The 70,455-nt window shown below is 43.2% G+C and overlaps 5 protein-coding genes across 7 annotated transcripts; 2 read left to right on the top strand and 3 right to left on the bottom strand.

Moving 5' to 3' along the window:
- Positions 1-11,645: 11,645 nt before the first annotated feature.
- On the bottom strand, positions 11,646-14,152 carry LOC108935069 (carbohydrate sulfotransferase 2-like). The gene has a single exon (XM_018753345.2). The coding sequence runs from the start codon at positions 13,574-13,576 to the stop codon at positions 12,185-12,187; it is 1,392 nt and encodes a 463-aa protein (XP_018608861.1). The 5' UTR covers positions 13,577-14,152; the 3' UTR covers positions 11,646-12,184.
- Positions 14,153-22,117: 7,965 nt separating this feature from the next.
- On the top strand, positions 22,118-31,727 carry pls1 (plastin 1 (I isoform)). The gene is made up of 15 exons (XM_018753352.1): positions 22,118-22,187; positions 22,536-22,699; positions 22,935-23,064; positions 23,706-23,838; positions 24,522-24,603; positions 24,911-25,076; positions 26,140-26,282; positions 26,369-26,464; positions 26,621-26,816; positions 29,644-29,722; positions 29,897-30,011; positions 30,344-30,477; positions 30,630-30,753; positions 30,968-31,092; positions 31,535-31,727. Exons 1-15 carry the CDS (start codon positions 22,118-22,120, stop codon positions 31,671-31,673), a joined length of 1,896 nt encoding a protein of 631 aa, XP_018608868.1. The 3' UTR covers positions 31,674-31,727.
- A 9,467-nt stretch (positions 31,728-41,194) lies between these two features.
- On the bottom strand, positions 41,195-50,764 carry LOC108935067 (procollagen C-endopeptidase enhancer 2-like). The gene is made up of 9 exons (XM_018753341.2): positions 50,488-50,764; positions 49,967-50,075; positions 48,802-49,057; positions 46,031-46,155; positions 45,627-45,763; positions 45,218-45,381; positions 44,127-44,210; positions 43,631-43,798; positions 41,195-41,767 (listed from the first exon to the last, which is right to left on the bottom strand). Exons 1-9 carry the CDS (start codon positions 50,562-50,564, stop codon positions 41,637-41,639), a joined length of 1,251 nt encoding a protein of 416 aa, XP_018608857.1. The 5' UTR covers positions 50,565-50,764; the 3' UTR covers positions 41,195-41,636.
- A 641-nt stretch (positions 50,765-51,405) lies between these two features.
- On the top strand, positions 51,406-63,361 carry u2surp (U2 snRNP-associated SURP domain containing). 2 transcript variants are annotated; one of them, XM_018753693.2, is made up of 25 exons: positions 51,406-51,499; positions 52,691-52,789; positions 53,231-53,342; positions 53,516-53,637; positions 53,734-53,798; positions 53,882-53,970; positions 54,260-54,342; positions 54,585-54,750; positions 56,224-56,435; positions 57,060-57,103; positions 58,597-58,701; positions 58,898-58,964; positions 59,064-59,227; positions 59,523-59,685; positions 59,837-59,916; positions 60,215-60,302; positions 60,453-60,590; positions 60,684-60,846; positions 60,948-61,031; positions 61,128-61,191; positions 61,734-61,893; positions 62,020-62,130; positions 62,261-62,385; positions 62,465-62,635; positions 62,905-63,361. In XM_018753693.2, the coding sequence occupies exons 1-25, from the start codon at positions 51,458-51,460 to the stop codon at positions 63,041-63,043; spliced, it is 2,856 nt and encodes a 951-aa protein (XP_018609209.1). In that variant the 5' UTR covers positions 51,406-51,457; the 3' UTR covers positions 63,044-63,361. The 2 variants fall into 2 exon arrangements, with proteins under 2 accessions (XP_018609209.1, XP_029106284.1); XM_029250451.1 differs by lacking the exons at positions 51,406-51,499; positions 52,691-52,789; positions 53,231-53,342; ... (2 more) ...; positions 53,882-53,970; positions 57,060-57,103.
- Positions 63,362-65,254: 1,893 nt separating this feature from the next.
- gpr160 (G protein-coupled receptor 160) lies at positions 65,255-70,225 on the bottom strand. 2 transcript variants are annotated; one of them, XM_029250629.1, is made up of 2 exons: positions 69,922-70,225; positions 65,255-66,683 (listed from the first exon to the last, which is right to left on the bottom strand). In XM_029250629.1, the coding sequence occupies exon 2, from the start codon at positions 66,604-66,606 to the stop codon at positions 65,635-65,637; it is 972 nt and encodes a 323-aa protein (XP_029106462.1). In that variant the 5' UTR covers positions 66,607-66,683; positions 69,922-70,225; the 3' UTR covers positions 65,255-65,634. The 2 variants fall into 2 exon arrangements, with proteins under 2 accessions (XP_029106462.1, XP_018608748.2); XM_018753232.2 differs by lacking the exon at positions 69,922-70,225 and adding an exon at positions 68,467-68,764.
- Between the last annotated feature and the right edge of the window lie 230 nt (positions 70,226-70,455).

Raw genomic sequence — 70,455 nt, 5'->3', positions numbered from 1 at the left:
GCTTCTCATCCCAGTTATGTGTGTATGTTTAGGTGCCAGCAAACAATGCAATGGAAGCAGTGGAGCTTTGCAAATTCTTTTTTTATTATAACCTCAGGTATTTTGGAAAGCGCTGGAATGCTTTGACAATCATTAGTGGCAAATAAGCTGTGACTGCTTCACCCTGACAACAGCACTTTCAACGGGAAAATTAAAAGGCTCATGGTGTGTGATCAAAACAGGAAATGGTCCTTCTTTCTACAAACTTGCGGAGATGAGGGGAGGACTGCACTTCTACACACATTTTCCTCTGCCTGTCTAAAAAAGAGGACTGCTGGTGTTAACATGCGTTAAGACCACTCATTCCTCATCCATCATTCTCACAGAGCTGAGCGGATGCTCTATTCAGAAGAAGAAGGCCGGTGAGATACTCCTGTCAGTTTTACACCCACACCATCACTAAGAAGCTGTTCCACCTCACATCAAATGTTGATGTCTGAACATGACACGGTCTCTCTGACTGACCATACTAATTGCGCTGAGCTGGTCTGACATGCTGATTTGTCCTCGCCATAATCATAATGATCAGATGTGTCACCCAGATAAGATCTGCCATGCTCAGATCCATTGTCATGCTGGCCACACTAATCTTAAGTGTCAATTATATTGTGCTGCTCGGTCTCGTCACAGAATTCAAACAGAACGGTTTTGAATAATTCATATGCTTTGTCATGCTGACCGCACTGATTTGAAGCTGTCGGCGATCAGAGTTTATTTTCCTGATCAGGCCTGTCGCATGAATTGCATTGCCCGGCCACGTCTTTTGTTGTGATCTCCTTCAAGCCAAGCAGTTGCATCGTTCTGATGGTGTTTCAGTGACCCCCAGCAATCAGTATGGCTACAACAATCCAACCATTCAATCTGTTTCAAGTAGGATTTCAGGTCCTGGAAAAGGATATTCCATAGCTTATTCTTGGCTTGAATTCTACAGTACCAGTCGTATTTAGGCAGAACCAGGGAGCTGGAAACATAGTGTTTAGACTGGCATCAGCTGCTGCCTTTGGACCCAAAGGTCAAAGGTTTGAATCCCAGCTGTAGTATTCTTGAACAAGGTACTTACCCTAAATTGGTCTAGTAAAATTGTCCAGGGTATAAATGGGTAAATAATCATAAGCACTTTAGCATAGTAAGTTGTTTTGGAGAAATGCTTCAGTTAAATGAATAAATAGTGCAGAATAAATAAATAAATAAAGAATAAATCACTGTCCTCAACTGGGCTATACTTGTATGGTGCATAAACTACACAGAAGACTGAAAGATGCTCCATCCCTGGGAACTGCTACTGAAGAACTGCTCAGACATGTATATAAAATGCCCTGAGGAAAAACTAGTTTCCAGTAAGTGTACCCAAACTTTGAACTGGTATTTTATAGAATGTAATATGGAATCACATTACTGCTGAATTATTATGATAATCCCTATCACCTTAAGAAATATTGGTCACCTTGTCTGATTGTCAACCCAAAGGGACAAGACAATAAAAAAAGTCCCACCCCTTGGCCCAGAGTTAATAACTGTCCCCAGTGTCCTGAGTGCCTGTTTCCTGGAAGGAGCCCAAACACTAAGGAAGCACTGTTCTTCACCTTGGCTCAGCATTGCTCTAATCACCAGCTCCCTGCAGTGAACTCACTCTCTGTCCTGGTTATTAAACCACCCTGTACCCTCCCCCACACGACAGCCTAGTCCCAGATCTTAACCGCACTGCCGGATTTGGCCTCAAGACTGCACCAAGAAACTTGAGTGAGCAGCAAATTATTCTAAAAACCTAATTATACTCTGACTGATGATTGATTCAAACTCATGCTCAGATTCTGCGCAGTTTCTAATCAGCTTAATGGTAGCAGATCACTCATGACTGTGATTTTAATGTTTTACAGAACAGGTAGTAAAGGGGAAAAGCTTCTGCAGCACTTAGGTACAAACTGCGGGAAACTGCCAAAATTGGGAGACACAAATCTTATAGACAGACCTTTGCTCAGCCTTTACCCACAGGATCGTGTTTCTCAACGGTAAAAACCTTGGGGGGTGTTAGCAAGTTTTGAAAGTCACAAATTCGTGGAAAAACTTGCAACATCTCCTTTCATTCCGTAACTTTTCCTTTTATCCCACATTTGCTAACTACTAAGAAGTGGTTAGTAGTTAAACATTTCACTTTGTTAGGTTTCGTAACAGCACGAACAGGCTGTTTAAAAAGGGGGAAAATGTTATAAACTGTTTTTCATTCAAGAAGGGAATAGTTTCTTTGTTTATAGCAAAAATTAAAAAGAAAAAAGAAAGCAGTGTTTTACAGTGTCAGAGAGCCGCAGTGTATTGCATGGAGATGACAGATATTCGTATAATCGAGTGTCTTATAACCGGTGTCACACTTAGCTTAAAGTCTTTGTCTTTGTTATTCATTAACATGAGGAATTTTAAGTGTGGCTGCCCTGAGAATCTAGATTTACCACATAATCTCATCTGAAACTTTTCAACATCCTGGAACAATTTCATATCAATGGTCCTTATTAGTGGAGCGGGGAATCGCCCAGGAATTCTGACGGATCTCATGAATCGCTGGCCGGTGCGATAAACAAGTGCCCATCAGATAAAGTTATTGTCCAGTGTGCTGCCATCATTGATATCGTGTGCTGAGACTGCATGGCCAGGGGTGTCTGATATTACAGACACCACAGTCAAGCGCTTTATCTTGGACCCGTAGAGCCTTTCCTTCTAAAACTGATGCAGAAAATCCCACTCATCATTTTCCCAATAAAGGGCTAGAGTTCTGTTAAAAAGCCTCCCTGACACTGTGAAAGACCAGAAAGTTTCAGCTGAATAGGGGCTGCAGGAGCTACTGGGATGAGATGTTGTTAGAAGTAATTTGCACTGGAGACTCCCATGCAGGCTTCAGCTATACCGTTTCCAACGGTTATCCCCATTGTTATACTTCTTCTGAACCACCTAGAAGAACCAGTTGGTAACCCTGCACTTGTTCTTTGCGTGTCTGGCAATGAAATCCCGGCGCTGAGCTGCATTCAGCGCTGATGTACCTCCTTTGTTTTTGCTCTTTTTCATAATTGCACAAAGAAATATTTGCAGCAGCTTTCCAGCACCAACGCCAACAGTGGATAGCAAAAATAATAACTTCTCATGACTAGTCATTATATTCTTTTTGAGGCATTTCTCAGAAGCTCTTTCCAAAGCCCACATACTGTAAATCTATATAAATTAAGTCAATGGGAGAAGTAGCAATCATTATTGAAATAACAAAATAGTTCCAGGGAAATGTCTATGTCTCCATAGCTCATCCATTTAGTTGCTCTAATCTGTACATGAATATGAAATCTTATAGATGTAGCATCTCATAAAAGGCGGTTTATTAGCTGTTGCTCGGCGCATTTAGCAATTTACTGTAAAAATCGCCTTGTTAGAGCTGCAGGATCACCAGCCAGCATAATTTATATCCCAATTAACTTACTAATTAGCAAATAAATTACTGTAAATTTCTCTGTTACAGCAAAAGCAGTGATCCTTTCATGAACTACACGACTGGTTTAATAGAGCAGGTATGAAAGGAGCCCTTTGGCTCTGGTGGATCTACAGTGTCAGCTCTTTAGTACATTTTGAAGTCTCTGCAGAATTCACATCGTGACCTTCCATTTGTTTCTTCCTAAGTGTACCTCCATACCCAGCGCAATGTGAAATATGCGCAGCCAGTTGCGTTTTCTGTGCAGCCCGTGGAGAGGATGGTGCTGTAGATTCGGTCGCGTTGTTTCGGTGCTGTGGATCCGTCCTCTGTTTAATGGTGGAGTGTAATCTGAGTCCACTCGATTACATCCATTTGGTTGTGTGTCCAAACTCGTCTGTGTGCCACGTTACCTCTCGCCTGAGCTGGTCTCAGAGTTTCTAGATCTCAGCTCTGGCGGGTCTCCCTGCGTATCACCACGGAGTTTCTGTCTCAGCGTTCGAAAATTTGCAGGTTTAAAATGACGAAAACGTAGCTTAGCGAATGCCTCCAGGATACCCCCTGAGAGTACTGAGACACAATAGCTGATCTGTTGAGTCAACAGTGTTAAAGTGGAGTTGCAAATGTCAAATTATTTCTCTGTTTTGGAAGGTGTGGAACCGCAATGCATTTTAATCACTTAGTAGCTGTGCGGAGCCTCAGGCTGAACTGCTCTATTACCATTCTCGAACAAAGATTATGCTTCGGCACCATTCCGCCGTAGATGAGATACGGAGAAAATGCGGAGAAGTTCCCTTTTCTCTTGGCTGTAATGATTGTGAAAAAGGTGAAGAGAAACGAGGTCTGCCACCTGAGCTACGTGAATTTCAGCAAAGATCAAGAAATGCTCCCCCGCTACAACATTCCCCGCTCTTATCGCGACGCAGACAGGAGACAAAGTCACGGTAGCAGGGGAACGGGGGGACCCCCTGGTCTCCCCCCTGGAGACCCATTCCTCTCCAGAGCACATGTCTAGTCACCTTAAAAAACCACATTGTGACCTTAATTTCCATCTGAGGTGGGGTTTGCAGCGCAGGCCTGGATCTCATACATCAAGTCTAAGTGTATCTCAAAGGGTTAGTAACACGGTTCCTGCGCGTATGGATTTTGACACCAGCCATTTAGGCTGCGTAAGGCCGTCTCTCAACGACCCGGTCGCCCACGTTGGATTAAGCTACTTGAGACAAAAGGGAGAAAGCCATCGGGCACCACCCGCTCTCCTCTCCGATCTGACGAGAAGGGCTTCGCTCTCCCTCCCCACTCTCCCTAAAGGATCACACAACCACCATCTGTTCCAATTGGTCTGGCCCTCTTCATATTACAGGGCACTTTGCAACACGTAACCATAGCAACTGCAGCAAGCATCAGCTCACAAAAATATTTCTCAAGGCCGCGCGGAAGGGTGTGTGCAGCCATCGGTGCGGTATGAAATGGTGTTTCTCTTACTTGTGTGTCTGGGAAAGGAGAATATGTTCCCATTCTGAAGTTTTCTTGTGAGGTTTTCAGCTGTATTTCCTGCGGTGGGTTTTACACCGCCGCAGCCCTGTTTGCAGACACTTAATTACAGACTGATTTTCAAAGGTCCATATCTTTAATTTGATTTGATTTGTGCTTTCTGTTTTGTCACCTTTGCTACTGGTAATAGACTTTAGGGAGTAAATGTGTAACAGGTCCCACATGCTGTATTTTTATCACTTCTACCGACGTGGCCATCTAACTGGTATTAAAAACATGAATAAAACGCTAATAAATAACATTTAGTGTTAACTGTAACATGTCAGCATGCTGAGGGGGGGTAATCGGTTAGCCTTAGACTTTGAGAGTTTTTTCTTTTAATGGCTTTAAGAGTTTTGATTCTTCTCCTCTCTTGCTTTCTTGGCTGTACTTCTCTTATTTGTATCTCAAACACCTTAACTTTCATAACTGATCTATGACTCTGCTTTTTGTATTTGCTTGGTTAATCCTTGCCACGTTCCGGGCAAATCTGACCCATTTACAATTGTCATCTATCATGAATATGGTTCCTTTCAATTGATTGCCATAACCCTTCATGACAAACTTCACACCCAGCATCTGAACACATAAAATTAATGATCACAAGTCTCTTCAAATTTTACATGCTTTATTAATATTACTTACATTTGTGGTGGGTCCGGTCACATCTGGCCATAGGAAATAAAAAATAATGGTTGACACGATAATGAACAGCAAAGGGTATGAAATCCGAAATTTTGGACTTGCCACGCATGCACACTCTTACACACAGGTGCTATTATTTCAAGTAAAAAGGCCACATCAGAACGTGCACTAAACAGAAGAATTATTTAAACTAAAACACATGATTTTCCATGCACGTACTGCACATTATTTTTTTTTTTCTGATGCTACTGAAAGTGAACTTCCAAAGTGGTCCAAGGGCCTGCTGCTAATATAAAAACTGCTCCGGCTGAGCTGTGATCCCCCGCACACCTGCACTTTACTTGCCCTGTTCCAATAATACCTCCAGCACCGGTACCAGGATGTCTCAGGGCTCTTTGCTGTGTGACCCAGCCTTTTATTTCTGTACTGCAAGGGAAGTGGAAGACAGATGCAGAACAGTGAGAAAACTATGTTTGTACCGTCTGTAGGTGTAGGGGTACGGGGTTTGCTTGGTGTCTTCATAATCTGCTTCTTTCCAGCTTTACCAGTGGAACAGGAGCATCCGTAGCTCTTCAGATTGTTTTGGCACTGGAACGCTCACCCATGGCAGCACAGCCCTGGCAGCACCGAGTGTTGTGCACCCACATTCACTTTCTCATAATGGAAAGGTGCTCCTGCACCATCTCACCCCCACACTTTCTAAGTGTCTGTGAGTAAAACCTGTTAGAGATTGACACCATTGCAGATTTATTTTTCCTCCGATTATTACCTTCTGGTTTCTCGTGCAAAATGTCTCTTTTAGAAAGAAAACCAACGACTACAGAACAACTACAAATTTACCGGTGCAGAGAGCTGCCGAATTCATTCGCACATCCGACAACCCTGCTGGAATGCAAAATTTTTATTTTATCTCTATCAAATGCGGAAAAGCAGAGCAATTTATGCAAGATGTATAAAGCTTTTATTTAGGCAACGTGTGGGCCAGTTAAATAAGAACCTGGTGCACTGTTAAATGCGATGTGTCAGCTTTGCTTCTAGTCTTGTTTACGAAACAGTCCCTAAAAGGCTGGGAAGGGTTAGGGCATCAGTCTGAGTCACATTCGAGATGTACTCAACCTTCTCAGCAGGAAGGAGCACGTCTTATGTTGCTGAGTTGTTTATACGGTTATTTTTGGAATTTACATGTCAATGCTTTGTTGTCTCAACAAAAGCCTCGTGACGAAAAGAGGCGGGTTTCGTCTTTTTTTAATGCTTTCCTCCAACATGACTTCCAACGAACTCTATGTAGTGTTACCAGCCCACACACCTTATTCACCGCGGTGACTTACACTGCTAGATACACTACTTACGCCGGGTCACTCATCCATGCATCAGTGAAACACACACTCTCAGTGTCACTCACACTGAGTTACACTATTTACAGTATTATCTGCAATAACCGGAGTAAGGAATATTCATACAGCCATTAGAACTACTTCAACAATGTTTGGGTATCCAGTGTTGGCTTTAACTTCCTTCCCTGTGGCTTGAATGCTACCCCTTGAGAAGATTTTAATGTGTGGTTTCAAAAAAAATCACAGACCTAGGGCTGGAATCAGAAGACAATGAGCACTGTGAACTACATTATCTCCATTTATGGAGCCTAGATCAGTGCATATGTTCTTTCCCCCACTGTGAGTGATGTTATTCCTGCACCACAACTGTAAATCCCAGCACGGTACAGCCACAGCTCCTGTGAGCTGATTCACAGAAGCAGTCCAACCCTTGGACCTTGTCTTTGTCAGAGACAAAAACCAGCCGGATTTTGCCTAACCCTGTTCTTGTCTCTGTCATTTAAGTGCATTGCGCTCCCCGGCTTTGTGCATATATTTGTGTCACGGATCTACCTGGAACTGAAAATACCTCTCTGCTTCTTAGCACCAAATATTGTATATATCTTCCCTCTTCTTTTTTCTGAGTTTCTGTAAAATAGCTTTTTCACAGTTCTCTTCCATGTTGTCACATTCCTGCAGATACGAAGGTACTGATGACAGAGTTCCACTTAAAAGGACGTTGACTGAATACATGCGTTAATATCCTGGGCCTGTTATTAACACTTCTCTTTATTAAGTAGGAAATAAGATTGTTTTGGGTTTTTTTCTTTTTTTTTTGTACAGAGTTAAATCAACATATATTGACAAGCTATGTGTAGGACCTTTTTCCTGCCAGGACAGGTGACACAAATGAAATACCTGAGTCGGCAGAAATTTTCTCATCTCATGAGAGAAAGTGTTTCATTGAGAGAGATGTGTTTCATTGTGGTTTTTTTTTTTTTTTTTAGATTTACTCAAAAGTGTGAAGGTTTGTACTTAAAATTCCAAAGGTGCATTGCGATACTTCACATTAAGTGGCATTATAATATAATTTAGCTAAAATTTCTGTTTAGCTTTAGTCTCACAAATGAATCTGTCAACCCCAGGAAATATTGATATTATTGCTTCTGATTGCTGAAAGTATTGAAAATTGAAAGAATTAAACCTGAAATGAGGCATCCTCAATGTAATTTTGGTCCATTTGAGGTTTTGTTTTATGCTCACTAAGCTCCTCTAACATTCTGCCTTTTGGTCACCCCATACACTGGTTCCTTGGGTTACAAATATCCAAGTTAGAAATTTTCAAAGATAGAAATATCCTCCTAATTATTTATTAAAAGTTAGTTCCATTTTCTTCATGTTCATTTTCTGAACTTTCTGTCTGTTTCATTTTTGTGCCTTGGCATTAGTTGGCAGTAAAAAAAATCATGGAACTGCCATGATTCAATTCCCTTCGACAGTTCTTACAGTCTGCGTCTGGTCTTTGTGAGTGTTATTTTAAATTAGCTTTAATTTCAATTTAGTTCAAACCTACTTAAAATGTTCAGAATAAAATGCGACATTTTTTATATATTATAGATTTATCATAGACTTTTACAAAACCTTCCTAGCAACTAAATTGAAGTATGTCTGTATTATTTACTTTTCGATTAAGAGGATAATAAAGAAAGCTGAAAGTGGCCGGAAGCTGACCAACATCGCACATGTTTATGGAATGAATTGGTGAAACGCTGTAATTAATTGGCAGGTTGTGGAAATTATGGATTTTTTTAATTGTTTAAAGTCATTAATCAAAAAAAGGCTTATAGATTTTTTTCCATTGTAGCTAAATCTGAGGTTTTTACAGAACCTAACCAGCAAAGAAACTTGTATTGCTAAACGCTTAACGAATGTGAACTGGTGATAAAAGTGACTTTGAGTCTCCAAAAAAAGTTGAGCTACAAACAGACTTCAAGTCCTAGTTGCGTTCATATCTTGAGGAAGTATCGTATTCGTAAAATGATTTACGTCATGAACACAGCTACTTCAAAGTATTGTTATGGTACAAAATCCAGTCAATTTTGCAATGCTTTTTGTGCTGTTCTTTTTCCTGCAGTCCCATTCGTATTGACTTTATTTAGCCACAGCTCTGATGTTTCTGATGATAATGTGTTCAACACACTACACTTTGAACCATACATATCTAAACATCAGAAGAAAATGTATTCCGGCCTGCTTAAGGGTTCATGTCTGAAGATTGTACAGCAATACCTCCAACACACGTCGTTAAAATCCAGTGTACCTGCATGGATGCTTGGATAAGAGTATCTGCTGGGCACTTAGACAAGTGTCCTTTCACGTCCACTCCCTACTCACTGGGTACCAGCAGAAGAGACACGCACACACAGAGCGTCTAGGTTTTATTCACCATTGTGCTCTCGCATGCAAACCTCGCACAGCTATAAACGGAGGGCTGGGAGTTGCTGTTGGCTCAGAGCCTGTCCACAATGGACGTCCTCAGAGCCTCTGCGGTTCAGCTCAAAACTAAATAAACCTCCTAAAAGGGCCCAGGAGCACACAATAATCATACATCTCATTTCTGTGAGCAACACATTAACCGCACATTCTCATATCCTTATTATTGCATTAATTGTGATAAATCAGGAAAAAAACTACCCTTTACTTATGTCATTAGTGTCCTGCCCTTATAAAATGTGAATGTTACTTCTTATATGGCTTTTTGAGAGTCTTTTTTTCCCTTTTCTCAGTGATACCATGTCAGTTTTTAATAGCAATATCCCTAAAGATGGATGTGGAATTTTAGTCCAGTTCATAATACTCATTACTGTGCAGCACAACTGAAAACTTAGATTATACATATATAAAGAAAACAGCTGTGTATTTTACTGTTCACGTAAAGCAAAATATAAAACGTATCTTTGACAGGAACGAAAAATGCAAACAATCCTTCTAGATCCACTTTCGGAGTCTGGTATGTCTACACAGATCAGCCTATGCCGGAAAAACCTGACTAAACTAATAGGACATGACTCAACTGACCTCCGACACATCGCCAGTCACAGAACAAACATTTGTCTTCACTGCTGTAACATGCAGTAACTCCTTTCCAAAATTTGTAAAAAGGCTATATATTTTAGCTGGAAAATACAAGATATAGTCTGCCGTCCTTGGCTTGCAAATTCTTTTTCATTTAAACCGAATGGGTATGAATTCAGATCAGTATGTGTGGAGTTTGCATGCCCTCCCTGCATTTGCAAACCAAAGACATGTGCAGAAGAAGGCACTGCTAAATACCCTCCCTCGTCATGAAAACCAAGCGAGAGGCTGTCGCGAGTCGAATCCTACCTATTCCACATGACATAATTCATAACATCTGTAACCCATCAAGAAATATTTCAGCAATTCCCTTTTCTAACGCCAACAAATTTTCTGGCATGTAGAAAATATCGTGTTCACAAGAATACTCTGCTCAGGTCTCAGAATGTCATATATCTGTGTTTAAGAATGGGCTGTTTTAGATCCCGTCCCCATTACCTGTATGTTCAGCATGCGGCACGGGTATTTCTCTAGTCGATACTGGATTCCGGAACGTGCCCTGCAGCCCATATTTATTCCCACTGAGCCCCAGAGAGTTTATTTCTTTATTTTTTTTAAGTAGACACTTTCAACCAAAGAAACTTTAATAGCTTACAGTTTTAAAATTCATCAGGCATTAATACATCTGGCTTTTAACTGGATCGCTTTGCGTGCCTTTGCTCAACACTGAGGCCATTAAGCAGGTTCTAAGCTTTCCATATTTTAGCCATAAGTCCAGTTTTCTCATCACTGTTCCATCTACTGGCCAGGGATTCTTCATCACATCATCACTGCTGCATCCTCTCATCACTGCTAGAGCAACTGAAAACAGGGTTGCTGCTGTATTATTCAATAGAGAATGTACAAAAAGGGATAGTGGGAGCTGACTGTAGTAAAGCATGTGAGCAAATCAAGCAGCAGGTGGCGCAGTGGTTAAAGCATGGTGGGCGAGAGTGGTCAGGTGCTGCCGTGCACTTGAAGGACCCAGGCTTGAATCCCACCTCCTGCTTACACATTCATGTCCTGAATATATACAGCAAAAATTACCTGCTGTAGAGACTGCCAACTAATTGCCAAGAACTTAAACTGTAAGTCACTGTGAAGAAAAGCAACAGCTAAATGAATGAAGATAAATCCTCTTAGAACACTGGTGTAACACACCTGAAAAGGACCCATTTTTACTCTCCGACTTTCCCAGGCCAGAGAACATATTCATCTGACACTGAAGACAGGAGTCTATAAAGATTTGTTATCATAATGCCTACACACACACACACACACACACACACACACACACACACACATTGTCTGAACCGCTTGTCCCATTCGGGGTCGCAGGGAACCGGAGCCTAACCCAGCAACTCAGGGCGTAAAGCCGGAGGGGGAGGGGACACACCCAGGATGGGACGCCAGTCTGCCGCAAGGCACCCCAAGCGGGACTCGAACCCCAGACCCACCGGAGAGCAGGACCCGGTCCAACCCACTGCACCCCCTAAAACAATCCAATAAATAAATAAATAAATCAGACAACCAGTACTGAAACATAGCAGCCATATTTTAAAAAAGCTTATATTTACATATTGCACAAAAGACTATTTGAACATTTTAATGATTGTCTCTGGTAGTGTTCACTGAGCACTAGTACTTACTAACAAAATGTACAATTACCAGATCACACAATGAGTGACTTATGCTGTCAAGATTTTTTTCCCACACAATTTCCACTTTTACAGACAGTATGGAGGTACCGTAGAATGTAATCGATTTTCTAGTAATGTCTGGACATTTCAAAGTACTTCTGAAAACATTTGCTTGGAAGTGTTATCATTTATAGTACGATACGTGATGCACAGCTGCAGCTTCCTCGTCTTTTCTTATAGGCACCACCTTAACCATCCATGGGGCCTGCATTGACAAAACTGCCCCTACCAAATTCCATTGTACTAGCATTAAAAATCTAAATACATTCCAATGTGGTTTGTGAAAGAAACTCCAGGAACACTGACTTTGAAATAAAGCTTGAACTAGAGTCCATACGGGACTGTACCCAATGCAAAAATGAATGCACAGCTCACTGTCTTTGGTTGCAAAAGTGTCACAGTTTGGGAACTGTCAGAAGAGATTTGCTGAGGTCTTTCGCTTCCCCGGCTGTCCGCACGCGCTCGTACCCCAGCAAGGTCATGGAGTGGTGGCAGTAGTCCTCCACCTGCTTCATCTGCTGGAAGCTGAGCGCAGTTCTCCAGGCGCTAGCCGCCTGCGTCGCGTTTCTGGAGGACACGATGAACGGCTTCGAGGACGAACTCGTCCCGCTTGTCATGTTCAAGGCGAATGATTCGATGTCGTGGTTTGCGGACAAATTCACAAAGCGATAGACGCTTCTCAGAGTTTTGATGGGATTCTCCACTAGGTCTTCGTACCGCACGGCCATGTACTTCCCCTTGATCCAGCTGGGTGGATTTAAGGCAGTTCGCAGCGTTTTGGAGGTCCGGTCACAAATCACTTCCATGGCTCCAATCGAGTGGTAGTCTGAGCCGTCCTTCTTGTTTACCTTGTGACTGGGGTCCACGAAGGGTATCCGGCGAAGTTTGGGGTCCCTGCTCCTCACCACTTGTAAATTCTCACGTATCAACCCATGCCTTGACTTGATCCTGGAGTTGGCCACAGCCCTGGGGTCCCTCACCAGGTGGATCACCTTCAGATCTAGGGAGGGATCCTCCATTAGAGGAGCCAAGACGTTAACATCCAGGATGCGCACCCCCTTGATCACCACCGTGCTGTACTTGAGGCACTCCTCCTCCAGGAGCCGCAAGCTCTGCGGGGGACACTTCTTACACACCTTGTCATCGACCATGCCGACCACATCCTTTCTGTAGGCGGAGCAGAGAGGGTACGAGCAGATCACTTTGTTGAGGGTAGCACCGAAGAGCCCCAGAGAGGTGATGTTCTTGCTCCCGGGCGTGTTGTAGAGCTGAAACACCGAGAGATCACAGCGGTACAAGGAGCTCAGCATGTCCCGGGCCGCCCCTTGGAGGGACACGGCATCCCCGGGGTACAGCTTCTGCCAGATGTGCCACATGGGCTCGTACAAGAAGAACACGTCCGGGTTCTGGTTGAAGAGCTCCCCGAAGAAGGAGGAGCCCGACCTCCAGGTGGTGAGGACATAGACGAGCTGCCTCTTCTTGGCCAGGGACGGTCTGTAGAGGAAGCGGATGTCGGACCTGCTCTGGTACACCGTGCTCCGCATCTGGTGGTTACACTGCTGGGGCTCCTTCGTCCACTTGTAGTTGGCCAGGTTGAGCATGGTCAGCACCAGCAGCAAGAAGTACGCCATGAACAGCACTATCCGCTTCCTGCGCAGCACTTTCATCACGATGCCTGGGTGGGCAATTATTTTGGTGTGGTTCCTGTAAGTCTTGAGCCTTCTCCCAAATCCGACATCCTTCTCCCAGGGAGCTGTCAACTTGAGGGCAAACTGTTTGTTTTTCATTGACCCTCCTCCCCCGGTAAGCGGTAAGGCTTCTCACACACTGCACGCGCCCGGGACCTCGAGGGTGAGCAATCGCATGGAGGGAATTAATCAATCGCCGCCGGCCGGGTGCTTAATGGTTAGGTAACCCAAAGAGGTGATTTATTTAACCGCAAAACCGCCATGAAAGCGCGACAACGCAGAAGTGGCGTTTTACTGCATTGCGCAAAGATCCTCATTGCGCAAACGCCGTGCGAGGTACATTCTTGACAAAGCACTTTGGCGCTGCTTCCTTTGCAGACAAAACCTAAAAGTTGCCTTTTTAAAGACGAAGAAAAACAGCAGCGTGCAGCGCGTCATCCGCAGACGGAGTCAGGGCTGCATTTCCGCACAGTTCACTAACCACAGCATCTCAAAAGCGCACGAACGCCGAATGTTACACCCCCAGCTCCCTGTCCCTCTTCATCCCACACATCCGTGGGGAGAACGAAACGAGAGGAAACGAAACGAAAGGTCAGTCTAAAGTATCCAGCGCAGGAGGCTCAAATTACCATCCATATTTCCAGCCGTACGTGTTATTTCTCCGTTCCGCTGCGCTGTGTCTTTTAACTCTCAGTAACGGGACCGAGTCAATCGGGGCCCGCAAACCGTCCAATCAGCGGCATCCGCTCACCGAATCGACGAGACTCGCTTCAAACGTGCGCTATTATTGGTTCCGTGCCACGTCCATCATTTTGCTCCGCCCCTTTCCATCTCCATGCATTACACTGGGCTGCTCTGTAAACAGACCGCAGCCGGTTTAAAGTGATGGTTGTCAGAGGCACCAAAGCAAAGCGAAAATGGGAAAGAAAGCAAGGACTGCAAACGATGACGCAGCTCCTTCCCTCTTTGCGTCACTTCGACCCACTTATATTTGTTCATTTAGTTGACGCATTTGTCCAAAGCGACTGACAAGTATTTGCTTACTAGCTGGGTAATTTTACTGGAGCAATTTAGAGTAAGTACGTTGTTTAAGTGTACGGTGGCTGGAGGTGGGATTCGAACCCGTGATTTTCGGTTTTAAACGTAGCAGCTCTAACCAACCTCTATGCTAGCAATTTCTATTTCCCAGTGATCAACTCACTCACAAAGCTTTTGTAATGTAAAGTGACAGTGGTGAAGCAGATCCCAGAAGCACAGGGTGTGCCGCGGCAGAGTGCGTCCTGGACGGGACGTCAGTCCATCACTCACTCATACATACACACACACTATAGGGTCACCAGTTCTCCTGACACAGGTCTTCAGACTGTGGGAGGAAACCAGAGCACCTTAAGGAAACTAATTTGATGGTGAACTGTGTGAACTCTTGCTACGGGCAGCAGTGGTGAGAGCTACTATCTTGCAAGCAAAGGATGCTGGTTTGAATCCCACCTCCAACTTCAAGCACAGTAACTACTTAACATAAGGCACTTTAGTTTGAAATGTGATGTAAACACAGAACTGCTTGTCCTATACGGGGGTCACAAAGAGCCAGAGCCTAACCCAGCAATACAGGGCAAAGGGCTGGAGGGGAAACACCCAGGAGGACAGTCCGTCACAAGGCACCCTAAGTGGGATTCGAACCCCAGACCCACCAGAGAGCAGGACCCAGTCCAACCCACTGCACTATCGCACCCCCACTTTACCCAGAGGGAACCTATCTCTCTATTCAAACCCACGTCCTATCGCACAACCCCGGTCCTCTGAGGCCTCGCCGGTCGTTGCTTTGTTACTATGAAAGTCTTCATAATCAAAGATGCGCAGAGTCGCGTTCACCCCCTGAACACCTCCATGCTCGTACCTGGTGTAATTCCATCCTAGGGCTCAACTGCATCGATCAATTTCAAATCTATGCATGACGTAATATTAATTCAGAGGATAAATATATAATAATTAAAAGCAATTGCCTCTATAAGTGGTAAATGAATGCTATAGTTTGAGAAGATGACAGTGAGTAACGATCTGGATATAAACCACTACACCGCTGCATGCGATGACGACGACAGTAAGGTTTCGTGACTTTTTTTTTTACCGTCACCACCTTCTCTGTCCACTGGAGGGCAGTAGGAGCTCGAATAACGGTTTCCTGGACCATCTGTTCGGCTGCGCTGTGTTCTCCCCTTGGGTAATCAAGCTTTGCAGAATATCATTAGATTAAAAAAAAATCACCCGTGCCTTACCACAAAAGGCAGTCAAAAATCAGAAACCCAAAAGACAGACGTCAAGTTGAGAAATAGGATTGATTTGCATAATACTCATTTTTGTATTAATTTACTTCCTACTTCTGCTTCACATCATGTCTTACTCACGTTCCCTTGCATTTGTATAGAACATGCCTGTACATACATACAATGTCTAGTGACTATTTTTGTATATTGGGTACTTCATATTTTTATATATTTTTTATCCTTCATTCACATATTCTATCTTCATATCTGCGTCTTGTCACTGTCATTCTATCTGTGCTGTGGAAGTTTCTGTCACCAAGACAAATTCCTTGTATGTGTGAACATACTTGGCAATAAAGCTTGTTCTGATTCTGATACTCTACTAGTCCACATTGTCTGAAACTGCTTGTCCCAAGCAGAGTCGCAGCAAACCAGAGCCTCACCCAGCAACACAGGGGGACGGACACCGCAGGCAAGACACCCAAGTAGGACTTGAACCCCTGACTCACCGTAGAGCAAGCCCCAGTCAAGCTCGCTACACCACCACACCCCCTTGATACTTCCCACTGTTCATCTTAAAATGAGTCATCATTTAAATGATGCAGCAGTCTCTTTCTGCCCTAGATGGCCTTGCCTTTCTGGAAACTTTACAAGTTTTGCCTTATGTATTATTTTGGAAACAGCTGTAAACTAGTAAGATAACTTGTTTTGCAAAAGGGCACAACACCGTTAAGTGTAATGAAAAAAATATGTTTGGTCGCTTGAGTCAAGTCAAAAAATCTGGCGGGACCTCCTCACTGTCTGAGCAAGACCTACAAGAGGGAAGGAAATGGGAGGCTGTACAGCCACCTGAAACTGCTTATAAAATGCCAATATTACCTCTAACTGTGGAGGGGGGGCATCCACTTTGCCTGGGACCCCTACAGAGTTTTTGTCCCATGCTCTCCTTTGTAGTTTTATTTCTTCCCAACTGTTTTTTAAAGTGTACAGCTGTTTTTCCTTGTTGTCTGTGACTCTTTTCAGACCTCTGTTGCTGGAGCTCTGGAGGTTATTGTTAAGAAGGGTACTGTACAAAAATTAATTTAAATACATCAGTATGACAAAGCTTAATTTTATGGTTCCTTTAAAACAGTGTTCTCTTTGAAACCGACTGATTCTGCGTTTGCATGATATTTTCATAGATAGCTTTTAATGGATCAATTCAAAGTGGATCTGACATCAGCCTCTGGGATTAGAATGCAGCAGTGTTGTAACAATATGGTTTACTGTTATTTTACGATCGGCGTTGCCGATTAAATTCTGGTAGGCGAGCGGACGGTGCCTGAGCAAATATGAAGGAAGTGGACTCTTGAACAAAATTTGCAAGTTCAAATTCCAAGAGAAAAATATATGTTGTGTACTATATTCAACAAGACAGCTCTCCCAGAGTCCAATCGGAGGTGAAATGGAACGACTGCAGTTAGCACTTGCTGTCCTGTTACAATTTCAAGGTCGTGGGATTGAATCCCCCTCTTGCTGTAATACCCATTTCAAGGTGACCATCCTGGATCCTACTGTATAAATGGATAAATCACTGTAAAGCTTATTATCTAACAATGTAAATCACCTTGGAATAGGGTGTCAGATAAAAAAGGTTAATAATAGTATAAATCCAGCTGTGTACATGGATAAACTTACAATTTATATATAACAATGTACAGAGGTGTCCAGCAAGTAATTATGTTACACAGCTTTAAACAAAATTAAATGGCACCTGTAAAGGTGCGTGTGCAATTTTGCAAGCGCTTCCTAAACTTTGTGGAGCACATGACCACCCAGTAAGTAGTGCTTGCAGTGGACTGGGGATTGGCCCACGTTATGTTACCAATCAGCAGCCCGGTGGCGTGGGGTGGGATTAAGGAGTCCCTTGCCAACTCTCCAGGCTGGTGACCTCCCACATGGAAACCCTTGAGCTACTGGAGATGCAGTAACTAGGAGAGCGACACTAGGTACATTTCGTGTGCGTGCGTGTGGGTTGTGGGGTGGGGGTGGGGGGGGTGAACAAGCAGGCAAGCAGGAGCAAAAGGCAGGAAGGCTGAGGATTTCTCCTTCCATCAGCGCTTGGCGATGCTGCTCTAAAAGCCCTTTGGACACCTGAGCACAGAAGCGTGAACCACCTGTCTCGGTGGAGACACACCCTCACCCAGTACCCAGCCTGCAGCCCCTCACAGTTGCCCCGCTCATCGATTTCCCACTTCGGAACGACTCTGTACCTGCCGCATTGGAGGGTAATCAAGCGGACCGCCCAGCATGGACACTCCCCCCGGCCGTCAGCGAAGACTCAGCTGCTCTGAGCCCCAGCTGGACATGGTGAGGTCATCTCCACCCTCGGAAGTGTTCCCGGACTCCTCTGGTTAGGTTTGCATCACTGTCTCTCAGTGCTTTCCTTCCGTTTAGTGTCTTTAGTGTTTTCGACATGTCGTTGACGGACAAGCGATGTGATTTTCAGGTGGATATGATTACATGTCTGTGTAACAGATGATTTTCTGTGTGATTTTTGAGCAGTATTTAGCTGACAGCTCTATCCAAGGTGACATACGGAGCTAGATACACTACTTTAAACTCCCCACAGTCATTCAACCATTTATACAGCAAAGCAACGTAGCACACACACTCACACGCTAGGGGCTATTTAGAGTCACCCATCCACACAAAATGTACCTTTGGGAAATAACTCACACAGACATGGGGAGACCATGCGAACAATACAGAAAATGAGCAGGGCTCAAGTCTATACGCAGTCGCGCAGCCCAGATTCCGGGAGGCACCAGCGCTACCTGCTGAGCCACTGCACTGCCAGGATGCTGTAGACAGAATCATCTGTATCACCCACACAAACAGAGCGCTGCCCACAGAACTGCCCAGGCGAGGCTCTCCACACATACCGCGTGTCTCTGATAGCTTCCAACTATGGTGTGTGAAGCAGAGGCCCAGCAGCACCACACCTGCTGTGGAGTAAAAGGTGAGCATCATAGAGGCACTTCTTTTCAGCATTGTTGGTAAATGGATGACTGATTATCGGGCAGCACGGAGTCAGGTAAGCTAGTTGGTAAGGACGGGGTGGTGCGGGTAGGAATACATCTTAGGAGCAGATGCCATTTGGCGGCCGCCCCATTGAATGGAGGGTAACCGTATCCCACCCTCAGCCCATCAATAATGCAGGGTGTTTGCCATGGCAGCTGCAGGGAGGCTGAAGGCCTCCAATATTGCCCCAAAAGTGAACTTCCACTGTGGTGAGAGTCCGTGTTTGCTGGAGAAAGTGACCGAGCCCCTGCGGCACGGAAGAATCAGCCCCTTTTAGGGGTTTCCAGGAGGTGTTTGGTAGCTGTTTCTGCGGTATCCCACTCTTTGCTACCTCAAAGAAGGGAGGTAAGACCGCTGCTCACTAACCTCTCCGAAGTTCAGCCGTGCTGGTAAGCTGATTATTGTATTACAGTTTTTCATGAAAGACCATATCTGTTTTGTCTGGGGGAGGTCACCTTTTAGAAATTGTACGTCTGCAAGGTTAGCAGGAAGCATAGCGAACGCGGCTGCTGCCTCGTAGCCAAAGGACCTGTGTTCAAATCCGTGCTCCTGCCGCAGTACCCTTGATCAAGGTACACAACCTGAGCTGATGCGGTACAAGTTACCCCACCGTGTAAATGCATTAATTGTTGTAAAGTGTTTAACGCAGCAAGTCGCTTTGGAGAAAAGTGTCAGCCAGATGTATAAATGTAAATGAGATACTTTCATCTGTGCTGATGGTACAAGATGTCCAACCTTGAGCAAGGATAGTGAGAAACCGTTGCTCTGCATTGTCTCTAAGCGGGATGTGTTTTTTCTTTGTGATATACTTATAATCTGTCTGTTGTACTCTAACAGCTCAGGTTCTAGTTTGGGCATGACCTTTTAACCCTTTGATCCATTCGGATGATATGTATATGGGTGGCATGGCGGCACAGCGGGTAGAGTTGGTGCCTTGCCTTTTTGTAGAGTTTATGTGGGTTTCCTCTCGCGGTCCAAAGATATGTCCGGGTGAATTGGTGACTCTGAGTTGCCTGTGTGTGTCCGTGTTCGTGCGTGTATGTGTGTGTGTAACACTGCTCTGCTGTACAGACAGATGAATGACCGTAGGGAGTTCAGTGCAGTGTATTTATCGCGGTAAGTGACCTTGGATAAATGGGCCAGCTAAACACTAGTTAAAAATCTGTGTGCATCACTTTTGAGAAAAGCATCTGCTGAATGAATACATGTGAATATGGAGAAGAGCGCAGCAACTGAGGCTTCCATGCAGCGCATTCCATTCTCATGCACGTGCGCAGCTGGAACGGTCTTTCTGAGAAATAAAGGCGGCTCTCCTTCCTGCTCTCTCCTGAAGCATTTCAGCTCAAACGTTACGTCCGATCCTCGACTGGCCCATTTTCTGCACGTATCACCAACGGGAGCCTGCGTGTTCTAAACATGCTCGTTCGCTCAGTAAACATCTGCTTCCTGACGTGCTCCGCCAGTGCGGTGCTTCCAGCATGTTCTCTGACAGAGGACCTGCTGCCCCGGTGCTAATTACTTTGCCTCCAGCAATGGCTTTAATTGGCTCGTCCCTTCCCTCCGCCAGGTGTTATGCTCTTGGCTGCCGTCTGTCTCCTGTCTTAGGCGTCGGTCCTCAGGCAGTCTCCCGAGCGCGTCTCCCCCCGTTACCCCACCTCCCGCCCTGGGCCGGAACCGGAATACCGGCCTCCGGCCACCGCGCACCGACACTGCGTGGTGTCACAGAAGCGGAGCGGCTGAAAAAGCTGCCCTGTCTTGATTTGCTCCCTTGGCTTCCAGCCCGTCTCTGCAGCTATCTCATTGACCATAAAAGTGTTGGCTTTCACGTCATTATTTTCACTCCTTTCAGAAATGTGCAGTGATCTGTAGAAAAATAAGATTGAATTGAATTGACTCTGTAGGCTGAAGAAGCAGGTGATGTGTCTGTTACCACGCTAGCATGCAGAGAGTCGGCTGGCCGCTCTGCTAAGGGAACTTCCCTTTGCTGCGGCCATTGTTGAGCTGCTGACTTTTGCCCTGGTGGCACAGTGGTGCAGCAAGTAAAACCAGTGTTTCGCAGCTCCTGAGCTGCTCAGTAGGGCACAGATTCATATCCAGCTCAGAGTGTGTGGAGTTTGCATGTTCATCCTGTGTTTGGCCCCGAAAGACACGCATGGAAGAAATCCGTGGTGAACCACTTCCATACCCTCCTTTACCATACAAACCAGGCAAGCGGCCTCAGCGAGTCAAATTCAACTTGGTAGCACCTCCCCTAAGAGCCAGGTGGGGCCAGGTGGCATGCGTCCCCCAGCTACCTTACTTTCTTCCCTAGGTTATAAAGTGACAGTACTGAGTAAGCGCAGCAGGTTAATGACTCTGGATCCACGCCGAGGCTGTCCCTCGCACCACGCCCACAGCACAGCCCGCCTGGTCAAAGTCCTCCTACCTGACTAACCGTGCCACAGGTTCCTCCTCAGCCAGCCGACGGTCACTCTTGGGCCGCACGGGAGACTTCTGCATTTAAAGCGCTGGAAGTGATCCATTTCTATATGACTGACGGACTTGGAAACAAGGACAGTTCAAAGCAAGGTACCTGTCCCAATGGAGATTTAAATGCGTCTTCTTTGTTTACTGCAGTATCGTGCAACTGTAGACTGGGGGGTGGGGGGGGTTTCTGTGATGATGGATGAAATTTTTTAGTACAGGAGAATGCAGTGTTTGTTTCTGTTATCTGGGAAAGCAGGAGGAGCAGTGGTTAGCGGTACCACCGCTGAACTCAAAGGACCCAGGTTTGAATCCCATCTACTGCTGCACTACCCTTGAGCGAGGTAGTTACCCTCAGTTGCTCCAGTAGAAATTACCCTGTTGCATAAATGGGTAAATCATGGTCAGTAACTAACGTTGTTAGTCACTAGACAAAAAGTGTCAGATGAATTAATAAATGCAAATTACTTGTGCCATCCACTGCATATTTCCTCTTCTTACCATACAGTGACGCATCAGTCCTAATGGGCCGGAAGATATTATGGACATATTGTGATCGGCACACAATATCACTCTTCCGTCATTCATTTTGCTTCATTTCACGCCAGTCTTAGGTCACTAGGTCACTGTTGTGTACAACTTGGGTCTCACCTGATATTAAGTAACTGACAGCTTAAGCACACCAGGGTAACTCTGCAAGAAACTGTCTGTACACCTGTTACTATGTCCTGTCACTATGTGTTCACGTGGTGTGCGTGCACGGGCGTGGCCCTTCGCGCTTGGCTCGGTTGGGACAAATGTGCCATCCTTGTTCTGTGCGTTTCAGGTGTACTGAACAGGGAGATCAATCATGGAGAGCACTGTGACGCAGATCTCGCGAGAGGACCTGGAGGAGCTGAGGGAGGCTTTTGACAAAATTGGTCAGGATTTCCAGCGGCGGTTAACACTGCTTCCTTTCATTCTGCGCTTACCGTGCTTAAAGACTCTGAGGCTCAATGCGAGACCGATCATCTCGCAGTGACAGATTTACTGGTCACAAGACGCGCACCAACATGTCAAACATTAGCAGAATTTTCAGGAAGGTTCCTAATCTTAGATTCTTTATGGCATCCAATAAAGGAATCAGCCTGTGTAAAACGAACGTATCAGCCACGCTTTATCACTAGGACATGCGCCAGGAGTTTTTTACCTCGGTGCTCTATTATTAGCGTGACGTGTCGCCGATGAATTAGGCTGCAGATGCTCACACAGGTCTTTCTCCCCATCAGATATTGACAACAGCGGCTATGTGAGCGACTTTGAGTTGCAGGAGCTCTTCAGGGAGGCCCGATTCTCACTTCCTGGCTTCAAGGTGCGCGAGATAGTGGAGAAGTTCATGGCGGCGTCAGACACCAACAAGGACGACAAGATCAGCTTTGAGGAGTTTGTGTCGGTAAATTCCTGTGCTCTCCCTCTCTCACCGTGACCTCCACGTTGACTCGGAACAGGTCATGTCTGTCCCTCCCACACACTTGTCTCTCATTTCTGTTCCAAGACTGTCTGAAATGCGGTTTCCTTCAGAACTGGTAACATTTTTATCTATCAAAATACAGTTTGGTCAGAAACTGATCTATCACCAGATCTGTGAACTAAAGTCCGAATTCTTTCTGTCCACCGATCCACACCAGATGTATCAAGAGCTGAAGAGCCAAGAGGTGAGGGAGTCCTTCCGGAAGGCCATTACCAGAAGAGACGGGATCCGATCCTTCGGTGGCACCTCAGGCATCTCCAGCGAAGGGACCCAGCACTCCTACTCCGGTATGGCCAGTTTTCTTGCAAGAGTGTTCCTTATTCCATATACAGGGGTACATAATTGGCCATTAATTACCCGTGGCCACAGTTTAGAGAGTGCAGTCAGTTCTTCACACTGAGGACTTCTGTTAGGTCTGTTATAACCAGGTGTCAAGGGACGAGTCAATGACACGGAAGATAAAAATGCTGCTGCGCCAAACCATTTTTAAAGGTGCTCAGGGAAGAAATATTATTGATTTTTTTTCTTATTTCTACAGCCTAGGTAGGTCTGGTAATTGGATTTTCCCAGCCTCCTGTCAGCACAAATTGAGGATGGTACTGTGAATATCCGCTTTTTTTGCTTTCCGCCTCATCTCAGATGTACTGAAACAATTCAGATGAGAACGTGTGGATGTCTAGTCTCCAGGAATTGAGCGTCGTTAAGCAATCCATACACGGTTGTCCAGTGTACTAGCAAAAGTCTTCAGTTTGTGAAAAGGGTTGACCGTAGACGTCCCATATAAAGTTCCGCTGTTATACCTTTGAGCCTGATCTCAGCTGCTTCTGCATATCCAGCTATGAACATTGAACAAGCTGGATTTGAAGAAGTAACAAAAACCAAGGTAGTGCCTACAGATGTGTTTTCTGCTTCAATGACTCTGATCCAGATGAGGAGAAGGTGGCGTTCGTGAACTGGATCAACAAGGCCTTGGCCAACGACGCCGACTGCGGACACCTGCTTCCTATGGACCCTGAGAACGAGAGCCTGTTCAAGTCTGTGAAGGACGGCATTCTGCTCTGGTAATGCTGAGGAGCGGCCGAGGCTGTCTCTACACAATGCACCTGATGGCAATCGCAACCTTTGAATTCATCCGTCGGGCAGTGCTGGGCTTGGTGCCACCGTTTCATTTTCACTTCATGACAGTCATTACAACCTAGCTGGAGTTCTAGTCTATCATAAGGTGAGCAGCTGTTTATTCACCATGCTGTACTCACCTGTGCTCACCACAATAAAGTCATTTTGGCATTAGATTGTCCAGTGTTTTCAACATCCATGGTTGAATATGTGGAACTTTAGTATCAGAAGTCTTTATGTAACACGTTCACAGTGTTTCTATTAAATCAGAAAATGATTCATGTAAATAGAAAAAAAACTCATCAATATCTTAACTTTGTCTCTAGAAACACAATTAAAATTTTTAGAAACTAAAATACAGTCTAACAAATTTACTTGAAGCTTTTGAGTATTTATACATTGTACCACATCAGTGTAATGTATTACCATGTTGATGCCTGGCACAGTCAGTAAGTTCTGAGACTTAATGAAGAATTCTGGGACTGGCCACCATGTGACACTGCTAAATAATTAAATACAACAAAATATCTTTGACTTGCAATCACAACAGTGTCATGCAGCATCCAATCTTGGAATTTACTTCCTATACCATGTATGTGTAATGGATACATTGTCTCTCTTTTTGCAGCAAAATGATCAATTTATCCCAGAGTGACACAATTGATGAAAGAGTCATAAACAAAAAGAAGCTAACAACATTTACCATGACTGTAAGTACATCCTTTTTTACTATGGAATGACACGTGATTTTCAGAAACGAGAAATTGGCGCAGTACCTGAACGAAAACTGGCCACGTTTTTTTAAAATACTGCTGACATGACAGGTATCATTATTTTGTCCTCTCCATTTTCTCTTAGTGGCCAGTACAGAACAAAATCTTTTGCGTGTGCTCAAGCTGCGCAGTTGTGTATGCTGTAAAAATGAGTCTGTCAACAATGCTGATAATGAGAACCCTTCTTTCGCAAAATACGACCCAGGCTTGACCGTTGAACCCCTTCTCCTTCCTCTCACCACAGGAAAACCTGGTGTTGGCCCTTAACTCTGCCTCTGCCATCGGCTGCACAGTCATCAACATTGACTCCCAGGACCTGATGGCTGGAAAGCCACACCTGGTGTTAGGCTTGCTCTGGCAGATCATCAAAATTGGTCTCTTTGCTGACATTGAAATCTCCAGGAATGAAGGTGAGGAATTACGTTTTTGTCGCAGATGCAACTCAGGAAATATGACATGTTTTCTTTGTTCTTCTTTGTTTGGTGTGTGTGAAGCATGGTTCAGTTATAAGTGAATTGTATCCATTATAATGAGGTTATTAACATATTTCTTAATTAGTTAATTATGATAATCCTTTATACTCTATAATATATTGTATCACTCACTCACACACTCACCATCTTTAACCACTTTCCGAAATCAGGGTCACGGCATATATTACATGAGCCAAATTCAAAAAGTATCCGCAATATATTTAAAAAAAAAATAGAGATATTAATACGGATATTTTTTTACTTGCCCTCATAATATACGTTTTTAATTTATTCTAAGGGAAACAAATACAAAAGTACACACAAAAACAAAAACAGAAAATAAGCAAATAAAAAAACAAAAATTAACATGGGGGTGATAGGAAGAAAAAAATATTACAGAAAACAAATAACTGGACAAAATATACGTAACAGTCTAACAGCGACTTCTTATGGTAAAACTTGGTGTACTTCTCTCCTGCTTATACATCAGAAATGTTTATATTTACAACAGTAATCACTGCAAGCGAAGATAATGGGGGATTAGCCATACTGGCCTTTGCAAAAATGGATTAAAGATATAATCTGTTATTACAGTCTACAGTTATATTATTATTAATTGAATGCATTATATTTTTAATATGACATAAAATAAATTGAAATAGGGCTAACAGAAAGCGTAGTGGTTTAAGCTATTGCCTCTCATTCAGGATAACCAGGTTTGAATCCCCATCCTGCTGTATTACCCTTGAAGAAGGTACTAACGCTGAAATGCTCCAGTAGAAATTACTCTGCTGTATAAAGGGGTAAATAAATGGGTAAATCCGTGTAAGCAGCTTAACACTGTAAGTCACTGACAAAAGAAAGCGGAGAAAAGTGTCAGTTAAATGAACCAATAATAATAATGAATTGTATTCAAGCGCCTTGGTAATGCAACCAGAGGTGAATAGACAGGGATGAGAACAGGTGTCATCTATGAAAACATCTGTGTGTGTGTTTGCAGCCCTGATCGCGTTACTGGGTGAGGGTGAGGAGATGGACGACCTGCTCTCCTCATCCCCTGAAGACCTGCTTCTGCGCTGGGTTAACTTCCACCTGGCGAACGCTGGCTGGCAACCGATCAGTAACTTCGGCGACCACATCAAGGTGCCGTGACTGTCTGCTGGTGTCCGCTCACCTACCTCGGCTGTGGTTGATGGGCATAGTAACAAGTGCGCTTCGATATGTTTCAGGACTCCAAGGCCTATTTTCACCTGCTCAACCAGATTGCGCCCAAGGGAGGAAGTGAGAATGAACTGAAGATTGAAATTGACATGTCAGGATTCAGTGTAAGGGATGATCAGAATGATTATCTCTCAGAGTGGGCGATGGGGGTTGGATGCTTTAGACAGATGTCAAAAGGGCCTCTTTAGGCAGCAGAACATCCATTGTTGACCCGAACATCCACTGGAACATGTTCTAAGCATGCAGCATGATTTCTTCAGGAACGGGATGATGAGCAGCGGGCTGAGCTCATGTTGAGGCAGGCAGCGCGCCTCGACTGCAGGCAGTTTGTCACCCCCCAGGATGTGGTGGCAGGGAACCAGAAACTGAACATGGCTTTTGTAGCCAACCTCTTCAACATGTACCCAGCTTTGAGCAAGCCCACAGGCAACAGTATCGACCCCGCTCTCCTTGAAGGTACCTGATCTCCACCTCGTGAAACACCCTGAGACAGTGCAATTCAGACACAGTAGAGCCCTCAGCCAGCAGGAGTTACTTTACGTCCATGCTAGATGCTGAAGTAGGCCTGCACATGCTTAAAAGTGATTAAAAGTGCTTGAGTCTAGACGTGGAGGTACAACAGCTTTTTGTGCAATTATTGAATTGAACTGAAGACTTTATTGTCATTGTACTGCTGTGCAATACAACAAAATTATAGCGGTACTCCCTGAGTTCTTTAGACAGCAATATAAAACACAACATTTAAGTATAAAAATAAAAAAATTAAACAGTTTAAACAGATAACTGTTACGTCCACGCCCACAACTCAACCGACAACACCTGACCCTGCTCTAGTACCTGATTAACCGCTCACCCTTTAAAAGACCTCAGCTCCCATACCTTTGCGGAATCTCGTCAGGGATAACCGCCCTTCCTTGTGACTCCTCGCTCATACGCATCTGCAGTTCACGTTCTTCGGTTTTGACCCCTAGCTGTGTTTCTCAACCACATCCACGGATCTTCGTTTCAACTCCGATCACCGTTCGACCAACTCTTTGCTTCATCTCCTGACCTCGCCCATGGATTCCCACTTTGACCCCAACCACCGATCGACCGACCCTCCACCTGTCCCTGATACTGAGAACTTGCCTGATCCTCTGACTCCAGACGAATGACTCCGCGCTTAGGTCTTTCCATCCCGGTTCTCTCGGCCTCTCGTGACAGTTTGCACTTTGTCACTGGAACATCCTGTCCAGTTCTAGGAAAGCAAGGAACAAAGCTAGGGGTCAAAATGAGAGAACATGAACTGAGAACTGGAGATCATTATGAGCAAGGAGTCACAAGGAAGGGCGGTTGTCCCTGACGAGATTCCGCAAAGGTATGGGAGCTGAGGAGGGTCTTTTAAAGGGTGAGCGGTTAATCAGGTGCTGGAGCAGAGTCAGATGTTGTCGGTTGAGTTGTGGGCGTGGACCTGACAAAAATACAGTAAATCAGTAGATAAATAGATAATACAGTACAATACAATATAATACAATAAAAATTAAGCAGTGTAGGTACAGTACACAGTGTATTGTACAGTACATACAGTGCAAAACATTAACTTGTTAATTTATATACACTGGTTTCTCGTGCAACGGACACTCGAGTTATGTATTTTCAAAGAGACAAATATTCCCCCGGTTCATTTATTTGTGGTTAGTTGCATTCTATTTTTTTAAATTTCCCGCCGTTAGACAGGAGCAAAATGCACCTGGAAGGGAGAGCAATAGGGTCCACATTCATTCAACTGGCTTCCACTGTGTTTACAGCTCAAAATTAATAAAATGTTAACATGAAAAGTCTTAAAAAGTATTTTATTTACTATTGCAACATCAAAGATTTTTTGAATAACCTTTTAAATAAGATTGCCCCATATCTGAGGTTTATCCTGTCTCACGCCCTTTCCAGGATAAAGCTTAACAGACAAGCAGTGACTGATAAATGATAATGGATGGAATTACGTTTTTATTTATTTATTTTATTTATATATTATATTTATATTTATTTCTCTCAGGGTTCTACAGATCCTAACTCATTCTTAAGTGAAACGACATATGTATTATTCAGCTTTTTATTGATTGGGACTTCATGGTAAAAGTGACATGATGTTATAAACAAATCCTAACAAAGAGACTTCTGGTGCCAGTTGTGTTTGTAAGTTGAGGACTCAGTGTACCGCCTCCCGTGTAATTTGAATCCTTGGAGAGCTGAGCCATCACAGTCACCCTTTCCCTGGAATGGTTTTCCACTTCCCGTTGGACATCCCCCGCAATATCTACACACAGTTCATTTCCATAGACTACAGACACTGCCCATAGCAAACAGTAACTCTAAGTGATGACACATAATTGTGACATGAAACCAAGATGATTAACCATTTCCTTATTTTGCCATGAGGTAACTTGTAACATTTTGATAAAAGCTCTTAGCAACACAATTCAGCCCAGGGCTTTCTGTCTAGAAAGCAGTTTGCCCTCTGACCATAAAATTTGAGTAAAGTTTAGAATCTATTGCTGGAAAAAAATGTAAATCCTGAGCTGTACATCATAGAACAATATGCAATTTCTTAAAATTGCTACTAAAAGATGCCATAATTGCTCTCAGACAGACTAAATAATTTACTTACTGAAGCCATGAGAGATGTCTAAGTCAAACCATATTTCAGTACAAACTGATGCTTTGTACTAAAGCACACGATTTGACATTCATTCCTAGCTTTTACACTGATTTACCGTTGTTTCTACAAAATCTATGTAAACTTGAAGGTTAGTGGTAGAAATCAGAATTAGGAATTAGTGGTAGTATAGAAAGTAAGGACATTAAGGATTTGTCCTTAATCTCTACACTATATGTTGCTCATATGCTACAGTATAAATGTAAAAATACATAAGACACACACACACACATTTTCAGAACCGCTTGGCCCATACAGGGTCGCGGGGAACCGGAGCCTACCTGGAAACACAGGGCGCAAGGCCAGAGGGGGAGGGGACACACCCAGAACAGGACGCCAGTCCGTCGCAAGGCACCCCAAGTGGGACTCGAACCCCAGACCCACCGAAGAGCAGGACTATGGTCAATACATAAGACTTGAAGACTAATTGCATATTTCACATTACATACATTAACATCTCACAGCGTTATTTTTATCTGCGGCTTTGGAACAAAATAGCAACATATGGATAGAATTACAAGATAAAAGAGAGGTTTCTGTCTCCAACTGTGAAAGAATTTCAGGTCTGATAACAAAGTCTTATCCTTCTAGGGGAGACCAGAGAAGAAAGAACATTCCGGAACTGGATGAACTCTTTGGGAGTGACACCACATGTCAACCACTTGTACCGGTGCAGTGCCTATTGTCTTCATCATCCACATTTTGTAGCTGACACTACAAAATATGTATCTGTCCCATACATATTTCCCATATTTAGCTGTTTCTTTAATTATCCTGCAACTAATTTTGTTTTTTGGTTGACATATTGTACTAGTCCTGTGAAATGTTTTTCTTGCTGCTACAGTGACCTGGTGGATGCCTTGGTCATATTTCAGCTGTATGACCGAATCCAGATCCCTGTAGACTACAAAAAAGTCAACAGGCCCCCCTACCCAGCCTTAGGAAGCAACATGAAAAAGGCCAGTTTTTCTATAAAAACCACTGCTCCTTTTTAATTTATGTAAATGTCTGACACAGCATGTTGAATCCAAAGCCCAAAAGTACCAACTCGGTCTCAGCAGCATCTGATCATGTGGTGTTTAAGATATTTGGTTACAAAGCTGCTGAGGAAAGCTTCACAATGCTTTCAAAAGTTATTGAAAGTAAATCCTGAAATAAATATGTAACTGTCTAAATTAATGAGTACCCCATATACCCTGAGTACCCTGAGACAGTGGTCAGACAATGAGACGTAAGACATGAGCCTTGCATAGAGCCTGTCATTTATAAGGTCTGTTGTCTGTTTATTTAGTTGGAGAACTGCAGCTATGCAGTTGAGCTAGCAAAGCAAGAAGCCAAGTTCTCCCTGGTGGGGATCGGAGGAGTTAACATCAACGAAGGGAGTGAGATGCACACACTGGCCCTGGTGTGGCAGCTCATGAGGAGGTATGCAATGTTTTCCAAAGAATGACAGTTACTACTGAACCCACAGGGTAAAAGCAGCATTCATAATAGAGTTGCCCCAAGAATCTGCTGTATTCACATTACCACCTCCTATTATGCGTTTATGCTCGCATTTGTGCCCTTTCCTCGTGAAGGTACACGCTGAAGGTGCTGTCCGACCTTGGAGATGGTGAAAAAGTGAACGATCAAGTAATCATCCAGTGGGTGAATTGCACACTAAAGAAAGGCAAAAAGGACACGTTAATTTCCAGCTTCAAGGTAGGCGAACCAGCCATAAACTCTAATACTGAATACTGTGTGGGTGTGTCCCTTTGGGTTCATTATTGAATCACAATTGTTTTTCTGTTAAATAGACATGCTTTATGTTTGATGCAGCAATTAAGTGTGAGTTCAGCAATTTGGGAATCTAATACTCAAAAAGGGATTCAAACTCCAAAGTCACACTTTTCTGGAAATGCATCAATTATTTCAGGACAAATCGATCAGCACAAGCCTCCCAGTGATTGATCTGATTGACACCATCGCCCCCAGTGCAATCAAAGCAGAGATGGTGAAGAGAGAAGACATTGAAGAAGATGATAAGATCAACAATGCTAAGTAAGATTCTTCAGACCAATATACATGTGTTTTTGGTTTTGTCAGTGTATTAGTAGCAAGGCAATATGACTTCAGTCTGCTGTCCCTGTTTGTTTAAAATGAAAGAGTTCTTTATGTGGGGGGGGGGGGGTGCGGTGGCGCAGCAGGCTTGATCAGGTCCTGCTCTCTGGTGGGGCTGGAGTTCAAGTCCAGCTTGGGGTGCTGTGCGATGGACTGGCGTCCCATCCTGGGTGTGTGTGTCCCCTCCCAGCCCTATGCCCTGCGCTGCCGGGCTAGGCTCTGGCTCGCTGTGACCCTGCTCTGAACAAGCAGCTTCAGAGTGTGAGTGTGTGTATGTATGTATGTATGTATGTATGTATTTGTTCATGGTCATGCAGGGGTTTGCTGGTGCCTCTTTCATTAAAACTGCTGCTTCTTCCTTTTTATCATCATTCTGATGCAGGTATGCCATTTCAGTGTGCCGTAAAATTGGGGCAAAAGTGTACGCTCTACCGGAGGACCTGGTGGAGGTTAAGCCCAAGATGGTGCTGACAGTGTTTGCTTGTCTGATGGCGCTGGGTTTGAAGAAAGTGCAGAGCTGAGCTATACTCTGACACACCCTGAAAAGGCCCATCCAGTCACAATGTGGAGTGCAACTATCCCTACCCTTTTTAGAAACCATTGTTACACAGGGTATATGTGACAATTACACTTCTTACTTTGTTTACTCATGTCCATGGTACCCTTAATTTAAATCTTTGAATTTACATGTTAACATATCAATTTTTTATCTTATACTGTGGTTTTGGCCTTTGTGAGGCATTAAAGTGCCTGTATTGTTTCTATTATTAATTAAAAGTAATTTGCAGAATTATATTACTTATGCAACTTACATGTGTTTCCAAATATTTACTTTAATGTGTGGGTTTGCATTTCTATACAAATCATTTCCACTAAACTTTAAACTTTAATTTTTGGACTCGCATTCAAATTTTTTTTTTACAAATTCTTAAAAATATTTATATCAGCTCCCTGTTTGATTAAGCATATTGCTTGATCTGTTTCAGCTAATCCTTGTATTTCCAGTAGAATAAAAAAATTATACAAAATAAGTTTAAGCATGGGGGTGCGGTAGCGCAGTCCTGCTCTCCGGTGGGTCTGGGGTTCGAGTCCCGCTTGGGGTGCCTTGCGATGGACTGGCGTCCCGTCCTGGGTGTGTCCCCTCCTCCTCCGGCCTTACGCCCTGTGTTACCGGGTAGGCTCCGGTTCCCCGTGACCCCGTATAGGACAAGCGGTTCTGAAGAAGAAGTTTAAGCATTAGTACACTATATATTAATCTCACTCTTTTATTTTACCAGTACACAAGCTCACTGAGTTGAAAATCAATGATCATTTTAGAAGTGAAAATGCTGAAGATATGTTTCCATCTTTGCAATAATACTGCAAAGTGATATGAATCTTAGTAGTAGGAATGAAATGGAAGCTTTAATTGGTTTATATTCATATCAAACTCAGCCTAAACAATGGCATAGCTTTTCTGTTGAGAGTCCAATGCTTATGGTTTGGAAGAGGTGACACTGAAGGGCAAATGAGTCAATGTCAAGGGATGCTGTTTCTCTAAACCTGTATATTTCACATAATGTTTGACTTGCAGTCATACTCTAAGGATATGGATTATCTCTGTTGGGAAAACAGAGCTCTTCCATGTAAATACCGGATTTTCTAAAACCTGAGTGTGGAGACACACGGGTCAACACAAATGAGATCTGCACACTGGTTTCAAAATAGACAAGTTTTAATATACAAATATACTAGTTTACTCATGGGGGGCATGGTAGTGCTGCAGGTTTGGCCAGGTCCTGTTTTCTGGTGTGGTTGGGGTTCAAGCCCAGCTTGGGGTGCCTTGTGATGGACTGGTGTCCCATCCTGGGTGTGTCCCCTTCCCCTCCTGCCTTGTGCCCCATGTTGCCAGGTTAAGCTCCGGCTCACTAAGAGTGCAGGTTTCAGACTGTGTGTGTGGTTTACTCATTACCTGCTGTTATCACAACTTTGAACCAATAGCTTGGAAGACTACAGGGAGTGCAGCATTGACCGCATGTAAACTCATTACACTCACTTGTGCCACATTTACACACATTTCAGAACCGCTTGTCCCATACGGGGTCGCGGGGAACCGGAGCCTACCCAGTAACACAGGGCGTAAGGCCGGAGAGGAAGGGGACACACCCAGGACAGGATGCCAGTCCATTACAAGGCACCCCCAGCGTGACTCAAACCCCAGACCCACCAGAGAGCAGGACTATGGTCCAACCCACTGCGCCACCGCACCCCCCTATGCCACATTTAAAAAACAATATAAAAACAGGAGCTCTGACCACAACCACTTGTGGAATCTCACTGAGGCCACACACCCTTGGCTTGTTGTTCGTCACTCCTTGCTTTTCGAACCACAGCATACACTTTTGATCCGCTGTTAAGGTAGGGAATATTTCGTGAAGGATTCAGTACTGAAACTGAAAAATTATATTGGGGATGTAGCAAACTATACAGTCGATTCCAGAAAGACACAAAAGAGGCAGGATACCATGCCAAAGTTTTTGCACACATTTCAAGTTCATAAGATTTTTTCATAGGTCAGTTTCAATTTAGTGGTGAATAACAGTACACTATACCACTTCCTCTATTCTCTCTTGGTAAAAAATCCATCCCTAAATTTTTCTTTAAACCATAAAGGAAAAGGCCATTAGAGCGGCAATTATTTTGTAAATATTAATATTACTGCTTTACAATAGCAAGAAGTCATTTCTGAGTCCAAAATTGCCTAAAACTGAACAATATCCATGTGCCCCATATAAATGCATGCACTTACATCTGGATTTTAAGATTGGAACAATTAAAATAAAGTGCAAAAATGCATGACACTGAAGTTTAGCTCATTCTATTTAATTCTACTGAAAAAATTAATTGACTTTGCAACTAGTGCAGCTGGGGACAGTGTAATTTTTTTACATTATCTAAAAATAATTTATATGTAAGAAAACTGTTCATGTAGCTTAATGTCAAAGAGTTCAAGGTTTCCGTAAGAGACAAAAATGTTATTCGGTGATCCAGGGCAAATCTTCAGTAAACTCAGCAGTCAAGTTCATAGCTCAAAAAAACCACAATGGCTAGAGTGTATGCTGTCAAATTGTATTTATATGACCATTTTCTCTAAAGCAGCTTACACTCTTAACTACTTGCAATTATTTACATAGCTAGGTAACTTTACTGAAGTAAGTTAAGGTAAACACCTTGCTCAAGGGTACTACAACTAGAGGTCAGATCTGAACCTATGCCCTTGAGGTTCAAAGGCAGCAGGTCCAACCCCTACACTATCAGATGCTTTCTGCTTAACTTTCTCCAGTCTTCTGTGATATATTTAACTAATCCCTGGACTTGAGCTTTGTTCCTGCCCATTAGACCTCTATCATTATTCATGAACCCAAAGAGGCTAAAATCACTGTCCTGAACAACTACAGACCATTAGCAGAAATGTCTGTAGTCATGAAGAGCTTTCAATGCCTTGTATTTTTCTGCTTGAACAATTTGCATATAGAGCCAATAAACTAGTAAACAATGCAGTTAACATGGGTTCACATTTTGTCCTTCAATGCCTCGAATGCCCTGGTTTGTATCTCAGGTTACTACGTGTGGACTTAAGCTCTGCAACATGCAATATGGTCATCATATGTTCGTTTCAGGAGGAACTGTTCCACCTAAAGCTCCCTGATTCTATCCGTCACTGGATCAGTATGTTTCTGATAGATATTATGTGTGGTTTGGGAAACACAGGTCAGACCCCATTACCATCAGCACTGCAAGGCTGTGTCCTTTTCCCACTGCTTTTTCACCATATACTAATGGTATAGCTGGTAGTGTTGTGGTAAGGCCTCTTGCTTTTGGCTCTAAAGGTTGCTGGTTTGATTCCCACCTCTCTAAGAGATTTTTCCAATTATATGAAAGGACAGAGAAATGTTCCTTTGTCTCCATCTTAATAGGCTCGAATAAATTCCCAGCGTCTCCCAATTTAATGGCCTAGTCCAAGACTGAAAGTCCAGGAATGATGCCTGGACAGGTACTTGGCTGTAGCAGTGTTCTGCTATTCCCTCCAGAATGTATCCTGCTTCATCTTCTGCTGTGCATATACTGCTTCCAGGGAAGGGCTAGTGAGAGTCCTTCTTGAAATATAATCTACTTCCAGGCACAGGGCCACCACCCTCTCTAAGAATTTTCAGTGTTGGTCAGATGATTTTCCGAGTTAATTTTTCATGAAGTTTTTGGAGTAAGTGGCTGGAATGGTCTGCTGTGTTAAAACAGGTGATGATTAAATTCCATTGCAGGTCTCCTATTTGTCTTTAAAAAACTGTGTTTGTGACCACTTGCAAGAATGTAAAAGTTTCATCCAGTTTTCACATCTTAGTCTCTAATATTTAGCATGAGATTATGAATTTAAGAAATTACACACATCTTAAAACATTTTTTATTTATGTCCTTAAAGCTTGTACTAAAAGCTGACTGCCCACAAGCATAAGACAGCAATTTCAATTTCACCATCCATGGTTTCTTTTGCAATGTTTTTTTATCCTTACACATGTCAGTCCAGTCCTGTGGCAAGATCCATTCAGTGTGTAAATTTGTTGTCCTTTGTGTTTCTATTGCAAAAAGAAAACGGGAACAATGCATTTAGTTGAGAGACGGTGGTTTTGGATTGGGTTTAGTTGGGCTCGGATGGGAGGAGCATATTTTCTGTACAACAGAGCTTTGTACAAGCAGAAAAAGAGCCCAGGGTTTAAGAAATGCAGCCGTAGAACCCTGGGTTGCCTATAATATAATTTAAGACTGTAGTGTACTGTTCTTCCTAAATGCCTGATCAGCAAATATGATAAAAGCTAAACCTCGAAAGCAAATTATGATAATCTGTAAGCACAAATTTAGCACACTTTGACAAAGTGTGTGAACCCTGTTACTAGACCTTCCCCAAGGGATCTGTCTGATCTTACTGCTATAGGAATTACTGGTAATGGTTAGAAGGATGGGGGCATGGTGGCGCAGCGGGTTTGGCTGGGGTTCAAATCCTGCTTGGGGTGCCTTGTGTTGGACCGGTGTCCTGTCCGGAGAGTGCCTCCTCCCTCTACAGCCTTGCACCCTCTGTTGCTGGGTTAGGCTCTGGGTCCCTGTGACCCCACTTGGGACAAGTGGTTGTGGATATTGTGTGTGTGTGTTAGAAGGATTGCCCCCTTTAAGAAACACTGTGCTGGGGGTCTCAGCCCCCTTTCTAGCCCTGCTGTGGGTGGCTAAAGGCAGGCTCTCCCACCCCCTCAGGAACTGTGTGGATGAGTCAAACCTTCATGTCCATTTTGTCTTGAGGTCCCACAACCAATTCAACCTGCCACTCAGAGTAGTGGCCTGTGCTGTCAGGGTGGTACTGTCAATGCGATGTGCATTTCTCAAAGTAGCTGTGCCAGTCTGGTACGGTAGTTAAGGTTCACACAGTGTTGCTTGGCCAAAGCTTTCTCAAAGTGATTATATCACTATACCAGTTATTTTTGTATTGGATTTTGGGCATTTTGACATTTTTCTCAGCAGTGTTTTCTCAGCATTGTGCTTGTTCTGGTCTGGGCACACAGGTTCAGAGACACAGAAAGGGTCTCACCTCCGGCTTGTATGTCATCTCAGAAAGTCATATGACTTAGAAGAAAAGAACTGTTCACCCCGCCCATCATCATAAGTTGCATAGAGCTAAGAACCTATAATACTGCATTCATCATCCTTCACATCACTGATACACCATTGGCAGCATTCCAGAGGATGTGGCGCTTAAGTGAAATCTGAGTGGCTGCAACACTAATGTTGGTCTCGTATTGTAGCTTTGGCTTTTCATTTTCTCCATGACACCCACATCAGCCACAGAGGGATAAACAGACCTCCTTCAGTCTGCATGCTGTGAACCAGCCACAACCTTTTCACTCTACAGGCTTTATCAGCTTTGTAAGAGCCATATTTCTATGACTGAACCAGTAGCCCTGTGTGGAGCTAATAATCATGTGTTTATCTAAAGCTTGTCTCCTGTTGTGAAATGCAGTTTTGTTTACCCTGAGTTGTGCATCACATTGGAGAAAAGCATCTGATAAATAAAGGTAAATGCCTTCTTGAATAATAAGTATTTTTGTTGCATGGGACAATATAATCACATGCAGACAAATATGGAAAAACTGTGTAAGCTATCTGTTGCGCACTGGTACTGTGTTGTACAATATTCATCATTCCTGTGGGATTAAAAAGTTTAAAAGCAGGAAAGTTCAAGTATCAGTTTACAGCTTTCGCTACACACGCCACGTGTATTCATCATGCAGTCACTGTCAGATGAAGCGACTGGCAGCAACTCAGACATACTGTCTGGCTCTCCTGCGTGGAAAAATCTTTGTTGCCAGACGCAAGAACACGTGTACGCGCACACACTCGCAGCCAGTGACGTTTTCAGTTATGCTAACAACAAGTAATGGAAAATGATGCAAAACACATGGCAGCAGGGGTCATTCCATCCTCGCCGCAGGATCAGCTTTGTCCACACCTCTGGAAAAAAATCCACTACCCATCCACCCCCACACACTTATATCCGATGAGACTCCCAGCCTTGTGATGCATCTGTCCTCCCAGGCATTTTCAACCCATATGAGTATTGGCATGCAAGAAACAATCTGGAAAGAAAAAGGTATGGAAAGGAAACACCAGGCCTGCTGCTGGGTGTCGACACAGAGGGACTCTATCACCCTACCTCCTGGCTCTATGGGTGCTCTTGTCAAAGCAGTGAAGTGAGCACCCAAACACCACTCCTATGGAAGATTTGGTTGGCAAGCTATTGTTTTAAGGACTGAGTTATCAGACCTTAAAAAACTGTAGAAATGTAACAGCAAGGAAGCCAAATACAGCATTAATGTAGGGCAGCAGGTAACACCTCTAGATCCAGAGGCTGTAGGTTTGAATCCCACCTCCTACTGTAATATCCTTGAGCTACATATATGTACTCCAAATTGTTCCAGTAAGAATTCCCTATCTGTATTAAAGGGTAATTTTAAATCTTTGTAAGTATCTTAACACTCTAAGTTGCTTTGGAGGAAAGTATCAGCTACATAAATTAATGCAGTATTATTAAGAATAAACTCCACTGAAAAACAATATTTGAAGTATTGTATGCCATACTATTCATACTGTCAAAAACTAAGAGACCAGAGCAACTGCAGAGGTCCTTAATAGGCTCTTGTCTTTCTATATAATAACCTCAAGAGTAAATCAGCAGGAAATAATGGTGCACTCTCATTCTACAGATAATTATAGACAGTATGATGCATTTCAGGACAAGAAATATATGATGTTGCTATATTTAATACAGGGTGGGATGTCTGGGAAAAATACTCTGGTAAACATATTATGATGTTCCAGACTCAGATTAATTCTTTATAAGAAGAAATTCAGCGGTTTGCTCCAGCAAGTACATGTATCAGGCACCAAAATCACATTCCAAACTGTCTGATGGGACAGCATAGTTCTGGAGTGTTCGCAAAGTTCGACATCGACTCTGTAGTGTTGCATGCAGATGTTGATGTGGCACATTTTACAGATCTTTGAGAAATTCTCAAAGCCACTTCAGCTGAAGCTGATCTCTTCCATGTGCTACTCCGAGGCACCAGAACAAAACATTCATTGTTATTTGTAATTCAGAAGTTAGGTAAGCAGAGTTTCATGATCGTGCCGAGGGTTAAACAACCAAGGTCAGAGAGGTCACGAACACAGCTGTAACATGCCTCCCTGCTTCAGGGCCTCGTTGTGAGATGAGACCTCCAAAAGCAACCGACTGCATTAACAAGTATTTGAGGATGCTAAAGATTAATCAAACAATAAGAATAATCTTCTTTGACTGCAAATTACTATCTTTTAAAATGTGAGGCTGTGTACCCGGGGGAATTCTCAGTCCAAATGCTCAACTGACGAGAACTTGACTTGACAGTTCCTTAATTGAAAGCAGTGAGGCAGATCATATGTCCTGATCTCTCACCCACTAAACAAGCATGGACTTCCAGTCTTGTAACCACAGAAACTGGGGTAGAAGTTGGTCAGGAAAAACATTTTTCAAACGCAAGTCCAAAGATGGGCCAGTTAAACCCTTCCTTGATGTGTGCTCCTAAGCCAAAATTACATCAGTAAACAGTCCAGCTATTTCAACTGATAACATATGATACATGTTTTCAACAGAAGCATCAACTAAGCAACAAGTATTATTACATTTACATTTATTCATTTAGCAAATGCTTTTATCCAAAGTGATATAGAACTCAACAAAAACTAAAGTGCATTGTACAACAGACAGAGACATAGATGCAGACACATGATTCTCAAAGTAGTAAGATTGTCTCTGTCATTGCTTCAACCAACATACACTTCACTGGTAGCTGCATATAGAGTTGAGAGAAAGTACAAAAATTTAAAACAAGTAACATTAACAGTAGCATTACGTGAATAGCAGCATGTACGTTTGATAAGAAACACGTAACAAATGATATAATGTAAATTTAAAGCAGGGGCGTGGTGGCGCAGTGGGTTGGGCCAGGTCCTGCTCTCCGGTGGGTTGGGGGTTCAAGTCCCACTTGGGGTGCCCTGCGACGGCCGCCCTGGGTGTGTCCCCTCCCCCTCCGGCCTTACGCCCTGTGTTGCCGGGTAGGCTCCGGTTCCCTATGACTCCGTATAGGACAACCAGTTCAGAAAGTGTGTGTGTGTGTGTAAATTTAAAGCCTAGACAGGAGATCCAGAGAAGTGAGTCTAAAAAAAGATGTCCTGAGAGTGTTAGCAGTTTTGAGTAAGAGTGGGAGATCATTCCATCACATTGGAGCCAGAACTGAGAACCCTCAGGCTTTTGATTTTGCACCTCTTTTGCGTAGGGCAACCAAATGGCCAGATGTAGAGAAGTGTAGCAGCTTGGTTGGGGTGTAGCGAGCAAGCAATCAGGTCTTGCAGGTATTTGATTGCAGATCCATTGATGGTCTTATAGGCCCACCCAGAGCCTTGCACTAGATACTGCCAGCTACAGCCAATGGAGAGGGACAAGAGGGAGAATACATGGGAATACTTTGGTAGCTGAAACACAGCTTGTCTGAGAGGTAAGCAGTTAAATGTGAGGAAACATATTTAGTTCCTGGGGAAAAAGAGTTGGGTATCACTGGGATAGCAGTGATAGAAGAAACCATGACAGGCAATGACTGAATCAAGAGAAAAAGTGTAGATGGAGAAGAGTGAGGCCTGGTAGATTCCAGTGGTTAACAGCATCATGTGTTGCAGACAGGTCAATGAGAATAAGGAGCAAAGACAGGGGGCTGCTTGAGTCCACTGGAGATCTTCCAACACTGCTAAGGGGGCAGTCTTGGTGAACTCTGAATCCAGACTAGTAGGTGTCAAGGAGATAATTCTTGCAGATTTGGTTGTAGGCTGCACATTCCAGAGCTTTTTGACAGAATACGGAGAGACTGTAATTCTGAATGTAAAGAGTTTTTTATTGTCATTTTTAAATTAATAAATGCTATTCATTTTCATTTAATTCAGAAAAACATTTCATGCCCAGAGAGAAGGACACTTGAGCCACAGAACATTTGTTATTTGTACAAGATAATCTTACAAAGAATAATAGAAATAACTTTGCCTCCTGCATCGTATGGGTTGGTCAGATGTTTGAAAATGCAATTTCCAGTGCATATGTATCTCCCATGTTGCCACTGTCAGTGTTTTGGCTTAAAATGAGACCTGTAAACTGAGGCTGAACAAAAATGGGTTTTCTATCATCTTTGTATTTACACGAAATGTGAATGCAGAGTCTCTAAAAGGAACTAATGAAGTCCATTTCTTAGGCCAAAAGTCATAAATACCTTTAATGATTACAAAAGATTTAACAAGATCTTCACAAAGAGTTTTAAAAAGGTAAAATAAGATATACTGTATAGTTATTTTGATAAAAGCAATTTGTCAATATATTTAAGAACAAAATGTTTTTAAATTACACATTATACCAGTACACAATGATTTTCACATTTTTGCGCAGTTAACATTGAACGCAGCAAATGAGATTCTGCCCTTATTAGAATCACTTTTCCATTGTGACTCAGTTAACAACAATCATTGCATTTCCCATGGTTTTCTCAGGACACACAAAGGAGGACACTGAGGGATTCCGGTGAGCAAGAGTACACAGCAGTTGAGAAAGCTTTCTTGAGGGCCATAGAAAACATGACTCAGGCTTGTGAACGGTGGTGAATATATCCTTTCTGCAAACCCTGGACACCCACTATGACTTCTTAAATAGTCTTATTTCTGATGAACGCACATTCTGAGCAAGGACTGCTCCTAAAACTTAGGTCGAAAGAACAACAAAAAAAAAAAACAGAACAGTGCACTGAATTTTTGCCCACCGCATACTGATGTGACAGTTGGAATGAAAAAAGGGTGGGGCAGGAGAGCAGGAGGAAGAAAATGCATGACCACATTCAGCAGCGCTTGTCTTTGAATGTGTTCAAAACACTTTGATTCTTGGACTTAAAAGCTACCACATAGTTGTGGGGGCCGACGCTCCCACGTCCTCCCTCGTCCGTCTGCCCCGTGATGATGTAATTCAGACCTGGTCAAGACACCAAACACTGTATGAAATATACTGTAAAGAATGAAGCCACACCACACGGAACCCTAACTTACTCACCGTGGCTGGGAGGAGTAAAATGCACACCTGGAGGAATATTAATCACAGCACATGAACTCAGACCCAATTTAAATAGTCTGGAGTGACAGCTCTGTTACAGTTGCCCAGTCAAATCCACTTGACAAGAATCTGTTCTGTACAGGCTTCCCTCATATAACAAAGGCTCCTTTCATAAGAATTTGGAATTACAATCAAATTTAATTTGTAATCTAAAATCCATGTAAGATAACACATTTATGAGAAACACCTAATGAGAACAGAAAATTCTATTCAAAATGTGAGTCTTGGTGACATAGGGGGTGCGGTGGCACAGTGGGTTTGACCGGGTCCTGCCCTCCGGTGGGTCTGGGGTTTGAGTCCCACTTAGGGTGCCTTGTGATGGACTGGGGTCCCGTCCTGGGTGTGTCCCCTACCCCTCCAGCCTTATACCTTGTGTTCCCAGGTTAGGCTCCGGCTCCCCGCGACCCCGTATGGGACAAGCGGTTTCAGACTGTGTGTATGCGTGTGTCTTGGTGACTTCCAGCACCTCCTGTGCACTACATATGTCTTGTTACCATGTGGTGACTCACAAGCATCTCTCAGAAATCCTGTAACTCTTTATCATCTATAATAATTACATCTAAAAGAGTTTTAAAGAAAGTGCTTAAAGTTGAAAAGACAAAACCTCCTCGGTTTTAAAAGCGATAAATGCATAGAATTTTGCTGAAAGGCACTATCATTGCAAACAAACTTGTCTGATTCGATTTACTTTTCATATGTACTGAAAATGGTAGTTTATGAATAGCTCTTCAGAGGAGTTACAAGTGTTGAGTGACTACTGTAAATACACCGAGAACTGCCTTTAAGTGTCCATAATAATTATCACCCCGACCCTCCATTTGACAAGCTGCTGTTGAAAACTGAATGGACTATACAGTATATTCTATATAGTGCATATAAAAGCAACAGTAAACTCTACAGACTGGAATCTGCGAGGCACCTGCTGCACCACCATGCTACCCAGGAACAAAAGAAAAAACAACAAAATAAAGATAAAATAATTAAGATAAATGATGAGCAGGAAGGAGAACAGAATAAAGGCAGCAAATGCGTTTTGTATAATCAAGAAGTACAGGTGGTCCCTGATTTACGATGGTTCGACTTTACGATGGTGAGCTGGCGACAGACATTCGGAAGAAACCGTACTTCGAATTGTGAATTTTAATTTTTTTCCCGGGCAAGCGATATGCGGAGCAATACTCTCTCGTGATGCTGGGCAGCGGCAGCGATCCGCACCTCCCAGTCTGTCACACAGTGGTGTGTATTAGGTGTATTAAATGCATTTTTGACTTATGATGGGTTTCGTGGAACATAACCCCATCGTGAATCGGGAACCACCTGTATATAAGTTTTGTATCATTTTGAAGATGTGGGTCTTACGCCTAGATTTTAAGGTGTCCAGAACAGCTGCATTTTTCTCGATTTGGCATTTAAAAGACAAGGCAGGAATTTTTCACGTTTGGTGAAGAGGTAGGTAAACATTTTATGGCTCAGGAACACATTTTCTCAATTTAAATGAATGGCAATTAAAAGTTTGTTTTACAAGAGTTCCTTTTAGAAGCAAATTTTTTGGGGGGTTTTATGCAGGTGAATTGTTCCTTCCATAAGAACTTTAAATGCCAATACATTTCTACCACAAAATGACAAGTGGTAAGAACTGCGATGATACCATAAGGACACTAACTGCTATTCAGAACTGTGCTACTGTAGCTGAAAGGACCTGTGTAGAGCTCTCGGCGCACTCACCGCGTCGGAGGAAGGGGCACTTCCTGCACAGGATTGCAATCCTGGTGCTCATGTTCTTGCCAGCTTGCTGAATGGCAAGGTTCCCTTCCTTGTACACACTGATGATGGACACGGTGACGTGCAGTCTACCCTCTCGTGTCGCCACGGTGATGACTGTCCCAGTGATCACTGGGGGACATGGCATACCAAAGGTTCTTAAGAACTGGGGACAATTATAAGACACCTTCTCGAGCTGCTCCGGGAGTGTGATCCACCCAACACGCAGTTCTGTATGAGCACTAGGCACTGCCAATAGCTTACGAGCAGACCGGACAGATTTCATGAATCTTCCCTCCTAACAATTCACAGGTCTTTTATCCCAGGAGGACCGGAAAAGAAATGAGAACAACCCTTATACCCATCGCAAACAGGAAATTCCGGGAGATGTGAAGATAAACTGCTTTGAATTTGTATCGCAAAGATCACGTCTGTCCTTATGGAAAAGTATGAGTCTTACCGAAGTTGCTGGAGCAGTAATGGTCCTCAAGGGTCCCGTTCCTCTTGCATTTCTGCTGGCAGAGCGCTACAGAGTACTTCAACACTGAAAGGAAAAGAATACATTTCTACATATTTGCTGTCATGATAGAACATACAAAATTGACATTGGCAGGAATTGTAAAATGCTCAGAGATGCCAAACTCACCGAAATTCTTTGACACAACAATATTAAACTAACACTGGGGAAAAATTAGCTGTGGTTTTCAAATTCCTAGCATCATACATACTTGAATTATAATAGTGTCTGGGTAATTTTACACTGATTTGTACTGTTTTCCTTTAAATTGTTCAGCTATTATAAAAATAAACTTACTAAGCTTGAAAGTGGAGGACAACATGACTTCATTATATTAATTAATTTAGCTGATGCTTTTCTCCAAAGTGACTTACAATTATTTATCCATTTATATAACCGGTCAGTTTTACTGGAGCAGTTCAGGGTAAGTAACTTGCACGAGTGTACTACATATAGGGGTGAGACTTGAACCTGGGGTCGAACGGCAACAGCTCTAACCAGTACACTACCAGCTGCCCTTCAGAAGAAATAAGGAAAAAAAAAGATTTTTGTATTATTCTGTTCCAAGCCCACAGATTCAGAGAGATCTATGGCAAATGTACAGGCTGCATCGACCCCAAAGAGCAGAAAGAGCAGACCTCTCCTGCTGGGACTGGCTGAAGGTCATGGCACAAGACGGACAGCAGCCGGTGTTCCATGAGAACAACAGCACGGACCCACTGCACCACTGGGCCTCGTGCAAATTCTTTGCAAAGAGTGAGAAAGCTAGTGGATAGGCACACGTATGAATGCAAAGCATGACTTTCCAGAAAAAGGAAAGAAAACGTAAAGAAAAAGAATGAAAGGATGCTGCTCAGACGAATTTCAACAGCAAAGCACGAAGAAATTTGCTTCGGGTGGCAGCTGTATCCCTATAGTGCTTAATGAGAACTTGCATTGCAGAACACAGAGTGCCAGAAATTTTACATTTAGAGGCTAACGGGATATGAAAAGCAGTGGACTCGTGGTGAAGTAGCGAAGTATTCCACACCTACTTGCGGTCGTGGTGGTGGTCAAGGGCGTGGAAGTGGTTGAGGGTGCAGTTGTGGTGGTCAGTCCTTTTGGCCTGAACTTGTAGTGCCCGATGAAACCATCTGCAGTCAGACTCAGGTCTGAGAGAAACTGGATGAGCAGCTGATTCCCCTCGGAGGTAATGGGCCTGAGAGCACAAGACAACACCACCAGCCATAACGGCACATTCTCTTGCACACTACAATTACCATAAACATTCAACGGTAATGCAAGAAAAAGCTACTTGTCATCTTGTAACATTTTTTCTTTACATTTTAGGAACATTTAGGAATGCACATTTTTAATATGAAACCTTTATAGTGTTGTGTACTGGCAGCGTTCATTGTTCTGTGAACACTTTCTAGTGAAGAACGCTCGGGAAAACCGACTTACGCTGGAGGACTGTCACCGCAGTACTTCCCGATTCTCTTGTCATCGTTGACTTCTCCGCCATTGTATACGAGCACGTGGTCGTATCGGCAGTAGTTATCCCTCTCCAAGTCGAATTTCTCAAACCTCAGCTCAATGACCTGAGCAGATTGGCACATGTTCAATGTGGAGAACATATTCATTCTTCTACTGTGATTAAATGGCAGAATTGTAGCAGCAGCTTCATCCGAAAGCACCCGCGCTACTGTTAATAGCCATCAGCAAACGTGAACAAGAGCTGACGTTTTTCGGCACGGCAACCTCAGAATCACACTATTCTTAGTGAGCTTTGCTTTTCGCTTGGAATCATGGGACATCCGTATTTCTGAGAGCGCTGGGTGTCAGCAGTACGTAAGGGACTCCTTCACCTGATTGCGAGGGGCCATGATGTGCCACGAGCAGGTGACGCCAGCAGGATAGTCCTTCTCCGGCCAGTTCGGGGTCTTTAAAGAGCCAGATGGCTTTACCAGTCGGCCCCCACAGTAGCGATCTCCTGTAGGGCACAGGCTGCATTCACAATATTTTCTTGTCAAGAAACATTCAGCACAAACTGTGCATCAGAGTCAGTTAAATGATCCTCCTTTCCCCACTGAAATGAAAGGAAGATCCCTCCGTATAGACTTACTGTACATGGATGATTTTCTACAAAATCTACAAAAATGCATAAATAAATAAATCTACAAAAATACCTTACTTTTTCAGTTGCCAAGTGTCATTTCCCTTTTATGTTGTCCTTAGGGATATGACACAATGTACATTAGCTTAGGGGGTGCGGTGGTGCAGTGGGTTGGACCGGGTCCTGCTCTCCGGTGGGTCTGGGGTTCGAGTCCCGCTTGGGGTGCCTTGCGACAGACTGGCGTCCCGTCCTGGGTGTGTCCCCTTCCCCCTCCGGCCTTACGCCCTGTGTTGCTGGGTAGGCTCCGGTTCCCCGCGACCCCATATGGGACAAGCGGTTCAGAAACTGTATGTATGTACATTAGCTTATTGCAATTTTGCCAGCTTTTATGACAATATTACTTACATGTCTCAGGTTTATATTTATTTATTTAGCAGACACTTTTCTCCAAAGCGACTTCCAACAAACTCTATGTAGTGTGATCAGCCCACATACCTTATTCACCAAGGTGACTTACATTGCTGGATACACTATGTCACTCATCCATACATCAGAGGAACACACTCTCTCTGTGTGTGTCACTCACACACTATGGGTGAGCCTGAACAGCATGGCTTTGGACTGTGGGAGGAAACCAGAGCACCTGGAGGAAACCCACACAGGCATGGGAGAACATGCAAACCACACAAACTGAGCAGGGATTGAACCCACGTCCTTTCGCACCACCCAGCTGCTGTGAGACAGCAGCGCTACTTGCTGCGCCGCCCCAGGTTTAATATCGTTCTCATACAACACTATACAACATACAATAACAGAACCCTTCTGGAGACTCAATTAAGAAACATTAGACATCCCCAACCATGATGCTACCTGCTGTCCTGTCAAGTACTGCGTGCATCCATTTGTAGAGCACTGGTGATTAAAGGGTTCCTTGGGCTAGTTAAGTCATGTCAGGGAGTCCATATAAGCTTTAGGGCTTAGCAAAGTCAGCAACAAAAATGAATTCAAACGTATGAACTACAGCTGCAGTTTGCCAAAGGTCAAACTTTGAAAGCCTAAACCATGGAGGACACACGTTCTGTTACGTTCATAACTCTGTGTACCTCTAATTTAGCATTCCTGGGATAGAGTCAATCACAGCGGATACATTTTCTTGCCAGTTCGTTGACACATAGGACACTTGTTTTCTCAAATGTAATTGTCTGAGTGTAAACTGTAGAGTACTCCTTCACGCCCACTTCTGTTATTTTAACATTGCAAATATTTTCGGTCAGTAAGAAGAACGGCTGCTGTGCTTTTCACCAAAATGTATTATTCCTTATGTTAAAATTTAGGCGGCAGCAAGCAGCACAGTGTTTAGCACAGTCTGGAGGTTGCTGGTTGAATCCCGCTCGTACTGCGGTACCCTTCAGCAGGGTACTTACTCTGTGTTGCTCTTTTAAGAATACTTTGCTGTATAAATGGGCAGAACTGTTTTTAAAAGATGGCTTTTATCCACACTGTAAGCACAGATGGACAAAACTGTGAGCTAAACAAATGTTAGCAGTAATGTACATTCCTCTAAATTAATAGTATATGTTCACTGTATTTTTTTCATTAATATCAACAATAAACATCTAATTCTTTTTTACAGTACACTGGCTCCTCATATTACAAAAAGTTCAGTTACAGTTTTTGAAGATAAGTTTTTGACTTTTTAAAAAATTTTAAGTATTCTGGCTATCTAATGTTATTGGCATTATTTATTGTTTTGTTTTTGTGCAATACTATCTATTGTTTTTGTCCATAGTCTGTGGAGAAGCACTCAGACAAGAATTTCATAGTACCCTGTACACAGTACTTGTACTTATAACAATAAACATTATACCTTATACTGTATCGTCTTCATTTGTACATTTTTTTTTTTTATTATTTCTGTATGTTGCAGAGTAAAAGCAACCTGTATTTTTGCAGCCAGAAAATAACTGTCAGTAAACTCACCCAGCTAGATTAGGAATTTTGAACTGCCTTAATTCAACTTGCTTCCGCAAAATTTTTAGCTTGTTCCTTAAATTCATTCATTATAATTACAGTATATCCAAAACTGTTACAGACACTAAGATGTGAATATACTACGGGGTGCCCCCATTGAGCTTTTACCGATTATGATTTAGTTGTAAGAATGGATGTGAATGCAAATGTAAATTTGAAAACAAATTGAATTACAAATTTCCAATCCCAATTGTGTTTGTAAACTGTGGAGCCAGTGTATATATTAGTCTTAGAGAGAGATTTGAGACTTAAATAATGTTCCACTGAAACCAAAGTTTTCCATTCCCTCAAGGTTCTCATAAGAAAGAACACTTTCCAAGAGCTTAGGAAATGTGCATCTTATTAAAATGCAAACTGCAGTATGACCCTTATGCAGTTCAGGCACCGCTCTCCTTTCGTCCCCCTATCGGTTGTTATGTGAGGCCTCAGACGATAATACAGAGGGTAAGGAAAGTCCATGTTCCAATAGGCTATGCTGTGATGCATCCGCACCTCGTTCGTTGGGATGGGCGGCAGAATACGTGGCTAGAAAGCCACTGCCAGCGGTGTTGGCATCCGTCACCATGTGCACCGACATGCTGTTGGTGGTGGAGACGAGAGCACCGGGCCGGAAGGTGCCGCAGAAGCGGCCGAGCCGCTGGCCATTGGAGTGTCCATTGTATACGTCCACATAGTCATACCTACAGAGACTGTCACTCTCCAGGTCAATGGAACGGAAAGTGAGGGCCACCACTCTCCCCTCAGGAACCTGTAAAAAGTACAGGTGACTAAAGAGACATTTCATGAAAAGGAGGATGTGTGCCAAGTTCACTTGTGACACTACTAGTTAAAGGTGTACACACACACACACACACACACACACACACACACACACACACACCTTCAGAACCGCTTGTCCCATACAGGGTCACGGGGAACCGGAGCCTACCCGGTAACACAGGGCGTAAGGCTGGAGGGGGAGGGGACACACTCAGGACGGGACGCCAGTCCATCGCAAGGCACCCCCAAGCAGGACTCGAACCCCAGACCCACCAGAGAGCAGGACTGTGGTCCAACCCACTGCGCCACCGCACCCCCTTAGTTAAAGGTATTTAATTGTAATAAAGAGCAGAGCCAATTACACCTATGACACAACTGAGAGCATTACTGGTAATGAAGGACACAACCAAGTACACTTATGACAGGATTAGGTAAAAACAGTTAATGAAAAACACAGATACTGCCGTCTCTAACCACCAAGTAGGGTAAACAGTGTAACATTGATCGGTTTTCCAAAAATTCACACATTTACTTTATATGAGCGGATTATTCGCTTCTCAAAAATGTCATCCCCGTTGCATAAACATTTCCATCGCTGTTTATGACAGCTCACAGTACAGTGGCAGCGCTGTTGGCTTTAGACCCAGTGGTCACAGGTTCGACTCCCACTGACAGTCCATCATCTGTAGTACCTTTTGAGCAAGGTGCGCAGCCTAAATTGCTCCACCAAAGTTAAACAGGTGTATAAATAAATAACTATAAGTCACTTAATGCTGTAAAAGCGTCAGCAATGAATAAAAATATAAGTAAAGCACCGACTGGAAGGGAAACACAGTGTAAAAGCAATGCGTAAACACACACACACACACACACACACAATGAGTGAGCACGTTCTCACCGTAATCCTCCACACACACTTGGTGCTGGGCGTGTAAACCCCCGGGTATCCCGGGCTCCCGATCAGCCCGGAGTCCCCCGTCATGTTTCCGCCGCACGTGAAAACGGGTCTGTGGCGGAAAGATCAAAGTTACAGTGACCGAAAGGAGGGGCTACAGTCAGTAACACTCCATCGCAAAGGTCCCCAAGTGATGTGATGTAATTAAGAACACTGACGCGTGCATTCAGCTGACCATTTTCCCCAAAGCGACGCGCAGATGCGGAGTAAAGACAAGCGCGTTTCACAACAGAAAGAGAACTGGCTCTTTAAATCATGAGCTTTAAGAAGCGACTCCGTTTCGCAGCGCAGCCCCCTTTTTCTCTCCTCCTGGCACTTCTTCGCACACGGCTGCTTCTGGAGCAGAAGTTCTTTACCTTCTTTACTTTTTAAAAGTTCATTCCGCGGCAGCCCCAGTCTCTGCTTCAGTCAGTAAATCGCTGTGATTTGATAAGTGCGAGATTGATTGATATTATAGGAAATACCTGCGCGGAGACTGCGAATGGACGCACGAGGAGGAGGAGAGGAGGAGAGCGGCGACCCAGCCGAGGACAGCGCTCATGGTCAGCGGATCCCTGCGCGGCGTGTCGTGTGCCTGTGTGGGCCGAGCAGTAGCAGACCTTCTGCTGCCAGTAGCGGCACCGACTCAATGTGGCGTTTGTTCGGGGGCCGGTGGAGGCGGGAGCTACCACGGCCGCGTGTGCCCGTCTCGGCTTTCCCCAGATGTGCGGGACCGAACCTCCACAGACGCCCACGATCCGCTGAAACGTCAGCAGTACACCCGCAATTTGAATCTCACACTTATTAATCACCCGACACCAACGTGATTTTTTTTTTTTTTTTTTTTTTTTTTTTCAGTTCTCTGCGATTCTCCATGCAGGGCACCGTAACTTAGGCAATTTTACCGTTCTGATCGTCCCGAAAACAGTACACGTGTAGACAGTAATGTGTACAGACTCATTTTTCATCTTTTATACACTTACTTTTTATCATACACACAGCCGGCACGGGTCGTGCGGTGTAATGCTTCGTGGTAAATAACTGAAGTAAATTTGACCAAACAGACTAAATCGCAATTTATTGCATTTTAAGAAAAAAAAATTTAAAAAAAAAAAACTAATAATAATATGCTGGCGATATGAAAGTGGCTTATTCTTCAGTCATGTTCTTTTTATACAACGTCTGAATACTTATGGCGCCATCATTCGGTGTACTGATGAAATTACGATTACACGACGATGGGAAACTTCAGCCTCTGCTTTTTTAATTTAAATTAGTTATAAAACCCATGATTATATCTCATGGATAACCAAACATAAAAGCATACGACGACCCACTGGATCTTGAACAAACGGTCAGCGTCTTACTCCATTGGTATCGGTAATTGATTACATGACTATCCTCCATATCTACGATCGACAACTCGATGATCGACTAGGCAAAATTTCGGGCAAAATGGCGGACAAAACGCCAGGGACGCAGAAAGCCAGCGCGAAGGTAAATTAATTTACGCAGTGAATATTAAAATACTCAAACAGTAACACATTAATTACCCGACACAATTAATGCAAAAAAGCGTAATATTTTCTGTCGTGTCGACTTTCTGTGGTTAAGTTAACGAGTCCATGCAGGAGAACCTTGTGTCGGCTGCGGCCCGCCGAAGGCCCCAACGCAGTAGTGTGCTTCTCCTGAGGAGCTAACATTTAGCATGTAGCATAAGCATAACTCTTTTGATCATGTTGTCAATATTGCGGCGTTTATTTATGAAATTTTAGACATCATGATGTATATTATCGAAAGGGATCTTTCCTGGTTGCGAGTGACGACGTATTTAGTTTCTAGTTTGCCGGCACGTTGACGTTCACGTTGTGTTACGAGCTCGACATCATCCTCATGCTAATCTAATGCCTAATCCACATCCAGTCAGTCAGTGATGAGTCCGATCACTTCCAACAGGCGTCTTTAAAACTTAGTCAAGTGCGGGGGTAAAACTCCGTAGCATTTTTTACGCAAAAATGCACTCAGCTCGAGTCCTTTTCCCTACCTACCGCGTTTCATAGTTAAGCTAGGCGTCGTAAGTTTGTGGTGTGAGTGTTATATAATCACGGGAGTTCCGAAAAAAATGTGGCCAGTTCATTGTTTTGTGATATTTCTCACGGGAATTCTGTGGGGAGAAGTGCACTGCTTCCGATCCCTGTTATAGACCAGTGGGGGGGGGGGGGGGTGGTTCCTTCTACTAATCCCTCTTACATGATACTCTTAGTATTTTCTGGCAGAATAAGTGAAACGCAACAACAATGACACGACACAACTGTAATTCATATGCATCAGTTCAGGTACTTTGGTCAAGCAACTTCTAAGTAGAAATAGGATTTGAAGTGGGAGCATTCCAATATTAGTGACAGCTGGTCCAACTGTACAACCTGCTGCAGACTCTGTAAAATGTATTCTTTGACAAAAGCTGGAACAACAGGCAGTATACTCTGCTGCTGTTGTATCTGTATAATCCTGTAGTGATGTTGTTTTAACTTTTTTGTACATGAAAGTGGGAGGCAAGAATGTCTGCCAAAGACTTGGATGCTGTTCCTTTGCCTAAACATAGATGAAAGTGATGTTTAAAATGCTAATAACAGCATGCTTCCAAGCTGTTATTAATTTTGGAAATGCATTTTGTTGCTTGTTATGCAGGCGCTGCTGGAGAGCAAGCTGAAGGCCTTCAGTATTGGTAAAATGGCTGTTGCTAAAAGAACACTCAGCAAGAAAGAGCAAGATGAAATTAAAAAAAAGGTAAGTTGTCAGAGGCAGATGTTTGTTTTGCAAGGTGCTGGGCAGATTGTAGCAAAACTGAACTCTCAAACTCAGTTTCCTTCCACTTTTCCTGGCAAGTGTTGTTGTGGCAGCACGTGGAGAAAGTGAGCCAAAACCTTCCTATCCCCAGCCACATGTTGTAGCTCCTACGGGAACTCTGAAAATGTGATGCCACATGGGATTTTAGCATAAATGCATTTAGTTGAAATTTCTAGAATGCCGTTCTGATATACAGCAGTGCTTTGCAGTTTTCATTTGTGACTAACGTTCTTCTAATATTTTCTCTGGAGGCTCACAGTTACAAGTCAGATAAGTGAGAGGTAGAGCTTGTCAACTATGAAACAAGTGAGTCAGTGGATTGTTTGCAGGCACAATATTTAAGATTTTTTTTTTCTCTTCTTCTTTGCATGAACTACATAGGAGGATGAGCGAGCAGCAGCTGAGATATATGAAGAGTTCCTGGCTGCTTTTGAAGGAGGAGAAGGCAAAGTCAAGACTTTTGTCAGAGGTGGAATTGCTAATGCAACAAAAGGTAAATGACATGGATTGTAAACCTTATTTATTAAAATACTGGTGCATGAATTGTTTCACATCCTCAGAAGAAAAAAGACATTTAAAACTTTATTTCCTATCAAACCTTAGCTCTATGTCAGAGTGGTTGTCTTCAGTGTGGCAGTCTCTTTCCTCTTAAACCTCTCTCTGCAGAAGAGGCTGAAGCTGATGAGAAGAGAGGAAAGCTCTACAAACCAAAGTCACGATTTGCGGAGATGAAACCTACTCTGCCAATGGAAACTCCTCCACAATATTTATCAGTTGATAAAAAGAATGTATGTAATATATTTGGTTGATTTTCTGAATTTGAATTTTTGCAGTAGGTAAAATGAGTAGCATAGACTAATGCGGTCATTTTAATTTCTTCCAAGGTAAAGAGGGGGGAGAAGGAGAAGAAAAAAAGCAACCTGGAACTCTTTAAAGAAGAACTGAAGCAGTAAGTCTTTAAACAGTCATTGTTATTCTCTTGTTTTCGAGGACTTCTTGGTTTAAGTGGATTTTTTTTTTCCCCTCCCACAGGATACAGGAGGAGCGAGATGAACGACACAAGATGAAAGGCAGAGTGAGCCGATTTGAACCTCTTTCCCATGTGGAAGGAAGGCGATCCTGTAAGTGTATTCCTTTTAACCTACACAAGTATCAGCAGTTAGCAGGGGAGGTCCGTTAATCTAAGCTTCTGTTTTCCTACACTCACCACTTCCTTTAACCTTGCTACATGTAGATCTCTAGCTTGCATTTAGACAGCTTTATATGTCTTTTTGAGGAAGAAATGGTCACTAGGATAGTCATTTTGACTTCAGGTGTGTTGCACTTCTGTATTGCCATTTTGTTATGAGCTGACTTCAAGCACTGGGGATAAAAAAGGTAATGCATGCTTATCGGCTCTGTCTTTTTCAGTCTTGGATGATTCGGCCCCCGGCTCACATGATGTAGGAGATCCTTCTACAACTAATTTATACCTTGGGAACATTAACCCACAGGTAAGTATTACACAGGCTTGACATTCAGCAAGTGCTGTTCTATATACATCTATACCTTTTTTGTCTAATGATACTGATAAAGTGTGATTTTATTGCGCTGTTAAAATATGTAATATTGTGACTGAATGTGCTGTACAAGCTGTGCGATCACATGCTTGTGTTTAATTAAGACTGGTGAAATCTCTATTTAAGAGTTTGGAAAAGGGGTTTTAATATGTTCTCAACCTGGCTTTGTCTCCCAGATGAACGAGGAGATGCTGTGCCAAGAGTTTGGTCGATATGGCCCCCTGGCTAGCGTGAAGATCATGTGGCCCAGAACCAATGAGGAGAGAGCACGGGAGAGGAACTGTGGCTTCGTGGCTTTCATGACAAGGAGAGATGCTGAGCGAGCATTGAAGCATCTGAACGGTGATCTCTCTCCCTATTGCCCAGCCATTGGTTATTTTGAAGCTGCGTCTCTGGTGCATTATTAGTTTAAGCAGCCCTTCATTCATTGTTGCTGTTAGTAAATAGTTAGATCAGTTGGTTTGATTATTCTCTTGGCCCATGGTCCCAAGTTTCCTTTCTGGATTATGTATATATATTATATCTGCAATGACTTTTTGTAAAAGTGAGCTTTATGTGCTGCTGCAGATGGGGTTGTGGCCATGCAGTGTGGGTTCTTTACCATGCTATGTGCTACGGTCTGTGTTCTGACCAGGGGTTGACGTAAACTTTTTGGCTCAACAGCCACTGTGGCTAGTGATTTTCCAAAGTCACTAGCCAAAATGCGCACACACACACAAATAAAAGGTAACTGGAGACTAACTGCGTTTTTGATAATTTATTTGAACAAAAATTAGTTTAGCTGGATGCACGTTCCAGTCTCTTGTGTGTGTTTGCGCGTGCATGCATGTGTGTGTGGTGGGGGTCATTGGGAAGAAACAAGAGAGAAACGTGTCGAATGTCCTCCAAGCTGTTTTTGCTAGTTTAGGCTTAATGTTAATTTAGGCTGCTCAGACCTCTTTTCATCTGCCCACATTCTGAGATTGCCTAGCTGTTGATAGTATTATATGTAAACTGTTACCTTGATTATCTTAAAATTTGTATAATTAATATAGTTACTAGCAGTCAAGTACAGTAATGTTAGTTTTGATTAGTTGTGGACGGGCGAGTAAGTATTAATCAGGGAAGGGTCTGCCATGCTTCCTGATCGCGTGTATATACTGTACATGGATGTTTCGGAAAAGCATCATCTTTTGAAACTGATGATTTCATCATTACAAGTGTTTTCACAGCAATGCTGTCTTCTGACAACAAACAAGTCTTCGCCTCTTGCGAATTTGCCTATGCATGTGGCCATCAGACTTTTGTGATCCTTTTTGTCTCCAGTTTGGAATTAGTAGTTTCCACAACAGAAGACATTTTCTGTACCTTGTCGTTACCATGAGTGCGACAGTGCACGCAGTACATAATGTTTTTATCAGAATCATACTGCAGCCACTCGCGACCAAATCTCCACTTTTCATTGAAAATCCTAGTTTTCTTCGTCTTATCTTGATCTACTGTCTTCTGTGTTTTTTGCTGTCCTGTCTGTTTGTTCACTTGGTCTTTTCACGCCCTTAATACGCCGTCACATTTTCAACTTTTCCCTACTCCTCTTGCTGGAGTCTGGTGCCGAAGCGCACAATAGTAAGCTGTGCACGCTGTGCAGCAAGTGCCCATGAGAGTTGTGGTATTGTTTAGGATGACATTGACTTGGTTTGATCCCCCCCCCCCCACCGCCAAAGTGGCTAGTAGGAGTGAGGGAGTTACCTGTCATCGCCTTTTCTACCCGTATTTGGCGGGTGGGCAGGTGTTAATGTCAAACCCTGGTTCTCACAGCATTTCTACTGTTTCTAGGCAAGATGATCATGAATTTTGAGATGAAGCTGGGCTGGGGCAAGGGCGTGCCTATCCCTCCACACCCTATCTACATCCCACCCTCCATGGTGGAGCACGCGCTACCGCCACCCCCTTCAGGACTGCCCTTCAACGCACAGCCCCGGGAGAGGCTAAAGAACCCCAATGCCACGCTGCTACCGCCCCCTACCAACAAGGAGGAGTTTGAAAAGGTAATTTAACATGTATGCAGGGACTTTAAAAATAGACTTAGTCTGCTTATGTGCTTTAAATACTTTTACAGTATTTCTCAATCAGAATATCCTGTTTTAAGATTTAGCTGTTCTCAGAATCCTATTAGTATGTTCTTTCCTCTTGGGTTCTGCACTTTGGCTACTTTCAGTCAAAACACTACATGCAAGCTGTACACAGCATAAAATAGTACATTCGTTACTAAAAGTATTTAAGCAGTTAAAGTGCTGTTAATGGAAAATTGTCATTTTTAATTGGAGAATATGGTAAGTCAGCTAAAACACTGTCAATTATCTGAAATGCTGTTGGCACTGATTAAGCAGACATTTGTTGTACATCAGTGGGACTGAAGTAGTATACTTTACAGTATTACAGTACCAATTAACTTATTTTAATGATCATATCTTATAAAAAAGCTACTTCAGTTATAGAATTGTGCTACATGTTTTGAATTTTGAACTTTATCAGTTTAGTCAAAGCAAAAACTGACAACAGTAAAATTGTTGTTTGCAATAATTGATGCATTTTTGATGCATTTTTTCCTGTTGCTTGTTAACAATACTCACATATTCTATGTTTATTATCTGATGTGACTTCATATACAGACTCTGTCGCAAGCCATAGTCAAAGTGGTAATCCCAACAGAAAGGTACATGTTTTCTTTTTTAAATTCATATAACATGTAGAAAAACATCCCATACCAATAAGTTACAATTGGGCAATGCATGCCACTGGGGGCCAGTTTGGGTGAGCAATAGTTGAGATCAGCACGTCCTGCACAATTTTTTCCCAGAAGGAAATGGAAGACTGTTGCAGATAACCTTTTCACACATGAAGAAAATTACAACATGCATGCCTTAAGTTTCCTTCCTACTTCCATTAAAAACATAATTTATAATTCGCTGAAGTGCGGGAAATATCATTTTACTGTAATTGTATAGACATAGAATTATTTAACGTGTTATGTTATTTTGAGTTATACATGGTAGAAAAGACGATAGTTTTTATTCAGTTTCATAAAGTACTTCCGCTTTATACCATTACCTCAGATAAAGGCCTGTCTGTAAATTTCACATTATCACTGAATACTGTCTGCAGTGCACAAAATAAGCATCTTGATTCAGCTACTGCTCACTCCAGCTGCACACCCCCTGGCCTCTGTCAACGAGCCTGGGTAAAATCAACCCCAATCCTTATAGTCTATGACCTTTGACATTGGCCTTGGTGAGCAGCACAAGTTGAACTGTCTGCAGCAGCGGGGGACCTGAAAAGCTTCATGGGATGGATTGGGAAAGTATACAGAATTTTACCTGACATTGGTACGATCGGCTCCAATAAATGTGGTTTGTGTTTATGACAGGCATCCTTTGTTGTCTTGTTAGCCTCTTTAGGGTTACATGCCCCCACCTTGCCCCACTATACACTCCTGTACAAGTGTAGCTGCGTGTAATCATTGTAGTTAGATTACATATTTTGCTGATTTTAAGTATAGACCTCTGTTACTCGGTTTTATGTAACAGTTTATGTAATTGTGCCACATCTTTACATTATTACATATCACAGTTCATGTTTGGAGCAGGGCACATAATTGTGTTGGGTTTTTTTTTTTGTTTAGAGAAATTTTCAGTCACTATTACTGCTTTTACTTGCTTATGTGCTTTTAGAATAATCTTTAACTCTAAAGTTAGATGATGGTGGGGGGGAATAAACATCACTTATGCTTATCATAGCAGATACAATTTTAATGCTTCATAAGAAACTGGTCAAGTTATTTTTGTACTTGTAAAGGTTCTATAATGCAGGTTGTGTTTGCAGTTATCTCACCTGCATATTGAAAGACATTTTGAATTTGATAGTACAGAATACATTTTCTGCAGCCTGTACAGTCTTTTTAGGCTGTGTAGTTAACATGTTGGAAATTCACTTGTCAGTTGTAACTTCAAAGCACAATCATTTCAAACATGGGATGTGTAACAACTGTTACTGCAGTTACTACTTTTTTCCTCAGTCTCACATCCCAAGGGTGTTGAGTCCAGCAGTCTCCATACTATTAGTTAGTGGTGTAGATAGTAGCAGGAAGGCAGGTTGGAAGGCTAGTGATGATTCTGAAACCGTCTTGCTTTAACTGTGTCTTTCTTATAGGAATTTGCTTTCTCTCATCCACCGAATGATCGAGTTTGTGGTGCGTGAAGGTCCCATGTTTGAGGCCATGATCATGAACCGTGAGATCAACAACCCGATGTTCAGGTGGAAGATCTTTTCCCACCTTACTCACATACAGATTTTTTTCTGTTATCATACGTATTACTGTATGGTTAGGTGAACATTTTGTGTGGTGTTTTGCTGTAGTCTCAACCTTTGTGTCCTTATTACCTCACTTAGACCTGTTATTTGGCATGGCCGATTCCGGTTTTTAATCCTTTGTCCAACTCTTTCTGAACAGGTTTTTGTTTGAGAACCAAAGTCCCGCTCATGTGTACTACAGATGGAAGCTCTTTTCCATACTACAGGTTAGGCTCTGACTTGGTGGTCTTCCTTTTAGTGGTTTAATTCAGGCTGTTTTAGACTTGTACCTATGAATGTTCCTTATTGCTCTCCACTCACTCTAGGGAGATTCTCCTACCAAGTGGAGGACAGAGGATTTCCCCATGTTCAAGAATGGGTCTTTGTGGCGTCCCCCACCCCTGAACCCTTACCTGCATGGGACACTGGATGAGAATGAGGACAGTGAGGAAGAGGAGGAGGCCTCCAAGAAGGGGTGTTTGAAAGAGGAGTAAGTGACTGCCTGGCTCTGATGGAGCTACTGTGACGTCCAGCAGAATTGTTTTAACTGATGTTTCTTACAGCTTCCTTGCCATTTGTGGCATTATATAACTATGCAGCCACCCAACTTATTTGGGTTCTGCACTGTCAGTGACCTTGTGTGCTCAAGAACAATAGGTTTTTTCATTATGGAGTGTCAGTCGATACTCAGGTGCCAATTTATGCAGGGTAAAGCTTTGTAGCAGTTCCTGGAAGGTAGTACGTTATCGCCTCGAAACATGCCGTTGAGCACATCCTCTCTGCAGTGAAAGGGACAAACTAGAAGAGCTCCTGAGGGGCCTGACACCCAGGAAAAGTGACATTGCGGATGCTATGTTCTTCTGCCTGAGTCATGCCGATGCTGCAGAGGAGATCGTAGAGTGCATTGCAGAGTCTCTATCCATACTCAAGACTCCACTGCCAAAAAAGGTAAGGCATAGCAGACTTTGCAGAAAACTGTTTTTGATTCTCTGTGGAGGACTCTCTCTGAGTCTGGAGTCTTTAGAGTCCCAAGGACCACCTACTTCTTACTGCCTCTTGTTTTCATTATGTACTAAATGGCTTGTCATTTTCTTCCAAGATTGCACGACTATATTTGGTCTCCGACGTGTTGTACAACTCATCAGCTAAAGTCTCCAATGCTTCTTATTATAGAAAATTGTAAGTACTGGCATTTTTTTCGGGTCAGTGTTCGTGTTCACACTTGTCTGGATTTTGTTAGAATACAAGGGCAGCAGGTAGCGTAGTGATTATAGCAGTTGTCTTTGGACTGAGAGGTTACAGGTTCAGATTCCATGTCCTCCTTAAGTACCCCTCATCAAGCCACTTGCCCTAAAAAAAGAACATCCAGCTCTATAAATGGGTAAAAAATTGTGGTAGTTTTACATCAGTGTTTTTGCAGAAAAGGGTCATCTATGTGAACAAATGTAAACGTAATTTATTTGTTCTTATATTACAGCTTTGAGACAAAACTCTGCCAGATTTTTGCAGACCTCCATGCTACCTACAAAACAATACAAGGCCATCTGCAGTCTGAAAACTTTAAGGTATTGTCAGTAAAATAAGTATGGAAAATGTTATCACTTGGGTTTTACACTGAAACTGTTTGCCATGGAAGTCTATGAGGTTTGACACAGTGGAAGGTGTATTATATGTTGTGCTCAGAAGTCATTCTCATGGTCTACCTTCCTTTCTAGCAAAGAGTGATGTCTTGCTTTCGTGCATGGGAGGACTGGGCCGTGTATCCGGACCCCTTCCTGATCAAGCTGCAGAACCTTTTCCTGGGTTTGGTAAACCTGGGGCCAGATCAGGAAAGCTCTGCTCCAGTTGTTGAGGTAAATTTCTATATCATTGACAACCTCACTGGTGGGGCAGGGACTGAGATCTGCTAGAAGAGAAGGCGACTCATCTCTGTTCTTCACCTATAGCCTGAGCCTACAGATGATATTGATGGAGCCCCCATTATCGAGGAGGAGTTGGATGGGGCGCCACTGGAGGACGTAGATGGCGCACCCATTGATGGAGCTCCACTGGACGACCTAGATGGAGTTCCCATAAAGCCCCCTGAGGATGACCTGGATGGAGTTCCCTGTAAGTGACTCTCTGAACATCGTAATGCAAAAGGCCCCTTTAAGGCTCACAGTTTACTGTTGTTACATTGTCAAGTTGATGGAGTACTTTCTGTGCACCAGTGGATGCCTCTGGCCTAAAACCAGCTTTTAAAGTGGCTCCATCCAAATGGGAGGCAGTGGATGGATCCACCTTGGAAGCACAAGGTGAGGCTCCTGAATCATCTTTACATTGTCCTGTTAGTGTTATTAGTCAAACCTGTCACATGCTTTTCATGGTGATATGCTTTTGTCTTCTGTCAGCTGTCACCACCTCCAAATGGGAAATATTTGACCAGCCAGAAGAAGCCAGTCAAGGCCAGCAGGTGTAAGTGAAGATGAATTTGTAAAAACGGGGGTTAAACTCCCTTTTTTTCCCCCCCACACTCTTTGGCCACAATACTAAGTAATCTGTTTATTTCATTTCAGAATATTTCATATTCTCTTCATTTATAGTCTAATAGTATAAGGATGCTAGTTAGAAATTCCCCTGTGCCTCGGGCAGTGTTTCCACTCCCTGTGTGTTGTTATTCAGATTGACTTTTAATGGTTAAGAAGCAATACGTACTTTAGGATAAGTTTGTTGCTGTTTGTTTGCAAGCTGCTAGAAGAGGGACAAGCTGGTGGTGTAGTGGTTGGAGCTGCTGCTTTTGAACCCAAAGGTTGTAGGTTTGAATCTGTGGTACCCTTGAGCAAGGTACTTACCCTAAATTGCTCCAGTAAAATTACCAAGCTGTATAAAAGTAAATAATTGTAGTTTAACATTTTAAGTTGCACTGGAGAAAAGCATCAGCTAAATGAATAAATCTAATTTCAATATAGTGTTCACTGCCTTTGAATTGTGTTAATATGGAATTCTTCTACCTCCAGAGAGACTGAGCAAAATGAGGATGATGAGGACAGCAGGAGCTCTCACTCAGCAGAGCAGCGGTCCTACTCCAACCCTGTCAGGGATGATGACTCTGACCCCAGATCTGCGAAGTACTCAGAGATGAGCGAAGAGAAGCGTGCTAAATTGCGGGAGATTGAGGTGAACATTGTGTCTTCAGAGTATGGAGAGTTAGTTGCAGTGGTGTGCTCCAGCTGTCTTTTTTTTTTTTTTTTTAAAATGTTTTGATGACTAACCTATTCTGCTGTCCCTTTTGGTCTCACTTAGCTTAAAGTGATGAAGTTTCAAGATGAGTTGGAATCAGGAAAGAGACCCAAGAAATCTGGACAGAGCATTCAGGAGCAGGTGGAACACTACCGAGACAAATTGCTGCAAAGGGTATGAAGAAATTTTAAAGACCTTGATGCGGGTAGTCATTTTCTGCAAATATTATCAGGAAGATGAGAGAAACGTGGTAGGTTTGTTCATAAAAGTCATCTATCACAAGTGATGATAAACTTTTTTCCAGGAAAAAGAAATTGAAAGGGAGAGAGAAAAGGAAAAAGAAAAGGACAAAAAAGAAAAGGAAAAAACAGATGTTCGTTCGAAAGACAAAAAAGAAAAGGAAGATTCACCCACATCCAAGAAGGAGAAGTAAGCTAAAATGTACAGTGATGTTTTTTTAGGTGTTCAAGAGCTGTGTTTATTTTAAATCCCCCCCCCCTCCTTTCAGGAAACGCAGACACAGCGCCTCTCCCAGCCCCACACGTAGCAGTGGTCGGCGGGCACGCTCCCCCTCCCCCCGCTCGGAGCGCTCCGACAGGTCTTCACGAAAGGGTGACTCTCGGTCCCGCTCCTCACACAGGGATTCCCCAAAGGAGACCAACAGAAAATCCTCAAAGAGGTAGCTTAACTCTTTGCTGTATTGCTGTTTTACTCTTAACACCCCTAATTACTGAAAATACTGGTGTGTAATACCTGGTTCCATAAAGGGAATTAACTGTTAGCATGGCAGTATGGTCCTTGTGAGACACAGATGCTTAATGTGGCAGTTGTCAGTTCAAATCCCAGACGAGGTGTTTGGTACGTAATTTATTTGGCGTGGACCCATGTGTTGCAAGTGGTGTTCTCTACTGATGTCTGTCTCCTTGCCTCTGTTTTGCCATTCTTTAGGTCACCTTCATCACCCAGAACACCCAAACGTTCACGAAGGTCTCGATCAAGGACTCCTAAGAAGTCAGGGAAAAAGTCCAGGTCACGGTCCAGGTCTCCACACCGGTCACACAAAAAATCGAAGAAGAGCAAACACTGACAAGTCGTATCCCCTCATGCCCTCACCCTTCAGTTCCCTTTCTGTACTGTAAACATGACTGGAGTTGGTTTTTTTTTTTTTTTTTACGTGCCTGAAAGTTTAAAAGGTTTTTTGTCTTACTCGCCTTTGTTTTCTAAAAACGCTATGCATGTGTTGCCATGCTGTGTCAGTGAATAGAGCCAACACTGTTTTATATTGTAAAGTAATGAGCTTACCCGTTGTCCCATAGGAAAATCAATCTTGTTGCAGACGAGCTCTGTATCTAGCTTTGATGACATTAGGATTATTTTCTTTTTTTGTAGTACACATTAAAATTAATTGAAGTAAAGAATTTTGTTTTATGAGGTTTTTTTTCCCGCCCCCCCTCCCCCCCCTCAAAACATGGAGTTTGAAGAAGCTGACATGGCAATCTTCTTGTTTTTTTTTACCAACTTTTGAATTTGTACCTGTGTCCAACCGTGAGCTGAGAAATTGCTCAGTATTGCCAAAAAAGGTATTCTAGTGGTTCATGATTGTCAAAATTTGGTTTGCATAATTAGTGTGAATTTAGTTCAGACCTGTAGACTACACTAGTACACCCATAAACTTGTCAGCAGTGACTTTATTTTCACATACTGAAGGATAACAAAACATTCACTCAGTGCTTGTCCTGGGCAGGGTTGCAGGGGGCTGGACCCTATGCCAAAATCACTGGGTACAAGGCTGGGGGGTGGTTACCCCCTGAGCATAACACCAGTCCATTGCAGGGTAGTAACACATTCACACACTAAGTGCAATTTAGCATCACCAATTCACCTAAACAGTATGTATTTGGACTGTGGGAGGAAACCCACACAGACATGGGAGAACATGCAAACTCCACATAGTGAGCTGGATTTGAATCTGCACCTGAACAGCCCAGGTGCTATGAGGTAGCAGCAGGGAACATTAAGGGAATATTTGTTCTCATATTATCCCAAATATGTTGGATTGCTTTTCTTTTGGTTCTTAGTTTCTCCCACTGGCACTGTTGTACAGCACTTGCCTGGAGTAGAAGTCTCACACCCATAGAGGTATATGAAATGTAATTTTTTTTTCTTTTTTTCCCAGCATGTTTATTAGTTTTCATAGTATTGGAGCAGAGGTTCAAATAGCTGTAGCCTTAATCTCATTCCCTGCAGCAATTTCACTGTGTGTGGACAGTGATGGAATGTGTCCAGAGTCTCTCAGGAAGCCTGCTGCCCTTGGCTGTGCTCTGCCAATTGCTTATAGCTCACTATTTCCATCCTTCATTCTCTCCTGGCAAAAAAAAACATTGTAAAATTAACCCACAGAGGAAAGGTCAGTGTTTCAATGTACACAAGCACTTAAATTCACATTGTACATTACCCAGTTAACACCAATTATTTTTCTTTGTAATGAACACTCACAAGCTTTCAGCACAAATGACTGACCAGAGTGCAGTATAAAAGTAATCATTTTATTTGGAAATGTGCCTGCAGAAAGACAAAATTGCTTGTTTAACCATGTCAAACAGTTTGAGTTTACAGTTGCACTGAAAAGTTCTGGAGATGTAGGGCAAAATTGTCAGTGACGTCTGCAATCCAGTTAGTTGCATGAAAATCCTGATTTTCTGTGAAGATGCTGAGTTCATGTAGAATGCTAGGATTTAAATATTTCAAGAACATTATTTTCTGCAGATACCTTAACTTTAAGGATTACATATTTCTCTGCACTTAAATTTTGCTTTTTTGAAAAAAAAATCTCATTTCACCAACAACCCTCCTGTATGTACAGTACTCACATCCCCACTCAATTGTTACCTCTTTTTCTAGAAAACTTTTTTACTGTTTCAAGCCTTAACAGGTCCTTACACTAAGAGAATTTGAATATAGTTATGCTTTAATAGCCAGAACTAAATACTGAATAATGGACAACATATCAGTAAAAACAGGTTCATTGTTGGGACTTTGATTTAGGTACATTAGAGTTGTAAATCTTGCTAAGGGCGTACTTTAATACCCACAAAAATCTAAATTACAAATATATTTAAAGCAATTAGTCATTTTGGCAAGAATACACCTTAAATTTCACCCATTCGTGGAATCAGTAACAGATTAAACAGTGCTTATTTACAATATTTGAGAAACAAAAAATACTTTGAATTCCTCAAATTTTCTAGTATCTCAAGGTACATGAAGTCCTGTAACAAGCACCAAAACAGCCCTTAGAATTTCAAAAAAATGTTTGAATAAATGTGTTTATCATCACTATATGTGCCATGACACTGTTTTGATTAAACAGACGTTGCTAAGAAACATTTTTCAAAATGGACGAGGAAAACATCCCTACCCTTCTCCCACACCAACAAATGCACACAGCTGAAGCTTTTTATAGGTTTATACATATAAAGATGTGCTGTAGCATGGTACACCTACATATCAAAAACATTTGCACGTTGGTACTTTCAGGTCATAGCCTCTCTCGTTGTGAGGAGTTCATCGATGAATGGCTTGCATATATGAAGAATGTCTGCTATAGTGTGCAGAGAAAAAGAAAATTAAATCAGTTCTTAATGTTTCACAGTTTAAGTGCTGCATATTTCCACATTACTATAAAAGTACTTCTCCTTTGTAAACCAAGATGTCACAATTCAGCTGCTCTGTGTTACAGTTATCAACATCTGCGAATTCAGAACTGAAATCCCACTGGCAAAACCCATCAGTAAACGTGGAGTCCTTCTCAAATCCAGGTAGCTGAGAACGACGCCACAAAACCGCACCAATTGCGAAGCTGTTCAGAAAGCAAAGCCATGGGACGTTCAGGTCCACGTATGCAGGAGTGTCCACCTGAAACAATAGCAAGATTGTCTGTAGGACCACAAAGGGCACCCAAGTGCTGAGGAAGCTCAGTGTCGTGTGGAGCATGAATCTGCTGGACGGGTGGGCCTTTGGAGCCACGGAGAGGGGTCCCGCATGCACTGAAAGGCCCACAGCGGGTGGTTCCCCCCCCTTAGCAGTGCGGGCCAGGAACACTAGGGAGCTGTGCAGGACAGCACATGCCAGAGCCAGCAGTGACACCATGAAGACCTGGGTGCTTTGGGGGCTGCTGAACACCCAGCATTGCTCTATCAGGAGATAAAACTCCTCTCCGACCTCTGGGTACAAATCGGAGGCTAAGAAGACATAGAGGACGGCTGCAGCCCAAATGAGGATGACGCTCAGAGTGTAGCCGAGCTTGCGGTACCAGCGCAACGGAACCGGATGGAGGGCTAGGTTCCAGCCGTGGTCCAACCCTATCAGGACAAAGACTGGCCAGTGCAGGAGGCTGTAGGTGAAGCAGGCTATCTGGACCAGCAAGCAGATGTGATGGGTGGTGATACGCAGGCCGAAAACATGCACGTCTTGCAGGAAATAGATGGTTGAAAGGATGAAGGCTAGGAATGAGTCCACAAGTGCTAAGGAGATGCACAGGAAACCCAGGAGGCTGCTCCCCATGTGGCGCCTCTGTATCACTACGACGGTCCAGTTCAGCGAGCACTTCCCAATCAAAACCAGAAGCAGAGAAGAAAGTGGGACGCGCATGATACCATTTGGAGGCCAGACTTCAACGCCACCTGCCGTTGCACAAGTTGACCACGTGGCGAAACACTGACGCACACCTACAGAGCAAGATTGGGTAAGGGATGTCAGTGATTAACTGGCTCAGCAGCAGGTCGTAAACAAATAAACCACTTAACTGGTAAATGGAGAGCGCCTTCAGAAAGTAGGCACTCCCCTTCGTGAGCCCTAGTTTTCATCATTTTTATTTACGGTGTTGCGTGACAGGTCTCGGGTGTTGTCTCTGGGAAACAAAGTGGACTCAGACAGGGTCCCTCCCCCCCCCCCGAAAAATGTATGTAATGTGTTCAAACATAACACCGACAGCAGTGTTTTCCAGCAAGAAAAAAAAAAAGAAAAAAAAAAGACACACAGGTTCTGCATTTGAGAAATAATCTCTATGGTACGAAAGACTAACGAAAAGCGCAAACTGCAGAGTTACTAAATTGCCCGAATGTTGTGTCATACAGTATATCTATACGCACTTGGTCTTTTCCTGTTACGATGGACATTGCTGCACAATCGAAAAATAGTTACGCATTTAACTTATCACGATAAGTCATAATTTTGTAATGATTCGAAACTAACATTTTCAATTCCGTTACGCAGGGTCAGACTTAAACGCATGTAAATGGCATCGCGCCCATGAAAGCGAAGCCATCGTTTCGAAATGAAGGAAAGTAGGAAGGAGAGGACATCGTTACACGTTAAAGATAAAAATGAGAGAATTATTTCACAGGTAATGGTAATTCACTCGGTCGTGAAGGCGTGAGCTGACGCTAAAGTATAACATTTTTAGCGTTCACGCTGGAAGTAACGAACGTTACGTTGTTGCCGGATTGCTCTCGAGGGGTGGCGCTGGACGTGCGAGCTGTTGCAAGGCCAAGGCGGGCGAAGCTGAGGGCTACCGGCGCCTGCGGGCCTCTCGGCATCTGGCTTGACCGAACAGGCCGCGCACATGCCTTCGCCAACACGTGTTCCATCTTATATGTAAGCTATGCGACAGGCCTGATCCTGCACTGCATGATGCTCTCTGCAAGTGTGTGCTAAATCACTGATGCCCTCCCACCCCCATTTTACATCCCAGTGGATATAAAGGCTCGGTAAACATTTTATTTTTGGAAGAGTTTTGTGTTTTGTATGGAGGCATGGTGAGTAGCGCTGCTGTCTCACAGCGCCTGGGTGCTGCGAGAGAACGCGGGTTCGATCCCCGCTCAGTCTGTGTGGAGTTTGCATGTTCCCCCCATGTCTGTGTGGGTTTCCTCCCACAGTCCAAAGACATGCTGTTCAGGGTCCCCCATAATGTGTGAGTGACAAAGAGTGTTTCACTGATGTATGGATGAGTGACCCAGTGTAAGTAGTGTGTCTAGCAGTGTAAGTTACCTTGGTGAATAAGGTGTGTGTGGGCTGATAACACTACATAGAGTTCACCGGAAGTTGCTTTGGATAAAAGTGTCTGCTAAATGAATAAATGTAAATGTTTTATTTAAAGCTCTCAGTCTTAACATAAAATGCCATCATGTTGGTTTTCTTTTTTTTTTTTTTTTTTTTAAAAGCAAATATAGAGTTTAGCCAGAATTTTCTAAGCACTCATTCAAATTACAGGTATAGTCCTTCTCACACACTCACTTTCTCTAACAGTTTGTCCCGGTTAGGGTCACAGTGGCCCTGAGCCTATCCTGGAAAAAAGACTCAGCTGTGCGAGCAGCAGGCCAATCGCTGACACGGACTAAATGGGGGCAATAACACAATTACTGTGCCGTGTCACGCGCACGTCGCCCGCACCTGCCTCTCCTCGAGGCGGAACGTGATAAAAGGACCCGGATTGCGCGCCTAAAACCTCACCGAGCGACCGCTACTCCCGTGCGCGTATCGTTTGCTGCCCTTTCGCAGTTCCTTATCTCCCGACCTTTGCTTCCTCTTGCGAAACCCTGAACGCTAATCACCTGAGCCACGCCTGTCCCCGACTGCTGCTCTCCGTCTCGCTCCCTCCTTGGCTTTTGTTAATAATAAAGGGAGAACCCGCGATGGGATCCTACTCATCATCGCCCCGACGCGAGGAGCCGTTCCTGCGAGCGCGTGCATCACACACGTGCTCGATGAATACTGACAGTCACGAAGTACTTGTTTCTAAGACGAACACTGAAACGCTGCTTTGGTTGTGCATTTTTCATTTAGACACGAAGGAAAAGGAAAAGGGGGAAAAAAAAAAAGCCATTAGATCCTGGAAATGAGTTTTAGAAAAAGATTTTACGTTTTAACTTTGAATTTGCATGTCACTAATTTTGTTCCTTAGGACAGTGTCGAATCTAAACGAACGTTTACGCTTTAAAATGCTTTTTTTTTTTTTTTTTTTCCTGAATCTGGATTTCCAAATGAATTGGATTGCAATTTTTTTTTTAACCTCTGACAAGTCATCGGAATTACGTTGATCACTTTCCGCGCACCATTTAATTTATCCAGCGTTTATTTGCGACAGACAGGAATTAATGAATAAGGGAGGGCACTCGTGGTCCTCAGTCTCAACCATTCAAATGTTCAGGCAAACAGATTTCAGCAATGGCTTTATGTTTACACACGACAGTCCCACCTTGCGTGCTGCTGCTACGGTCAACATCTTACGGCATTTTTTTTTTTTTTTTTTTTGCGCGTTAAAACATTTTCAACAAAACGCTCCGTGTCCAACTTCAAGTGCACTTGGAAAGTCAGCTTCCCGTGGGGGGTTTGAACTGTCCTTTAGCGTTGTGGTGTATGAATTTTTTTTTTTTAAAATATCTGGAAGAAATACGAGGCGAGGAGGACAACGTTCCGGCTTACACGTTTTGAAATCCTGTTCCTTCTCTTTGGAATATTTAAAGAAACTATATAGAGCATATGTTATAATTGAGACTTTTATATTGCATTATAGTTAAAGTTTTGCATGGTGGGGAACTTGGGAACTTTTACACTGCTGGTCTATGTGTAAATAAGGTAAGAGAAAAACTAAGGTTATAATTTAATGGTGCAACTGCGCGCCCAAAATGCGAACAAATTAGTGGAAGAGAAAAATGTTAAAAGAGGCGAAATAAAACTTCTAAACAGTTTCTACTTACTTTTTTTTTTCCACATTTAACACAACTGTTTTATGCAGCATAGAGAGGACTGACTGAACAGCCACACGATGCACATTTCCGTAACATCATATGTTACTGCCGGATCAAGCTAATTATTTACAAATAGAAATACAACGAACAGAGAAACATTTGATTTCCCTCGACCGAGCAATATGTACGAGTGGGGGAAAGCCCACGTATAACCTACCTGCTGCACTCCGACTTGAACTCCATCCGCGCCCTCCGTAAACTGAGAGAGAAGCGAAACGCTGCCCAGGTGATCCGCACGCGCTTAACAACAGGGCACCTGGTCACGGGTCCGGGTCCGAGCCCACATCCATCTCTGTGCGCTTCTTTAAATTTCAGCCCGCGTAGCCTCTTTACGCATCAAATATGCTACTGAAGAGAATTTGCAAATAATATTTCTATGCTTCTTAGCCAGATTTAGGAATGTGCAAAATAAAACGGTTTGTATCATGCAGCAGGCTACGCTCATGTTTAGTGCGCCTAAGTTTTCTTTTCTCTCCATTAAAAGTATTAGTGAAATATTCTTCGTTGGGCAAAATGTGTTTAGCCACCGTCACGTTATCTTGTAGTGCAGGATCCGGTCCAACCCAATGAGCTACCGCACCCCCCCCGATTAAAACCAGTTAAAAGCTATGTTAAGGCTGTCTAAGCAATTACTAAATTCATGGTAAACTCACCCTAAGGCCACCACAGCCAGGGGTTGTGATGATCATGG

This window comes from Scleropages formosus, chromosome 3 (genome assembly GCF_900964775.1).
Source record: "Scleropages formosus chromosome 3, fSclFor1.1, whole genome shotgun sequence".
Classification (NCBI taxonomy): Eukaryota; Metazoa; Chordata; class Actinopteri; order Osteoglossiformes; family Osteoglossidae; genus Scleropages; species Scleropages formosus.
This window is presented reverse-complemented; position numbering and strand designations above follow the sequence as displayed.

Excerpts from the sequence above, each read along its gene's own strand:
- LOC108935069 (XM_018753345.2), bottom strand. The coding sequence starts at position 13,576 with ATGAAAAACAAACAGTTTGCCCTCAAGTTGACAGCTCCCTGGGAGAAG.
- pls1 (XM_018753352.1), top strand. The coding sequence starts at position 22,118 with ATGGAGAGCACTGTGACGCAGATCTCGCGAGAGGACCTGGAGGAGCTG. Across the intron at positions 22,188-22,535 it reads GGAGGCTTTTGACAAAATTG|ATATTGACAACAGCGGCTAT; the intron begins GTCAGGATTTCC and ends TCTCCCCATCAG. Across the intron at positions 23,839-24,521 it reads AAGGACGGCATTCTGCTCTG|CAAAATGATCAATTTATCCC; the intron begins GTAATGCTGAGG and ends CTCTTTTTGCAG.
- LOC108935067 (XM_018753341.2), bottom strand. The coding sequence starts at position 50,564 with ATGAGCGCTGTCCTCGGCTGGGTCGCCGCTCTCCTCCTCTCCTCCTCC. Across the intron at positions 50,076-50,487 it reads CATTCGCAGTCTCCGCGCAG|ACCCGTTTTCACGTGCGGCG; the intron begins GTATTTCCTATA and ends TTTCCGCCACAG. Across the intron at positions 43,799-44,126 it reads TTACTGCTCCAGCAACTTCG|TGATCACTGGGACAGTCATC; the intron begins GTAAGACTCATA and ends CATGTCCCCCAG.
- u2surp (XM_018753693.2), top strand. The coding sequence starts at position 51,458 with ATGGCGGACAAAACGCCAGGGACGCAGAAAGCCAGCGCGAAG. Across the intron at positions 53,638-53,733 it reads TATCAGTTGATAAAAAGAAT|GTAAAGAGGGGGGAGAAGGA; the intron begins GTATGTAATATA and ends ATTTCTTCCAAG. Across the intron at positions 60,303-60,452 it reads TGCAGTCTGAAAACTTTAAG|CAAAGAGTGATGTCTTGCTT; the intron begins GTATTGTCAGTA and ends CTTCCTTTCTAG.
- gpr160 (XM_029250629.1), bottom strand. The coding sequence starts at position 66,606 with ATGCGCGTCCCACTTTCTTCTCTGCTTCTGGTTTTGATTGGGAAGTGC.